Source organism: Varroa jacobsoni, unplaced genomic scaffold (assembly GCF_002532875.2).
Source record: "Varroa jacobsoni isolate VJ856 unplaced genomic scaffold, vjacob_1.0 scaffold_36, whole genome shotgun sequence".
Taxonomy (NCBI): domain Eukaryota; kingdom Metazoa; phylum Arthropoda; class Arachnida; order Mesostigmata; family Varroidae; genus Varroa; species Varroa jacobsoni.
In genome coordinates, this window is record NW_019212938.1 from 671 (window position 1) to 71,841 (window position 71,171).

Genomic DNA, 71,171 nt, shown 5'->3' on the forward strand with positions numbered 1-71,171 from the left:
ACGTCTCAAAATGCGACGCAGATCTGAATTGCTGGTTCCAAGCTCATAAATCGCGAAACAGAAGTCTTAGGGTAGCATTACGCTGAGTTTTTTAAAGTGTGACTGCTAACTGCGGAACTCACACTGACATATACATCTTTAATGGTGCAAATGAAATTTCAAAAACTTTCGGTCAAATACCGGCAACGATTCGCACGTTTTTATGTCAAAAAAAGTGTACTTATGGGAAGTAACTAAAAAATCGTATCGCTAGTATCATCACCGTCAGCAAACAACGGTCTGCATCGTTTGCGTCAGCGCTTCATAGATGCGGCTACCATTTGAATAATATCCTGCGAATATTGTTGCTTCTGAAGTTTACTTGATCAGATTGTTTTTCTTCAAATCAGATCAGAACATCGCTGTTCGGTATTGCTTCTGCGCATAAGCGCTTCTAATAACAGTATACCAACATAAGTCTAAGTAGCTTTATATCTAAAAACCTTTTCCGGTAATTTGGTCAGAGACAAGTCGATGTCCAAACAGTGCGCTGTGCAAACACAGCGTGGCAATTTTGCGCCAAGTTCGAGGTCTAGACACCAACGATTTCCTTGTGACTTTTGCTAACCGAACGTCAACTGACGCTTTCCGCTTGATACGTCGTTAAGAGCTAATCGACATATCAATCTGTCTGTAAACCCGACGACCGATCTTCCAGTTCTATTCAGAATACGATTCTGACAAGGCCAAACGCTGACTGGGCTCCTAAAGATTATTTTACTCGAAAACTCTTACCAGCATCGGGTGCGATATTAAAACGTTCAAGAAGAACAGAAAGAGTGATTGAGCCAGTACTGAGGGTGTCATACCGCAAATCAAGGTCTTATTAAAAATGACGCGACATTCCGCTGATCTGTCATATGTCTCATTCTCGAGCCTTAGACTAAGCTTGGGTCAGATCAGGCGCTATGGCCGACGCGCTTCTGGGAAATGACATGAAGCATAAAACATAAGGCGTACGCTATCATCATCAGTTCAGCAGTCTAGCTAACCAGCATAGTCGTAATGTGGAGGGTTAGCTAATTGTTACAAAAGTTCTTTAATCTGACAGTTTTCACATTAGTTTTGGCTCTTTATAATACTTACAATGTTGCTTCGAATGACCGTAGGGAAACATTTAGGCCAAATGCCAACTATTACATTGCAATGTATTATTCTAACGTAATCGTTAATATCGTCTACCATGTCGGTCGAACAATCACTAACGTCAATCCTGCCAGTTTCATAAAAAGTCTAGAACCGCAGTAGATGTATGAACCGGGATCTATTTCTTGAGCCAACGCCGCGGTGAGAGCCAGCCTAGAAGTCATGGTCGGCAAGATGAAATCGCGCGTTTGCATCCATCGGTTTTTCTCGGAAGGCGGTTACTCTTCTTCGTGTATTTAGGGCCTTCAGGTTCGGACGAGAAATCAAGTAAGAGTCGAACCTGAAAAGCACAGGAAACGTGTTTTTCAGTGTTATATCCTTGTTTCTATTAGGCGTAGAACGTCGAGGATTCTAATCGATAGTAAAACGACATAGCAGTATAGATAGCTACATCTTAAGCGAGGTCCATTAGAGCTGAGACATAGTAATAACAATATATTAACTTCTAGTTCGTTTTCAAAGTAATTACCAAATGCTATGAAAACTCTGAACGAAAGAAAGGACCATTGATACGGCAAAATGACCCGAAGTGGCAAGCTTTATCTACAAAGAAATGTGGTAAGCTAATGCGCGTAACAAAAGGCTAACGATGTAAAAACCTAAGATGGCTACATTTGACGCTTAAAATCAGGGCTGTAACTCTTGATACCTATAGAGATTTTCTTTTGAGTGAATCTCTTCCAGTCTTTATCGTAACGTCTAGCTAATAGCGAGTGTGCAACATTTTCGTCTAAAATAGCAAATATGAAATAGCATCACCTCGAATCCGCTACTGTCTTCGTCGTAACATAGCTAGTGTCGTAGATAGCGGGGGTGCAGTCCCGTAACTTTGGTGTAGTTAACAAAACAGTTTGTATAGTTAATACTCTAACTTTCGAAATTTATTGAATGCCCGAATGCAAAAGGCCGGAGTGCTGCATCCTGATGGTGATCATCTCGCTTTGACTGTCAGCTCTCAGTAAACCAAGTTTGTCGAGAATTCAGACAACACTATTATTTTGTGAAGCATTAGACACTGTGGTATCGGCAAAGTGACTTGGAAGCCACAACATGTGTTTACACGTTATCTGTACAATTTCATCAGACCCCTGGGTAACTGGAGCTAATCTGAACATCGATTGTACTGCAGTTGAACTTGGCGGTTTTTTGGTGGTGTAGTTTGTCTCATTTAATCGGTGTCTGAACCGGCGTCATGAGGAATAGTGTATTATCTTGTACGAAGTGGCATTGGCTATTATTTCAACAGATTCAGATTTTCAGAACCAAAAGGTCGTTGTGTAAGGTCAGTGATAAGCTGGTCGGCCGTATCGACACAACTTTAGGTTGAGAGCTACTCACAGTCGTGGATACCGCCCTCTATGAAAGTGAGGGGCTTCTTGGTAATCGAGTTTGAGATTTCGATGCTAACGATTTTCCTGGCTTCGTAGCTTTTTTCCTGTGCAGTTGAAACGCAATGAATTGGTAATAACGATCTGATCGTATTCCTGAAAATTTCGGAAATTGAGAGGTCGGAAGCCTTTGTCTAGCTACTGCTCTCATGAGCGCTAACCCTTCATAAATGCTCGCGAACAACGGAAAGCATGATCGTATTGTTTCGAAGCGCCTGGGTCCACAGTTCGATACATAATTCTACTTCCTCGAACGTCCCGGTGAAGTCGATATTCAGAGATTTTAAGTGTTTCTTCAAGAAGCGCAGCCATGACGGTTCAAACACCAAGTAGTGCTGCAAGAAAAACATCTTGGAGCAAGACCGCATCATCAAGCGATCAATGAATTGCTCAAGCGTTTATCTTGTTCATAAGGCTCGTCGCTGTACACTTACAGAGGGAAAAGTAGTCACAACAACAATGGCGGCTTCTCAGCCATTCGCCGACGGTCTTCAAGCCTACAATTGTCTAAATCTATTCCTGATGCAAATTGGCTCACGCGGGAGTATCGGAAATGGCTTACGCAACGATGGCGGCTCAGACTGTGGACTGAAATTGCGTCTCCATTCGAACTGATTACTGAACCATTCGATTAGTTCAGGCAAAGAAGCGGTATATATAAATCGGAATAATAAATACAAATAATAATTAATTAATAATTTAAAATTAATAATTTATAAATAATAAAGCGGAATATATAAATACGGGACTCGAAGCACACGCTCTCTAGTCGCCTCCAGCCTCTCAAGACGCACCTGGCAACTGCCTCACAAAAAGTAATAATATATTTCCGTATTTTATAACATGTCGTTCTTATTTGGAATCGTTTCGCATTTGTTCTATTTTGTTGCCCAATCGCTCAATACGGCACTGTAGCTTAATTTTGCTTGTGAAACTAGTATGCCCTGACAATAGCGGTATTTTTAATTAGCAGTTGGTCTTGCTTTACTTTGCATTTACCTTTAAAGCACCTTCACAATGAAACACAATAGTGACGCTGAAGGAAAGCTTACGCGTTCAATGCGACTAGTTTCTTTGAAAATGTTTTTCCATCAAAAGTATCTCCAAAAGTCTAGGTCATGTTAAACAGTGTAATCTTTATAGAAATAATATTTTAATAATAATTTGCGGCATATTATCCTAGTAAACCTTCTGAATGCTCACAAGAATTGCCCTAATACTGCAGCATTTGTTATAAGCCAGGTTCAATGGCCAGTAGCACCTGACATCGTTATATACCGTGTTACCTTTATTTGCAAAACGAACTGCACAAACGAGACGTTTGTGATAACCTTCATAGGAAAACAAACGATTCAGTTCTCAAAAAATATGCAAGTTGGAGCATCTGTCCAGAATTAGTCTGAATTTAGAAGGATCACATGGCAGGAATGACACTTTTCGGAGCTAAGATGAATTTACGGATTCAGCGTGGTCCGGACCCAGTGTGAGGCGAAGGTTGCAATTCCAGCACGAACGTCCAGTTGATTTCAAGCTCCCAAGAGTGGCCAGTCGGTCGCTGGGCTTGTAGTCACGTCAATAGACTCCTTTGTAAATTCAGTTGATTTTTGCTCATTTATGACAAACAAAGGCGTTATCTTACTCCTGGGATTCGTACAGAATGTCTGTCTGAAGCTGCGATATCATTCAGTATTAATATACAAAAATCGTATAATTTACTAAATTATTCCTTCAGCTGAACAAAGATTGTAATTTCTGTATTTCGAAGCGCTGTAGATAAATCTTTTATCTAATGTTTTACTCCCCTCATGCTGTTATCTACGCCTCATGCGCATATATATATATATATATATACATCAACTGCAACTTTGGTTCTTTTCAGTAGAACATCATGATCTTTGCAGTGGTCCGATTTGTGCCCGTATGAGAGCATCTACTAAAGGCCGAACGATTGTATTTAGGTTGTATTTTTCCCACATAGTCACGATGGCGGAGTTTTTGGGCTTAGAAGAGGGTTTTAGGTGGCTATAGGTGTCCGAATGTGAATCATTCACAGTGTTAGCCGGCTTTGAAATTTCGGTTAAGTCGATTTTCTCTCCGAAGTCGCGGGTAAATCGATAGCATTAAAATTAGAAGAATAGGATTTTTACTATTCGTTTAATATTAATTTCAAAAACCTTTGAGTGGGAGTTAAATGGTTCATAACCTCGCAAAAGAGCCGCCACTAAATCAGTAACATTAAAGAGACAGAATAAAAAAAATCAGTCATTACTCAAGTATCTGGTTTCATTTCGAAGTAAATTCTGTAAACAAGCCATAATACAATTGTTACCACTATGTATGTATGTATGTATGTTTGTTGGTGGATAAGGTAAAAAATATTAATATAAAAAATATATAGAAATTTCACTGTTGTGGTCGTGGAGGCTGGTGTGGAGCATCGGACTCGTAACATTAAAATCCCGGATTCAATCCCAGTGATTTGTCAAATAATTGACGCTTATAACTCCAGCTTACCATATAGTCACCTTTGACTCGCCTGAAGATCGTTGTCTACGCTTCACTCTTATTATTATCGCATTGATCATATGGATTTGAAAGGAATCACGGCCGTTATTGCCCATTGTGACGGAATCAATTGCACTGAGTGTTTCAAGCCTCCACAAAATGAAAAAGATATTAATCTATATTGACAGACACCTGTTGAAAAAAAAAACACGGCACACGATGAAATAACGTTACTCTACTTTAAAACATATTTAGGTTTTTTTTTTCATATTTATCTCCCTCTAAAATATTAAAAGAAATTCAATTGGGTGTGTAAATGCAGAGTCGTATTAAGCTAACCAAATCTTGTAAACCGAGAATTCCATAAGGGTATTTATAGATTATATACTAAATGTCAAATTTAAAACATATATGCTAATTCCAATTTTATGAGTTCGACTTTTCAAAACAAACTAGGTTGGATTTTCTATCCAATTTTCTAAATCATTAATATTGTCTTGACTAACATACAAGAATCTATTACATTATCAACGCCCTGTGAAGACCGCGGTCATATAAATCACATTCATTTGAGACTGTTGTGCTTCTTGAAGTTTCCCCATAAGATCGGTACTCGCTCTCAGCTCTTCTTGAGGGCTGCATCCCAGCACGTCTGAATACCTACCTGTCTAAAAGATCTCTGTGTGATTCCTGATTCATGAATACTATAGAACCATGTCGATGTTGACACCCACTACTATAAATATGCGTAAATACCACACTCAAAAGATAGTCAGTTTTTTGTACTAAATTTGAAATCCTGATACCGACAATCAATCCAGCGTCCCTTGTAACTATTGCCAATGGTGAGACGACTAATTCTTTCCTGGGGACGCGGTTGACACAGTAGCCTATCGAGGCGTTGATCTGGTCGTAAGTAACGTTAATCTGGAACGTTTGTCATCGACCAGTGTCTGCCTATTCTCATTCTCGGTTATATATATATATATATATAACCGAAAATGAGAATATATAACCGAACTATTGCGGGCAATATTATGTCATAGATCGAGCTTGCCACCATTGCTCAACGTCTGTGCCGCAGTCAGTATCTCTGACAATGAGACTGTGAGCGACATCACTTGTTAGTTCGTGAAGTTCACTCTAATCACGTCTTCTCTTTGTAACGATGAAGACGAAAGATGCGACCGCGGTCAATGAGGGTCCCGTCGACTTGTATTACAATTCATTTAAATTGTAAAGGCGTCTAGATTTTATACTGCCCTCCGAATTGAGCGCTTGGATTGGATTAGGCGCCATGACCGAGGAACAGGTAGGGAAAAGCAGAAGGCATTATAAGGAGGATGCTCCGTCATCATTAGTACAGTAGTATAGTTAGGTAACATAGTCATAAAGGAAGATAATCATTAATGCTGAACTACTACCGAAGCATCGCCGGCAGTCGATAGGTGAAAGCTATCCACGATGCGCCTAAACAAATCTCTTCTCGACAGTTTTACCTATGTTTTGCGATAAGTTCCTTGAAAGGTGGCTGCAGCGTAAAACGAGCAATTTGAATATATCTAATATTAGCTCCTCGTGTACGACGCTTTATTTATTATATACTTCGCAAGTGTTGCGGACCAAATGTATTATGATTTAAATCATACATAAAGCACAATCTTCTAAGGGTAAAAGAATCCAACCTGCCTAGAATACTGTGCCTGATAACGTTCATATCCATATACTGAAGAGCCGATAAAACGCTACAGAAGTTAGGAAAACACAAAGAGTTTGAGACCTAAAGCTTGAAGGACATGCAAACCATTGACTAACAGCTTATAGCAGCCATCAAATAAAGTGTTGGTAAGAAGCGGCTTTTTCTGCGTGCTACCCACTAAAGTACCGGTAAACTTGTTTGTAGAAATCTTCTTCGAGATCTAGATAACACTGACCCCCTCCCCCCTAGTTCAGCGAAAGATGGGTGCCACTTTTCACCAACATTGCACTTGGAAGAGAAAATAACGTTTTGAGAGCAAAACATTTTCGACCCTTCAAATAGCCCTTCAAACATGATTTCAATAGGCTAATTTGGAGATAAAAATCATTTCCTTAAACATAAAAACAGATCTGGGTGTCCTGAATTAAATTTCTCAAGATAAGACAACTAAATTATAACCTTTACTATGCGATTTGAAATTGCGCCTTTTTATTTACAATTTTCAATACACACAAGTGAATGGTAAACCCAGACGCATCAGTCTGTATCATGAGCTGTCTTGAATAACGTGGTTCGTTGCCAGCTGAAAATGTCCTTGCTCTTTCAGTGACATCTAGGAAAGCCATATGGCCTTAAGACCAGCAAAGGTCTCCTCTCCCACAGGGATAATCTTTTCCTTCGGCAAGAGAAATCCACGCCCACCAGCGTTTAACGCCGGCTGTATTTCGAGTACGTAGGATTTCTTGATTCCAAGGCTAATGTAAGCCCAGTCAGTCGAAGAACCAGTCACACGATAAAAGGTCGTCGCTATAGGTCCGTATTTGTATACAGTACCTGTTTTTTTTCTGCAAAAAATTTATTATCATAAATTAATTTATTTATTTATTGGTGAATAGTATCACGATTACTTGCCCATACATGATTAACTATTATCTAGTCCGGCCAAACGGATCGTAGTGGTCATGAGTGGAAATATTTATCTTAAACAAGTTCATGCACAGCTGACTTTTGGCTACGATAAGCTCGACACGAGTAATTTTGATAGGTCGAGCAAAAGGAGGAATAAAAAAAATTAAGCGTTTTTCCTACAGCTCTGATTTTATTGGACCATGTCCACATCCAGATTTGAACTTAGACCAGACTATTTTAGAACCGAGCACCTGCAAACAGCGCTTACGTTAAAACTTGTTTATGAAAACTGCTTACAGGTAAGAAATGTTTTGTCATCCTTACCATATTACCGCAACGTAAGTCTTATTCTCAGTAAGGGTCTGTCTTACCTGATCGCGTTAACACCAATTTTAGCCTTTTCGAGAAGTTCTTGATGATCTTTGCAATGTTCGTACATTACAGAGTACGGGAACATCCACGCAAGGCCGAAGGCGTGTATTGAAATATAGTAGTCAACACGGTCCTTGATCCCGGCTAAGTAATTGCGAATAGCCATAGTCTCCGGCTCAGAGAACGGTTTCGAACCGCAATAGATATCCGAACAGGGATCACTCTCTGTACCTAAGCCGCAATGAGGACCAGCTTCAAAATTACGGTTGAGATCGACCCCAAAACAGTGAGCAGTCTGACAGCTTCGGTTTTTTCTCCAAAGGCGATTACATGTCCTGGTATACTCATAACCGTCAGGATTGGCCGAGGGAACAATGTGGAACTCGAACCTCAAACATGAACGGATCGTACTTGTTTTTTTTTTTTTAACTGTTACGCTCTTTATTCCACTAAACCTAAAGCACTGTGTGCCTAGTTAAGGCCCACATCGGGGTTGCATGAACGATACTTGACCTACATAACTGTGCAAAAAGGTAAAAATGCATTTTAAATGAGATTAATTAACCTTCAGACAATTAAGTGATACAATTGCGCTGCTAATATTAAATCGCTTTCGAAGTAGTCACCGAATACGTGGCCGTGAAGGTTTCAGACCAAAGAAAACAGTATGAAAGTTACAGAATCGCTCAGCTGGAACAAAGTGGTGCCTTTCTGGCATTTGTGCTTGGTACAGATAATCGACTAGCCTGAATATTATAGCATGCATTATAATAGATAGAAAAATAACCAAATTGGGTGAACTAGAGCTCTTTTCACTGTCAATTCAAGCTAAGGACACTTAGTGGCGGCATCTGCTTATATATATATATATATATATATATAAGATATACGGATTAAGACAAAAACAAGCGTTTAAACAGGCGTCATTATAAGTGCTATATAATCTTGCACGAATTATTACATAAGTGGTCTTATGGGCGGTTTCATTGAGAATACACTTCCCTTACCTATCCAAAAGGTCCTTGTGTGTTTCCTGATTAGTGGCAAGCTGGTGGATCATGTAGAGGCAAGTCGATATGGAAGCCCACTCACGGGCGTGAATACCGCACTCGATAAAAATGATGGGTTTTTTCGTGACGGAGTTTGAGAATTTGATGCCGATGATCTCTCTGCTCTCGTAGCTTTTTCCAATGACGAAGCGACTGATATCGGCAAAAGCGTGCGGTACGCTGGCATAGTAGTCTACCGAAGCTACAATCTGGTCGTACGTCTCGAAATTTCGCAGATCGAACGGTCGGCGCGACATCAGACGATAAACCTGTCCGCTGCGTTCATCGTCGATAAGCTTTTGAAGATCCTCCTCGAGAACTTCGGTCATAATGTTGGACTTCACAAGAGTGGATTCGACCTTGGAAAAATACTCGGGGGCAACAGAAAACATAATCGTGTTATTTTGTGGCACATTCGTCCACAGGTCAAGTTGGCCATTCGCACCAAACGCTTTAGCAACGGCGAATGTCTCCGGCGAAGAGAGATACGCTAACACAAGTCGATGCTTTGAATATGCTTTAACTGTTCCTTCAATAGGGACAGCCAAAGCGACTGAAACGCCAACTAACGTTACAGGGAGAAACATCTTGGAGCACATTGGAGTACACCATTTAATCGTAAACAGCTCGGACGTTCGTATTCCAGCCAGAATTCCTCAGCGTAAATTCGATGACGCAGGGCAGAAAGTAGTGTGACTCTCTACACTATGCGAGAGAAGGCTATCGGTTAGCATTGGCGACAGAGCAGCGGCGATAAACTAGTTTCATCAGTAATAGCCAAAAGGTGCCTGGGGCGATATATATATATATATATATATATATATATATATATATATATATCATAAATTTCACACGTCGAAAAACGGAAGCGATAATATTAAACTATAGGTTTCGTTCAAGGCAGCCCAATGTACTACGTCTCAAATCGAAGAACAAAACGGCATAACGTTGGGTCGATATAATAGATTTTGAAGTCCTTTGTGAAGTGATTTTTGTATATTGCAAGATGAATCGATCTATTATAGTTACGTAAATTAAGAACAGTCAGGTAGATAACGTTCAACGTCACTATACGGACATTAGTTACAATAAGAGTGCAAATTTACTACGCTCCACTCAAAGTACGTCAACCGGTACATGCGAAACGAGAGACCACAATGACGCCAAGGGAAATTTACTTATGAAAATAGGAACAGTGAACAAAATGATTGTGACACCTTTTACGTAACGAATCAATTTGCTTCTTCAATAATTCTATGGCGAATTTCTGCTAGGCAAAGACATTTGGCCTAAAGATGCTTAACATGGTATCAGATGAACTTGTAAAGCTTTTCCCTTCAGCAATAGTAGTCACTTAAGCGATGGATCAAAACTTACTATACGTTGTATTGCACCGCGATGAAGCATTTCAAATTCAAACTATTACGGCTCACCACGATAAGTAATATAATTTTTCGTTTTTTTTTTTTAGCGAATCTCGTTAAGCGCTTTTAATTTAGGGGTGGCGTTAGTTGTTCTAGGAGTTTGTAAGGGTTTTCTTGAATGTGTTATTTTGCCAAAGGTATTAGTGAAATACGTATAAGTAGGATTTAAAAATAATGTCATAAAGCTGGAAACAGTAGAGGGGCATTGTTGTTGTAGTTGTTATAATCTACTCAGCTAAATATAGACATCGAATGAAGCCGTGGGATTCTGTCGGGTCGTTTTCAAGCCATGTTATTACTTGGATATTACACACAATCTACTTTTAAATATCTTTCTTCTTTGAGAATATATTGTACTCGTTTTCACATTATGTACGTTTATAGTTTCTCCTTTTACGACGCTTCACTGTCAAACCGTTTCTAAATCTGTCAAAACTTCTGACCTTCAAACTTCGTTTCAGCTGACAACTCCTATATGACTTTTGCTGGATGACAATATACATGATACGCGGCGCGTTTCAACCCCGCGCCTCTGACTAGTTGGCTTGATGACTGGTCCTTGTGCTGGAGAAGGATCTGTAATCAGTTATGCTAAGGAACCTTAGTATAACTGATTACATATCAACTCTGAATCAGTGTTTCAAGTTCTACGTACGGCACTGCCTCAGACAGTCGGACGTCGAAGTGTTGTGTGTCCAGAGTTGCTCTTGAATCTGGCCCGCCTCAAGCGTTCATAAGTTTAGTAAGTAAACACGGCAATAATTCGAAATCCGCTCAGCTACTTAAAGGGCAAATCATCGCGTAGATATGCCTATACAAGGTCCATATATGTGCTTTGCGTATATTTCCGCGGCAACATGTCTCATCGCTTATAAACCGCACTCATTATGGGGTTACTGTAATGCTATCTCTAGATGATTTTTTATTTGCATGAACACGAAATGCAAATGTCACTTTTGCTTCACAGTGATTTTTATGTTCTATGCAAAAGGTTTTCATGGAAGAACACTGATCACACATGATTTTAGTACATATTTATCTCTGCATGTTATAGTACGCACGTCATAGCTCTAGGGGACCGTAATGAGAATATATATGGTAAGTTAGTTCTATTAGACATTGTCTTCATTAGATATTTTTATCTACTTTGCCTGCTTTCGAGCGTAGCATTTTAAACATCATAATAAGAAACAATGCTCAAGATATTTAGTTAAAAACTATTACATTTATGGCTCTCACACACTTAAAATGACATCGACAGTGTCTCTACGAGTTGCATTTATAATCGGAGCAATAAACTTAGTACACACTTTGACTTTAAGTATTTGTTTAAATGCGGCTCTCTCGGCATAAAGCAGCATGCTCTGTTACTTTGCATAGGCATGAATCATTAAACAATTAATTATGACAGGGCGCCTATATATTAAATGAATGGCCTGCTCATAAAGAAAGTAGGACAACACAGAGAATCACTTGTAGTAATGCATATACAACGTATAGAGAACGATCAGCAGCAAATTTCCAAACCAGTCAGATTGGAAACTGTCGTATCCACGAAGATGATCGATAGCAATTAATGGGCAAACCAATGTATTTCCTCCTACGCAAATTTGTGCCATATACATGAATCCCTTATGCTTAATAAATAAGCATTACTTTTATGATGATAATTTTGGTTTTGGTGAGAAAACAGAGCAATGTTTACCTCCCAAAATAGCTAAGACTATTATAATCTAGCGCATAGTACTCTCCGTCCAGGCGTCTAGGGATCGGTAGGGCTAGTTAAACAGTTGATTAAAAGTCTAAGGATGCTTCAGTGATCATTATCGGAACCCTCTTTGTTATCTATACCTAAGTTGTATACGCATCTAGTTAATCCCGTGCACCGTTGCAGCGCACAATATTTCCACCATTTGTTTTTGATGACTTTTCCTTGAGTTTTCATTCAGAAGGAGTCCTATAGCCAACCGAATTATACGGACAATGACCAGCGTAGATACAAACGTTTACATGAAGTGGCGCTTTTTTGTTATTTGCTATTTGATAATAATTGCTGTTAATAACAATAACAGCGACCTGAACGACTATTGCAAGTGCTTATTCTAATTAGTGCGTGAAAACAATATGCTACCTTACAACTACTACGTGAATTGATATTGTACAACTCCTTTGCTGCTTCAGTATGCATTAATGCGCTTGTTGCTAAATCGTATTTAGTAAAAAATACGCATGCAAGTATGTCTAAAGTTAACTACGGCGATTACTTGAACTCATGGTGATATTTTGATCCATATCATCGTATCATCTACGTTGTTTGTAGGTCTCGTAATAAAGTACTTACTGTAATCCTGTTACACGACGTTGATAAGAAAAAATTTTGATAAACCGCAATCAAGTTCGATTCTGAAGAATTTATACTATGAGCCATCGAGTCGGGTTCATAACCTTATCCATTTAAATAAGAAAGAGGAATTGATTCAGTGGCCTTCCTTGGTAATATCTGGCATAGCTTCCCCAATTCAGTGGAACACGTATTTCGGTTCTGTGTCGACAAAAGTACACGCTGTCTTATGCAAAAGCGACGTCCAAAGCGTTAACCAATAGAGGGATTAAGGTAACGTGCTTCCTCGCTAATATGCGCATACATGATTTTTATACAGGCGTGATTAAATGACACAGCAGCGTAAATCTGTAGGATTTTTAACTACATACTATCCTGTAATACCACATTGTTGTTTGAATTACATGGAATGACATGTGACACGATTACATAGTTAGCCATTAGAAAATAGAAAAAACAATGATGCCATTGACGAAATTCGACGTCACAATTTGATTATGGTGTGCAATGAACGAAATCTTTGCTCTAGTCAATATTTAAACCAATTTTTTCGCGCCAAAACAAAATTTAAACATAGATGTTCGCGCACCAGAGGTAGACGTCATCATTCCGAACCAAGATGGCGGCCTCCTTGCTGTCAGCAACGTTCGATTCAACGTTGATTGAACGTTGCTCATAGTAGGGAGCTACGAACGAGCAGTCGTGGTGGAGAGATTTGCCAAAACAAAAACAGGGGAAATCTAACATCGACCGATATGGCTTTTATTCTTTATTGGCGCTTTCTGTAGACAATCTCTGTTCATTGAGAAAGCGTCCTAGCCGAATGATAGCGCTTATTCTTGAAATTTCAATCCTTGTAAAACGGCCCGTTCCTTCAATCACGGGACCGCACTTGTGAAATCGTCGTATCTGCTATGCTGTGCAATATGTTGTTTGGTCGTGATGTTGGTGCTGTTTAGCTTAGGCCAATGATTCTTTTTCATTCTGCCTTGCACTTATCAGTTGTGCGTACGGTTGTGATAGCTCGAGTCATCTAACGAGACCAATAGGCGGTCAATAACCGAATTTGTAGGCAGCATACAGATAGCTGGGCAAGTTGGTGACTTAGAGGGGCAATTTTGGCAGATCTGTGAAAACGCCAGCTGGTCCTGTGACGGGTAGAATTCTGTCTGTGACAGAACTGTAGCATCGACACTTGTGCAACGAAGTGCAGCTCCCGCCTGTAACGCTCATTGCCGAGAGGCTCGCTTAACAAAGTAACCGTCAAACAGCGTGTGTTGTCCGCGTCGTCGTTCCCTGCGAGTGCCTTCAAGGCGGGAGTACTACTGTTTGTGTCACTGTGCGTGGTGCGTTCGAAGCGGGGAAATGAGTCGCCAGGTGTTAAAGTGATCAAATAAGGTGCCATTCGGCCCATGCGTTAGGTAACTGTGAACAGTGCGGCTAGGTACGCACGCCTGTACAGCCGAGTCCTACCTGACACGCGAAGGGATCGCCGGCAGCCTGGCGTGGTCGGATCCCGCACTAATCAGCTTAGCTGATACTCGAAAGAACAACAACGATGTCATCGAGGTCCCTTTTGCCCGAGTTTAACCCCTTGGTGACAGGATCGAGTAGCACTTCCCGCGATTGGCTTCAGGCTATTAGAACTAGGACCAACTTCCGGATTGGCAACTCGACAGTGCGATGCCAGACCAATTTCACGCTTACGATCATTGTGCTCGGCACGATTACTCTGCTCATATTCTACACGTTATTACCGAAGGGAATGTCACTCTTCGACGACCATACACATTATCAGAGTCTCCTTGAAGAACCCGCGAACTACAATGCAACATATCCACTTACAAGGCCAATCGTGAGTACTAAACATGTTTAATTCGATTTTTTCTAATCAGTATCATTAAATTTAAGAACATAATTGGCAAATAAAAGCTTCACAATAGCATTTCACAATGAGTTCTATAAAAACAACATTACCTATAATCAAGCCGTAGCTCAGACGGCCAAGCTTCTAGTCGAAAGCGGTTTGGAGTTGACACTGCCACGCATGCCACCAACGACACATACTTCTAAATAATTTGGTAAATAACGGAAACAGTCTTTCAAAAAATATTGTAAAATAGCGCTTCTCTTCATTCTGCTTAGTCGTTCCAGCATTTTCGTATTGGCTTTATCTGTAGCGATTATTATGAAAGTCAATGTGCTTTACCAAAAATACTATCTATAACGTTTCTACATATTTTTATTCGCACAAATCATAGCTCTTTTTAACAACAATAGCTTTGTGATCTAAATCTAGACTTAGGTTTAACACAAGACCAGATTATGAAAACTCAAGTAATATAAATGGCTTATGATATGCAGCGCCTATATGAACGGTACAGCCGTAACGGAAACATTGCATAGCTTACTGCTAGCACTGCATAGCGCGTGGCCAGTAAAACATAAACTTGAATTTTCGTTACAAACATTCTGCTTCTAGTCCGAATACATCTACATTTATATTCACTGTGCCATTGTATTGTTTCGAAGAACAGAATTTGAGTAGTGGGATCGTTGAATTAATGTCTATTTAATTAGACTCTGGGCGTAAAGTTACAGCAAGCAAGAAAAGAACTTCGTGAAGTTGGTAAATTGACACAGATCCGTGAACAACTGCGATCGAAATGACAGCTTGCTTGTTTAACAGCCAATGCTATTATTTGTTAGCTTGCCTACCTGCCTTTGCCTGTGCTAGTACGGGTGAATCTGTACAGTAGATTGTAAAATTACTTATTTAGCATATAGATTTGTTGAAACAAATTCGACTATTGAAAAATATGGGTAAAATAAATGTAAAATTCTCCAGAAATAATTTACGTGTTCGATCCATTTGAAAATAGTTCGAGCGACACGTAGAATAACTAGACTTGCGTTCAAAAAAAAAGTGGACCGAAGTTGCATACTTTAGGAATCGGCTAGAACTAGAGAAAGCTATATTGTGTTGGTTTTCGATGCGTCCCATTTCAGTCACTCGATAGAGCCGATAACAAACTGAAGTACCGAATTGCCGTAGTAGCTGACATGGACAAGGAATCGAAACTAGTCGATAATGCGTGGATCTCTAAACTCAAAACAGGATGGTTAGTATACGATCGGAAATATAAACTCGTCGAAATTGAATGGGATTCATCGGAACTTACGCTCAAGGTAAAAATCGTCTGCTTATTCGTCTGCTTCATCAACTTAAACGATATCAATAGTATATTTAATTTGCTATTGCTATATAATCATGTGGTATCGAGCGAATACACTGCATTGTACAGGAAATATATATGTATATGTATATATATGAGAAAGAGAAAAATCGAAATTAATTGTAGCAAACTGGCAAAGAATTTTCGTATATTACTTGTTTACAGGGGAGTTTGTCACAGGGCGGTCGGGGTATGGAACTATCTGAACTGGTCATTTTTGATGGGAAATTACTATCGTTTGATGATCGGACGGGTGTTATTTACCGGATAGAAGACGAGAGGGTAAGTCAACAGGAATGCGTGACCATATCTGATTTTTGCCCGTATAACTTAAGCAACTGGTTGAACTTTGTAGAAGTTCGAGTTTGCCGACAATACAATTTGCCAATATCTGCATTAACTGTCGTATTTTTTCTTGTTTTATTTTTATCTTTAATTGTATAATAAGGTAATTCCATGGGTGCTACTAAACGACGGAGACGGCCATGCAACTAAAGGCTTCAAGTCTGAGTGGGCTACCGTTAAAGATGGCTTGTTATACGTTGGCGGGCTTGGTGAGTATCGGCTGTTAGTAGATTTTCTATTCTTTTCAAGCTTTTTTCAGTGTTTTTTTAACATTAACAGGTCATATAGATTTTTGAAGACGCTAAATTAAATTAACTTAAAGTCAAATCATAGCATTACGGTCTTCAGAAAGGTTACTAAATGCAGTAAAACTCATTGGAACGATTTCAACCGATGACCCGAAAAAGGTTTGTTTCGAAACGAAATCGCTATTAGCTTCAAAATTGTTTTGAGAGAGCGAGGTTAAATAAAGGGCCATACGACACATTTGTAGTTAAAGAATAACCATAAGACGTGAAAATTATATGAAGTAATTTGTTGATTTCTGACGATGCTAACAAAGTTTGCAATGTCGTTCCATGCTACATTCTATGCTGCTTGCAACTTTATTCTTGCACGTACTGTAAGGCTACATTTGGATATTTTCGATGTAAATGCAATACGTATAGAATAATACGATTAAGATGTTATGCATTATAAAAACAGACTTTTTAGTATGGGGCGTAAGATGAAACTGTTTTGATGTTGTGCCACGTCCCTTTTGGACCGTAATGACATATAGCTTTTCAAGTCCAATAGTCATATTCTTTTTTGATTACAGGTAAGGAATGGACGAATTCGAACGGCGCAATTATATCATATGATCCGCAATGGATCAAGGTAGTAACACCTGGTGGTAGGGTCGTACATAGGGAATGGCGGGACAATTATCTTAGCCTTTGCGCGGCAGCGAATATTGAGCCTCCGGGATACATGATTCATGAAGGTGAGCTCTTATCTTACATTATTCGTTTTATCAAACCAACTTACTTATTCTATTTCTGTTTGATTTCGCGTATATATTACCGTTCGATTAGTATTGGTGTTTCGAAATGGTACTCGTACTTTCAAAGTGTAGTCCGAGGTCAGTAGAATTGAGAGAATTTTATGCATCGAATAAATTATATCGAAAATTAGCAAGCCAGTATAAGTCTGCTGTGTCTGTTCGGTACACGCTAGGCCCAACTACGTATCGCATTATTAACTTGGAGATTCCCTTCATATGGTTCTTTACCGAATTGGACTCTAGCGGTTAACTGGTCTCCCGTGCATCAGCAATGGTTCTTCTTACCGCGACGGGCTTCCCACGAGGCTTATGATGATCTGAAGGATGAAATACGCGGAACAAATTTGCTGCTTCGCGCGTCACAGGATTTCCAGCGAATCACCTTGCAAAAAGTCGGACCCAAAATCGAATCACATGGATTCTCGTCTTTCAAGTTTATACCCGGTAAGAAATCGCTTTAAGCATACTAGCTTTAATTTAGATAAAATTGTAGGCTGAGTACCAATTAACCAAGGTCACTTCATACATATATAGTTTTTCATAACGTATTTATTTGAATTGGCAAGATCGTATGTTTCAAACGACATTAGTAGGTAGGATTGCTCGCCACTTTGAGCAACGGTTTGCTTCATCCTTTCACCGCGGACCTACATAATGGGCATGAGTGAAGGAAAACAACATTAATGTGTGTCACTTGCAGAAACACAAGACACTGTGGCTGTCGCTATCAAATCTGAGGAGGTGAAAGGCAAGGCTGCTACGTACATCACCGTATTCAACGTTGCCGACGGACAAATTATTTTTCCCGAAACTAAAATTGGAAATGTTAAGTACGAGGGTATCGAGTTCATTTAGGCCGTTTAGGAATAGCTCAATTAGACGTGTATATTAATGACCGAAATCCTCCTCTATACGAATCCACGCCACAAGAGATGTGGCTTTCATTTTGTCCTTGATACCTAGTTGTAGTACGACCTAGTCATTTCATGTACATGTCTTCTAACTTACATCTGGCCTCGTAAATCAAGAAAAAGAAATTGATTGGATATTCCGTAACGTTCGGCTTACGGTATCTGATCTTCGCATCTGAAAAACTTTTACGCATGTTTGTATAAATATATATGAATTCTACGGTAGCCTAATAGATTATGTCCCACGTATATAACTAACAGTAGTATAAAATCCCTTGTTGCTGCCGTGTATTGTACAGATTTTCTGATATAAGCAAATAATTATACCAATGATAAGCGACATTTTAATGAATTTAATTTCTCAGAAAGGTTAGGTTACGTTAGATTAGGCTGACGTAAAACTGTACTAAAAATAAGTGGTGACTTGTGTATGATTTGTTTCGCGTCAAAAAAGGCGATTTTATAAAATACTTGTAGCTGATAATACATGCCACTAAACGCTCACAATTGTCTCTTTTCTTTGAGACCCTACATTTTGCTGGGACTCTTATTAGCCAGATGATTCCTTTCAGTTTCGCATTTGCTCGTTGATGTTTGCACAAAATCGAGACAATTAAAGCATGGGGCAAATTGCGAAGGTCGGACAAGTTGTAGTTAACACCTGACAGCCAAATCGTAAAATAACCTGATATTTTGTGTATTTTTGCAGTACCATGTGCTCCAAGCACCGGTCATTTTTTTTTGTCTGGTATTCTAGGATTATTGCTGGTTATTTTTTTTCACAATATTTTAATGTGCCTGTAGCTGGGCATCCTTATAATTATTACTCGTATCGTTCTTCTGACTGTTCTTCGCAGAAGTGCACTCGAGGCCTTTTGTATAGGAACAAGTCCACAAAAATGATCGCATAGAGATCGTAGTAAATATAAAGCAAAAACTTAATAGGGTCAAAATATGTGGGTTCATAAGTTTAGGTGTGACTGTTGTTACTGTCTTGGCAATCCATCTTTTAAAGTTATGATTTCGTGGACGACACGGCCTGTCGTAGACTTAAAAATTGCGATAAGTTAACAAGTTGTTAATCGATTTTTTATGTTAAGAGTTGGTGTTGTCCTCGCATAGCTACATACTGATGTGGCTCTAATCGTTAACTTAACTTCAAAGGTTACTTAACCTCACTTGACAGAATACACTGATAATGTGATAATGATGTTAATGTCAACTGAAAATGCCATGCGCTACAAATGCAAAATCCGTGTTAAGTGTTAAGTAATATTAAAATTATGTTACGTATGTGACAAAGGAACCTTGTGTATGGTTTAAAGTACAATATCTGCCCGCCACACTTTGAATTGTGAACAGCTGTGGAGCTCCCGCAGTAGTTAGAATCGTAGCTCGTGTTCAACGTATACAAAGATAGCTTTTTAAATTGTTACCTATCAAAAATGATGTTTGTACATTCTGTTAATAAAAGACGAAAACAAAGTATATATATATATATACATATATATATATATATATTAGGAGGAAATTTAAATAAAAGAAGATACTCCTGGTACATACTGGGATACACAACAAAACGAATACATCACCTGTTTCTTATAGAATACGTTAAAAATCTACCACCAACCTACGCCATCAGCTTTTACTTTATAATTAAGACCATCTTACCTATTTACTGGTATTATAAATTTCAAAAACAACTTTCCGTAAATAAAACTTCACAACATACCTTGAGTTCAGTTCGTGATGCCTAAGACGTGCTTTTTTAAAAACGCATACAAAAACACGTTGTCTTATTAGAAGGGCGGAGGTTGATTACTTATGAGGGATGGCTGATCAACACGCTAAATAAAAGCGCTTTCTACCTCAATAACCGTGAGAATGCGCTCTATACATATGTAATCAAAATATGATAAGCTGAGATCTACATTTTTTTTCTCAGTATTTCAGACAATTATAGGATTTCACTTGGGAATTAGTGTACCCAGTTTCTACATGAGTAACTTCTTTAGAACCGTGATTCGAGATATTAGACGGTTTTTTATTAATCTAATCTATCGACCTTCTTTGGCATCTAGCCAAATCAGATCAGTTAATCCAATTGCTTCGATATGATTCGCTGTATCTTTTTTTGTAATACAGGCTACCCCAAAAGATACATACACAATTTAGTGGGTCATAATCTTCTAATTGTTTATTTTTCAGATTGTCACTAGTTGGAAATAAGAAGTAGACTAAAATTAACTTTTCAACAAAAACTTCAAACAGATTCCCCTACGCGACTAACAAAGATAAGTTTGAAACTGATGGAACGGTTGAAAATGTTTATAGACAACTATGGAAAATCCAAAAAGGTCAGAGTTTCACCAGCCAAGAATGATCACTGAAGAGTTACAGCGGAACATTCCACAAATAAGGAAAACAAGCGAGTCATGAGCCTGGTATCGAAAAATTGGGTCCGTAACATTTAGAACATCGTAAATGGAAAAACTGATAGCATGTGTAGCAGTTGCAACATGGTACACATGCTATCAGTGAAATTGATCCAAACCAAAGAAAACAAATTTTGCGGATAGTACTCAGTAAAATATGTAGAGAATGCACAGTCTTCAAAAACTATTGTTTCAAACGGTGAATCTACATTCAAATTAAATAGCAATTACTCAATATGATTGCAGTCGCTGAGAAACAGTAAATACACATGTTATATGAAAATATTATATAATTTACCCGGAGTTAGTGTGGTGGGGCATTTCAAACAAAAGATGAATTAGACCGCTCGTTTTTGATAGTGTATGGACTGATGCTAAATACTTGAATTTGCTATAATAGTCTGTTTTACCTCGCATTCTGGAAGATATTGGTTGGACAGCAAAATTTCGTTCAATAAAGCGGAGAACCTACTTATTATCTAAAAGCGTTTCTTGTTTGGAAGATTCCAAACAGATGGGCCGGACAAAGATGTCTTATGAGACACTCTGCCCGTCCCCCGGGCCTGATATTTGTCCTCGAGTTTTTCTTACGTAGCTTGAAAGAAACTGACGACACTGAAGCTTTAGGAGCTGCTATTGGCCAATCGTTTGTTGAAGTTTGTGAATCGATAGCCGATCGTTACCAATAGTATATTGATCAGAACGGTGACTATTTTAAACATGTATCTGCAATAGAAGTAAGAGTTATAGATTTTACGTGGTCTCTTTTGCAATAACTATTTTATATATATAGTGAAGTGTGTATACATTCTTTCAAACACTATATTTGAGCATTGATTTCAAAAACAAATGTTGTGAATAGATGATAAACAATATTTGTTTTAAAACGCTGTGACTTGATCCTGGTTGCAATTCATTCGGATTATTATTTACGTATCATCTCGGACGGGGGTGCTATAAGCATTTGCCCGACAAAGTTGGTGACCAGCAAATATACGGCAGAACCTTGTATTTGTTTCACATACAGAATATTTGGCCAAGCCATAAAGGAGAATGACTCGTTTTAAAGGGAATCTTATGCGGGCTTATCCACAGATTACCGTAGTAAATGCCTGAAAAGCAATAATATAATAAAATATCGAAACCTACTACTTATCATTTTTTTTTATTAATTATTAAAACCAGACATTAATTTATTTCATAGTATGCTTCTAATGGTCGCGAAATCGATTTACGTTGGATTAAAGATGGTACGTTCTTGCTATTTGTTTAAATCTGTGTCCAGAGTAAACTATTTATGTTTATAACATCAACCCATTGAACCGCTACGTTTGAAAAAACTGAAGACTATCTACTCCTTATCCTTAATATATTCGGAATGATCTTACTGTATACTCTGCCTTTAGTCTAAGCCCCAACCAAAAATATGAGCTAAGTTTTGAATCCAGCTTTTTTTTAGTCTTTTTGATTCTTTAGTACAATCCGACCCGAAAATACGGAGTAAAATCTACTAAAGTATTATAGAAATGCACGAAATCAGCTTGATTCGTACATGCCTGAGACAAAGTAAAATCGCAAGGCAGGTTTACCGTACACTTCATGTTTTCGGTCTTATTCCAGGTATATGGTTGGAAAAATGGAATGCCAGTAGAATGTTACTCTGCTTCCCAATAGAAAATTCGATTGTTGGTTGATGGTTGGTCGATCAACGGGATAGTTCTTGCAAACATACTTCTTGGATTTTGGCAACAGGTTGTCACGTAAAAACATGTAGTTTAACGCAAGGCATTGCATACAATTGATTGTATTGCATTACGTCGGTCTTTCAGCTTCTACCACATTTCCAACACTATATTTATTCCTGTAGTGAACTAAGGTCGAAAAAAGTTCACAGATTGCCCATTTTACGGTTTCGTTGTTTTGCGACAATCGTCATCGATCCTTCCTTCACGTTCTCGTCTGTCAGTTTAGTCTGTCAAGCTGGGAAACATGTTGGAAAAAGCTGAACTACAATGTCAAAATAGTTTCTCATCATTCAATGAGAAACTATTTTAAAATCATTTTTCTCTCTGGAAATGGATTGTGTTGGAACAATTTTAAGATATTGTCAAGCCTTTTTTGTTCTGCCATATAATGGTGATGCATCAGGTCAAAACGCGATGAAACAGCAGTGATTAGTAGCACATCGAACACACGCAACCGAACTTTATTTTTTCTTTTTTTTTGCCTTATTTTGCCTATTATATCAAAACCAAGTGTTAAATTATCTATGAAAACCTTATATTGGCCATATCTAAGGCCTGTGTTAATTTTTCGGTGTTTTCACATTTTAGGACTTTTTGATTGCCCAGCGGTACGGATTGCCCGATGTTTACGTGATTTATATATCGCATAGGCGAATGTGACCTCAACAAGGCATGACATTTTAATATTTCACTTGAATCTTTTCGCTAGGGTTAGATAGGAATCATAATGGAGTCATGATTTGTATAGACAGTGTAATTTAGAATGCTAATAACCACTTCTATAAAAAATTTCTTCGCTTTAAGCTATTTAGACTCTAGTAACGCCTGACGCATCCAGTACAACTATCTACCTTTCCATCGAACTATTCCTGTTAATGCTGTTGTCACTTTCCTAACTGTAGTTATATGCAATGATAATATAGTAATTTAATTAAAATTTCGGTCAACCATAAAATATGCGTACAGTTACACGCATAGCAGTTAGTGAGATTGTACGACCGGATCTGATCATGATTTATTTTTGTCGTAATAGAGTATCTATAATTCTAAGTTAAAAAGCTATAGTTTAGGTTTCAATGAGAATGAAACCTTTTTAAAGCGCGCTCGAAAGGGTGTACTTTTTCCAATAAACAGACACTGATAGCTTAATATAGGTGCAAAAAACTACAGAAGAAAGCAGAGAGACCTTATTCCCATAAACTGACAAATTCCTACTGATAAAAGCGAGCTTATATTGAACAGTGAGTACTCTGGACTTTATTGCTTTAACCTTTAATACAGGTATATGAGAATATCAATTGTCACGTGCCGTAAAAATTCTAGACAGGTACACACCTCGCGGGAAAGAAAAACGATGTGTTCTCTACACACTCATGTGTTTTATGTCTAGTCAATTTCTGTAAAGGTAAAAGTACGACTTTAGCATTACCTGATCTTGGCGATAGACAATCTCCTGTATAACATGGCAATATTAGAAATTAAAGGCCAGCATAATAATTGCTCACTTTTAACGAAATAACCAACCTTGATTGCAAATATACGCAGTTCGGTATGTGCATCCGAGTACTATCGAATCTTAAACATAGCTCTTAAATCAGACTATGATGGTAGTGATCACGGTCTTCAAGATTCCTTCTTATGTCTACCTGTGCACACTATTTCAGAAATCTGTGGCACATATTCTACAATGCCCGTTTCTGCTCTCACAAAATAATGTGTTGCCCTGCTAAAGTGGCACAATATGTTTTAATAGAATTGTTAAGAGGCCAATGCTAGCCCATACACGTGACGTTTCGTTTTAAATTAAATTCATTACGATCTCTCAAGTAATGCATTTTCGAAGTTTAAGTGTTTGCTTTCTGCAGCCAGGCGTTAATTTGACAGTTGTAAGTTGAAAAGTTTTGTTCAAGGAACTACAAGTTAGAAAACTAATACTCATAGGAAAATTCTATCGAGGTTGAATGAAGGTTCATAAAACACTATACAGCTAATCTAGCTGAAGTACTACATTAAGCACATAAAGGAGAAGTTTTTTTTATAGTAAATTCATTGTGTTCGAAACAATGCCTTATTGAAATTTATTATCAATATTTACTGAATTTCCTTATCAGCCTTGTTGTGTTAAATGGGTTCGGTTAAATATTAAATATGATAACGTATATTACCTGAAAGAATCAATGAGAGCTGTCTTGATATCTTATACACGCCGCTGGCTGCCTAACGCTGATGTGGAACTGAGTATCACACAAAGATAACAGCCTCACAATTCGTACGTAGTTTTTAAGCAGCAGCCTTGTAACGCTAACGGCGTAAAATAATTAACTACTTTAATTATAACTAATTGAAATTATTATGTGCATAGGTACATTTAGTAATTTCGAATCGTCAGAACAATACATATGTGTTGTTCACATTACTTTCTTTTGACGACGTGTCATTGTAATATGTTTGCTTCGAGTAACGCGATGCTTAACTTAACGCTGTATAAATACGCTATACTATCAGAGTTTATACGCGTGCTATATTCTGCCAGACTTTTCTTTGCAGAAAAAGAAATAGGTTCATCTTTTCGGTAATACACATAATCAATGTAACGTTAAAAGATGACTTTTTAAGATTTGCTTCTACGGTCCACATCAGCACATCAAGCGCGTAGCTTGACGAGCTTAAAACTTTCATTTTTAAAGGACTTTGTAGCGCCCTCTATTCATAGGCTGGTACGATGAATGCTGCAATTTGACGAGCTCCTCTTTGATAAGACGCACTATCTCTGACTTCGCCTTTTGGACGGACATTTCGTCGTGGGATTCGATCGCGATAAACAGTTTGCGTTCGCCCTCCGGTGGTTCTCGGCCGGGTGGGAAATACGTACCACGAACGGTCAATCCTGCCTCTGAGTATTCGGCGATCTGTGCGATAGCCTCTTTAGACGTTACCTGAAGGTGACAGAGTGGTGTTTTAGTCTTATTTAGCATTGTAGCAGAGTGCTGCAATGTCCGACTCGTCTCGTTTCTGTTTACCTCTCAGTGCACCATTAATATGATTTCATATGTATGCATCTTAGACTCATGAAATCGAATTCTCGAATCAAAATTCGAGAGGCACTACATATAGCTAAAACGCTAGCCGTGCTCGTTAGTAACACTACAACACAGTAATCGTCAACTAACCTTCCATCTTGCTTGCTGTGGAAAGTCGTTGATTTCGAGTTCCTCCTCATACTTCCTGAATGTTGTTTGTTCACTGGTAATCAAAGGATCTGATTCTCCACTAGGCGTATAGTTAAGCTTGATGTGCAGACGTTCCGCTCTGAAAAACGTTTAAAACGCCAGCTATTATCTTCGGTAGTAGTAGTAGCTAGCTTTTCGCTATCTTAGGTCCACGTTTTTCCACTTATTTAGCAGATATCGAATATTATTGCTACCGTTCCTATGGCTAGGTAAAACGCATTTGCCCATTCGAAATCTATTTCGCCATGAAAATAAGGAAAAAAAATTAAATTTCACTGTACTCACCTCTGTTCAGCGATACTGCGAGCTATCTGAGCAGCAATACTGCTGTTAGGAGCGGCGCCTCCTGGACGAGGTCCATTAGGATCATCCGATCGGTTCTCTTGGGAAAATTGTTTATTAATGCGTCTAGCCAAAAACTTCGCCTTTTCCAACGGATCTGTTGGAAGGACGGCAGGAATTATGGGTTGCGATGGGACCAGCGGAACACTTGCCTCCGCTGCTGATGGATGCGTTTGGCCATGCAGAGGGGGTGGCGGTCCTCCTGCGGGACCCTTTGTCTCAGTAACACGTTTTTTCGGGGCCATCATCGTCTCGATATCTTGATCAATCGAATCTTCCGCGTCATCATCATCCGAATCGTTCATACCTAGCATGGCTTTCTGGTACTTTTTCTTTTCGCTAGTAAAGTTTGCCTCGCTCTCATCAAATTTGAAGCCTTTGCCTGAGAAACCAGATGACCCTTTGACTTTCTTGCCCTCAGCTTCCATTTTCTCTTTATAAGTATTGAACAGCTTCTGAAGCTCGTCTGGTACCGGTGCTTCCGACAACTCAAGCGCCTTCAAAATGTCTACGGTGTACCGCTCCTGGTCAGGTGCAATAAATGTGTAAGCAAAGCCCTTGTTGCCTGCCCTGCCTGTTCGGCCGCAGCGATGCACGTAATCTTCGTAATGATTAGGACAGTCATAGTTGACTACGAGAACAAGCTGCTTCACATCCAGGCCTCGGGCCGCAACGGATGTCGCGACCAGAACGTTAAATTTGCCATTTTTGAAGTCGACGATCGTCGAATCTCGATCAAACTGATCGATTCCTCCATGGAGCACCGAACAATTGTATGATGCAGTCATGAGATCCTTGAGTAAAGCGTCAGCATGCTCTTGCTTGTCGACAAAGATAATTGCGCTACCCTGAGATGTGTATTTGCCGAGTATTTCAAGAAGCTTGAGGAATTTGTCTTCCTCATTCAAAATAAGAACGTGCTGCTCGACTTCCTTGCAGACAACTGATCTCCCGCCAACAAGTATTTCGATTGGCTTTAATAGTATTCGCCTAGCTAAAGCTTCCATTTGTCGGGGGAAGGTCGCTGAGAACATAACCGTTTGCCGATCTGGCCGAATGCTGTCAATAATACGCATAACCTACCAAGTGGAAAATTCAATAAAATCACGAGTAAGTTTAATTCGTGATCGACATGTTACTAAAAACAATAGCACAGCTCTTCTATCTACCATATCTTAAAAATCTCTAAATTATTAGCAAATAAATATGCTAGCTTCAATGTCACACACATTACTGCACCTATAACGGATATATGTTGTGGCAAAGAAAATTGTTTCTGTCCATACATAAGTTATTACTGGACATAAAAAAACGTGAAATTTTCGAAGGATTATTGACTCTAGAAATATTCCTTACTTGAGGCTCGAAACCCATATCAAACATACGATCAGCTTCATCAAGCACCACGTACGTGCACCTGCGCATATTCGTGACGCGACCGCTGTTGGCGGCCAACATGTCGATCATGCGACCCGGTGTGCAGACTATAATCTCAGCACCACGTTTCAATTCTGCTATCTGCTCCGAGATGCCTAAGAAAATAAATTAGACAGTATTTTTTTTGTACCACGTTAGTGAATTTTTATTAGTTTTCATTTACAATTATCTCTTTTCACCCGACTAGCCGTATATTTTTATATTTATTCAACTGTATCAAATAGTAAACATCTCCTTTTTATCGCTTACCTGTTCCACCGTAGACGCATACAACGCGAAGATTTAAAGCCTTAGTAAACTTTTTGCAATCCTTTGTGATTTGCATAGCCAGCTCTCTCGTGGGAGTCATAATCACTGCTATCGGGCCATCGTTAGCTTCGAGCGGCGGCTGATCCAGGATGTGCCGAAACATTGGCAAGAGGAACGCTAGCGTCTTTCCTGAACCTGACAACCGCAAAGAGTGCAAAATTAATTTATATTAAGCTTTGGAGGTTTATGTGCAACTAAAGAGTTAGGTATTTCTTGCCACACAGGAACTTGCACACAGGTGCCAGTATCAACGGGTACGGTACTTTCACATTAGCTCTATGACCTATCGCAGATACCAGGAGCGCAACGGAACAGCTTCTGGGTAGTTTGAAAAAATGTCTCTGATATTAGATTTTTTTTTCTCAAACTGATTTTTCTTTAAACTTTCTAAAGACTTTTATGAATGCGTTTAACTCAACACGATGTCTTTTTTTATGGGGTAAGCTTAAAGCAATATGATATTAACAATAAGCAAGTAGTAGGCTAGGTTTCAAGCGTATAAAGAGGCAATTCAAAGTAGTTTATTTCACTTACCTGTTTTTGCAATAGCAATAAGATCTCGTCCGGACATAATGGCGGGTAACGTTTGGGCCTGAATAGGTGTTGGCTTATCAAAATTAGCCCTCTTCAAAACATCTAAAACTTTCTTGCTGATTCCAGCTTGGGGCCAGGCCTTGATGGGCTTTGGGACGTTCTTACCTTTAACCTAAAAAACACTAAATTACGCTTAAGCTCACCGAAATTGTATTACTAGTATATCGGATAAGCCTCAGACAATGATCGTATAATGTATGATATGTATATTTATATTAATCTGATTTTTGGGCTCTACACACCGTAATACCATCCATCTCTGTTCGGAAAGCCTCCACTTCAGCTTGGGTCATTTGCGCAAGCTCAGGGACTTCGATATAGAAATCTTTCCGAAATGGCTGATACGTTATATCATCTAAACTGATAGTTGTTTGTTTCTTGATCTGGAAAAATAAGTTACGAATGAATAAATACTTTTAGTATTCTATCGACAAAAAAAACCAACCCACAAAATGAATCAATAATGAGTTGACCTCGTAATGCCATAAGGAGTGAATTCAGGCTGCTCATTTCAAACATATACCTGGACATAAAAAGTACACAAAAAAATTCTCTCAAGTAAATGACATGTGTTATACTAAGGTAATTATTACCTTTCCGAGCGTGGCGGAGGAATACGAATCCATTGCTTGCTGTAGATCCTCTTGTTCGCCCTCGTCGGAATATTCCAGACCATCTTCATTCTGTTCCATTATATCACCCTTTCCGGAATTACCGCTAGCACTTTTAGGTCGCCCTTTTTGCTTGCCAGTCAGTACTACAGCTTGGCCTCCCTTGATGCCGTGAACCAGGTTATTCGTTGCCGTCTGTGGTTTCGGAGCAGCTTTAGTGATAGCACGAACCTGACTCAAACAATGAACAAAGCAACACAAAAAGAATTCGTTTTTTTATCAAAGAAACGTATTACGTATGTCGGCTTATACTACCACGAATTTTATCGTCGACTTCAATATGCCTAATCTTTACTGATTAGGTAGCTTAAATGCACTTAGCATATAGCCAGCGACACGGAGAGGACTGTTTTACGTCCCAGGCTACATCTTAGTATAATATCGCAGAACTTTATACATGTATTCTTAAAATTTACGAACAAAAATCTAGGATCGATAGTCATAAATATTGGTATGTATGAAAAAAATGAATCCAAAAGGACTTATTATGGCAGGGTAATTTATACTACATGCAAAAAAGACAATATAATATTAATAATAATAAAACGCATACTTCTTTGACCACCTCCTCCATATAGGCGTCTAACGGGTCGACTCCATCATCGTCATCGTCATCTTCTTCCATTTTCGTTTCTTTTTTCTTCTTCTTGGATCTGTCCTCATCATCTCCGTCATCATTATTATCCTCCTCATCGGTATCAATAAGCGCCAGTCCCGGAGGGGGTTTATATGGGGTCTTTGCCGGTGGTGCAGGTTCTGCCGAATCGGAGCCCTCTTTGGCATTATTGTCGTTTGTCTTGGCGTCCTCGCTTTGCCGTTCCAATATTTCGATGGTATCAGTGTCCTCTTTCAACTTGTGGACCTCCTTCAATTTCTTTTCAGCACGCTCACGTTCAATACGCTCACGGAATTTCTTCATTTCGGCGTCGAGCTTCTGCTGCTTCGAATCTGACAGCCAAATGAATAGAGGAAGGTCTATAATTCTAGGGTTCTAATTATCCACCTATGTAAATGCATTTAGTAGTTATGCCTGTGTACTGATGATATCAGCAGAAGCATTACAAACCTTTATCGAGCAAGCCGAAGTCTTCAAGCACGTGCGCGGGTTCTTTCGGTGGAGCCGGCGGTAAAGGTACCTGCTGAAGTATGGCGCTGTTCGTTGTCACCGACAGACCAGCAGCATTGGTAGACGAGGGCATGGTTACCGGGGCGAGGATAGCCAATGCCGTTGCTACGGGGTCGTGCATTTTTGTCGCTTGCAATATTCGATCGCCGCTTCGTGACCTCGAGCGAGAACGACTCTTACTTCTCGTGCGACTCCGACGAGATTGCTCTTTTGATCGCTTCCGATCGCGCGAACGAGAGCGGGACCGACGTCTGTCACGACTTCGCTCACGGCGCCTGAAATAGATGGATGAAAAACACAATGTGCGTTTAAGCATGAAAAAAATTACAAAGAAAGACTTACAAAATCTCCTATTGCATCATATTGTTTAGAAGGTAATGGGAGTTTTTGTTTATCGCTTTGCTTTTCCAATTTCTCGTTTATTGGTGGCTCAATGGTACATAACGTTAGGAAACTATTCTGTTTGAGTCTGTCAGGCCCACAAGACTTCATATATTTTAGTTTAGACTACATATATTTGTACGTCAAGGGAAACAGAAGTAAATTTACCACACCGACTTTTCGCGAATTCAAGCCATAGCGGAAACAACCCCGAAAATGTGTCCCGTTTACGGATAGAACTAAATATCTGAGGAAAAAGGGTTGATCCTGCCTCCTTTTAGATAAAGGTTCAAGGCATTCCTCGATAAACTAAAAAAATCCAACAAGGTCCGTTTTTGAGGTTAAAAGTACTAGGTTTTAGCATGCATTTTCAGTAGTACCCTTAGGTATAGGGTTCTGATCGTACACGCCACAGTTTTTCCACGGTTTCTGCGGGAGCTTCTTGATTTCAGTACGAAGAAAATTATAAATGACTTACCAGATTTGCCCACCTGTGAAAACCAGATTCAAGGCACGATTTTGTCATCCGAAGAAAGCACTGAATACGGCCTTGTAGAGCTTTGTAACAATTTAAAAATTTAACCACAGTAAACGAAAAATTAGAAACGCGGAGCCGCAAATAAAAATAACCATTATTTTTCGAAGAAGCTAAATAATAGTAATCATTTGGTGAACCCTAAAATCGATTGAAAAGTAATTGGTTCATATCATTGTGCCCCCTGCCTCACTTCTCGATCTTAGTGAATAACAGTGTCAATTAAAGCGAGCCAACTTTTTATAGTTTCTACTTTAGACAAGCTCTTCTTGTTACTCAGTTGCGAGCCTATTTTCTCCCACAAAGCGAGTGAAGTGGTTGTATATAGATCCTATCTGCGTAATCGCCAAAATTCGTTTACTGGTTTTGAGTATTTTTGTGGATTCGCTTCGTTCAATGAACAAAACTGTGCGACAAAAAAACACTTTCGGTTGAAAATTATTCCTTTTACAAGTACCAATATTGCTTCATTGATTATCATCATGATGTTTTTGTTCGGTTCCTTTTCTTTCCAAGTCTTTACTAAAAACACAGACTTGAAGGTTGCATATGTGAAAAAAATTGCTTATAAACTGTTGATAAACGCGAACATAATAATACGTTGTAAAGCGAGAGCTGTTAATTGTGCTGTATCGTGAGCTCCTTTACGATAATGAACAGCACGTTTGTAAGTATATCTATTTTGAGGGTTCTTTCTCTTATCTATACGTGATCTTTACGTAACCCAGCTTCGGCTTCATTTATTTCATCGATGGCCATCGAAGCCCAACTGTTTTTTGTGCACGTGAGTTTAGTGATGACTCCTTTGTCGTCTGCTATCGTACATTATACGTTTGTTGACCAGCCTGATTTTCGGACTACAAGATGCACTAACTTACTTTGATATTTTTCTTCTACCGAATATATCATCAAGATGTATATATATATATATATAAGCTTGAATTATAACGTAATCTCATAGTCAAAAATTAAAAAAATAAACTAAAGCACATTTAATGCCATTCACACTACATAGGCGTGTAGTATCAAAAGCGCTTTATCCATTTTTGCGACCGCGCTTAGTTACAGTTATCTTCACATTAGCTAAATGGCAGTAGGTCTAGGTTCTTAATTGCTAACTACAGCTAAACGACTGACTCATTTTCATGTTCCTACCTGTCCCGACTCCTGGACCTCGAACGTTTGCGTTCCCTTGAACGATCCCTTCGCCTGTCGCGAATGTCCTTATCTTTATCTTTGCTACGCGACCGAGACTTTCTTTTCCGATCCCTTGAACGCGACCGTCGGCGGTCGCGTGGGGACCGGGAGCGACGCCTCTCGCGCGAACGCGATCGAGAGCGTCCCATCTTTTTCTGAAAACACATTTTGAAAACGGTACACATGTGCGGTGATGCAACAGGTGCGTTAATTAACTTTATGACGCATCCACAGGTAAGTATACTCATAAAAAATGTTGGTGGTTTTCATTTTTAATAAAACGTTGCAAACGCTATAAAGCCGTGCGAAGATCAAAAATAGCTTCTTAGAATAATTTCTCTTACAACTGAATAAATCTGATAAAGTTAAAGCAGCGACGAATGTCGAACAAAACCTTGCATGGTTTCTCTAACCTTGATCAAAATCTGCTTTTCTCTTTGGTGGTGGGTATCATCAGGTGATTCACACTTTGTAATTACTGACAGAATTAGCCCAACAGGTAATTTTAGCAAAAGAAGCTACATTAGTAACAAAGACTTGTTATGGAAGAGATATTTTTTACACAGATAGTCGAGTTCCATTTCGCCACAACTACCTTAGCTTCTAAAGATGTTACGGACTTACTATTGGACACCGTTTGCTTTTCACTATACAGAACTTCGTGCAACTAACGTATTTTTTATCAACTTATTCATCTCTTTTCTATCTTGTAGTTATCTAAACGTGAATGCTGAGCGAACAAAGCACCACGGGTGTACATCACCTTCGTCTGTAAAACCGCGTGGCAATGCTGGAAGCGCGCTTTATGATTAATGGATGGATTCTGCCATATAAAAATACCGACCATAATCACAAACGCCAAGGTTGACAAGTCACGCTTACATTGAATTAATAGAGTCGATCACAACTAGATTTTTGTTTACTGTGCTAGGCACTGGGTTCCTCTAAATGTAATTCAACTTCAAAGAGCATTTTAAGCCATATAGTTGGATAGTGTCTGAGCATACATTTTTTACTCTTTACTTAATAATCTCTCTGTTCACATTTTTAATTCATAAACACATCACCTGACTTGACCTGACCGGTCAGTGTCAAACTGTCCCATTGTACTATATTCCGTCTTGACTATCAAGCGCAGAAAGTGACAGCGGGAACTGCTACCAGAGGTTTTTTTTACAAGTCCAATCCAACCTACCTGATCCCCTGATCTTGTTCGCGGGCTTGTCAACGACAGGAGTCAAAAAAAACTAGTTAGTATTGTTCTGAAGATTGCTCTGCTTAGAGGAAGATTTAGAGGAACCACAACACAACTTCAGTTGTAGTCTTCATTTTCGGTCTGTGTGGTCTATGTGTACGGCTGTGAGGTCGTCGGCTGTCTGATGGGCTATGTATTCTGTGTTGGCTTCTCAAACGTTCGATCCATTTGTCGATATAAACATTCACTGCTGTCGCAATTTCGCCATTCGTCGACCGGATGGCCTTTAACTACACTGTGCCGGTAGAAAGCGCAGCAGGCCCTGAAAAGCGAGCCGCTTTTCCCTCTGGAAATCAAGAACCATGACGCGATACGAGCGACGCTAACCGAAACGCGGTTTGTGTCGACTACTGCGATTACCCCTGTACACTACTGCGGAAGCTATGAGGTGCGCGCACTTGGGCTTCGTCCTTACACAATTTCCAGATGTGTCGTCTCTCTGACCCTGTCTCATTCGCTTCGTACTGAACAAAAACTTTCTTGTGGGGCAAATTTCCGTAAAAATTGTGCCATTGTGCATATATCGTATATAATGTTCTTCGGTTTGCTATAACTGTACTGGTGTTTGTGACACACGTTTGGAAGGAGGCTCTTCTTCGCGCTGGTCGAAACAGTAACTAAACACAGTATTTTTATGCTATCACGGGTAGGCTAGAGCTGAGAGATACGTAACAGCGGTGCTATTGCTTTTCTTAAAGGCGGCCGTTGCTGTTTCCGTTGTCGTTGACTTGGTCCTGACGTCAACCGATCAGCCGACGCCACCGTCCGCGCGCGATCGAAACTCGTTCAGCACTTGATTCTATGAGTGTTGATGCTGCTGCTGCTACTAGTACGACGGCTGTTGCTCCGTCCCGTGTCGTTCCGTCGTTTAGAAATTCTCTGAGGCTGCAGATGAAAGAGATCCGCTGCTGTGACTGTAGGCCGCCGTAGCAGCAGCACGAGCACACACTGCTAACAGCAGTCTATAGTATCACAGTCTATACAGCGATCTATACAGAGTTGTATTGGTAGCAGTGGATGGGTTGAGCCAGCTGGCAGCCCTCTGCGGCAGAAGCAGTGCGGCCAGTGAGGAACGACGAGCGGCAACGGAACGAACGAAGACGACTGCTGCTGCTGCTGCACGGACGGAAGGGCTGCTGGCGATCGCGAAGACGCAGACAGGCGACGACCAACCGAGCGAGACCTACTGCTGCCTGCTTGAATCATTGTTGTTGTTGTTGCTGCTGCTGGTGTTGTTGTTATTGTTGTTGTCGTCGGCGGTGCTGCTGCTACTGCTGGTGTTATTTTGTGCTGTGCGGTTTGGATCGTATTGCTGTTGCCGCTGGCAGCAGCAGCAGCAGCGCTGCCTGCTGTGCTAAGGAGCAGAAGAAGAGTAGCGGCAAAAGTAAAGCAAGTGAATCAGCAGCAGCAGTGTCGTGGTGTCTGCCGCCGTCGTTGTGCTGCTGCTGCTGCTGCTGCTGTCTGTCTGTGTTGTTTGTGTTGTGTGTTCGGCGGCGACGAATACGAGGGACGGACGGGGCAGCGGTAGTACAGAGTGTGGTGGGTGTGTGTGTGTGTGTCGTGCGTTATGTGAAATGTGCTACTCGTACTGCTGCTGCTGATGGTAATGCTGGAGCGGCAGGGCAGGCCGCGATAGTAGCAACATCTGCAGCAGCCACGGAAGAAGAAGCAGCGGTTCGAATAGGTCGTTCACTCGTTGCCTACTCGGTAGGCTAGTTGGCGCAGGCTGGCGGTGGGGTAGTGGTCGCGGTGACAACAATGAAAATGTTGAACCTTCCGGTGAGATCCTGGGACACGTGAGCCGCGTACAGCCCGATCGACGGCGGCAGCAGCAGCGACGACGACGACGACTGACGGCCAGTGCGTGCGGACCCATAGCCAGTGCGTACTCGATCAGGACCGACGATGGATAGCGGCTGAGTGCAGCCGGTAAGTTGACCAAATTCAGACTGAGACCGAGGTCGAATGAAAGCAAATAAATCGAAGCAAAACAAACGACACCAACGAGAGATGAGCTGATGTTGATGATTGAGATGATGACGATTGTTCAGTCAGAAAGATGGACATTTTATGGACATCGTATGTCCGTATCGATGATTGAAGACTTATGTATCTGTCAGATGTGTACAATTACTGTGCTCTGGTGTTTTGCCACTATGGGAACACAAAATGGACGTTCCCATTCGTAGAGTGGTGCTTACGTTCAACGGAAGACACAATGTGAAAACGGGAGAAAAAATCAAAATATCATGGTCATAGGCCCGACACACCCGAGTGAGAAGGGCCTCTGAAATGTACAGGGAACAGTTTAAAAATCCTACAAAGATTCACCGAGTGAAGATTTACTATACGGGGCTAACGGTAGTACTAGAAAAGATGACCAACTGCATGAACTCCAATTTAGAATTAAATATATCTACGACCCACGATGGTCGAACGTCACAACAGTAATAGATTACAGCGTATACCCACGTAAAACAACAATAATTCAATCCGAAATTTCGATATTGTTAGACGTTTATCGCTCTACTTTTAGTTAAAGGTAGAGCGATAAACGTCTAACGATATTTCGTTCGGATTGCCTTTCAATATCAACACGATTTAAACGTATCAAGGATTGACGAGATAGGAAGCTCGTGCTAAATCTGAATCAAGCTCAGTCAAGGTAAAAACACTATGTAACTTGTAGATTGATGTTTCGTTTATCGTTGATGACGATACTCTCAATCCGTCAGCTGGTTGTAACTTGTTCTACTGATTTGCTAGGTCGAATGGTAGATCTTGCAGGTTGTATAATTGGAATTCCCTAAAGGTCAGGAACTGTTCGGTGGTAAAGGGGCCCATTTTCAGATCTATCAGACCGGGAACCTACCGTGAAGGAAAAATGATTTCGTTCCATTGTTTCTTGCCAGTCTTGGCAAGTTTTGGCAATTTGGCGTTATATTTAGACTATAGAAGAAAGCCTGTTGGCGAATGGCAGCCAGTGTCTTCATCTTGGAGCTGGTTGACGATAACTACACGCAAAAATTTAGACGGTTGCTTCTAGTGAACGAATAAGCAGGGCATTTAATTGCGATGGTGCGTTAATGAAGTTGTTTTCTCTCTCTTTTTTTTTCTTCTTTAATGCAGCTAGAGTAAGACTGCTTTGCCATTACAATGAGGTGAGTGAGTTGTCAGCGTATAAATCAAAACATGTCGGATTCTGTTCTCCAGCTGACAAAGATCTCGTAGTTTGCTAAGTTTTTCGTGGAAACTTGTTATTTTATATTACACTTCTTGCATATGACATGTTTAGCATTGGGCCCCACTAGCAAGATCCCATTAAGGCATTAAGCTGTCTCAGTCAAACAAGAAAATACGAATGAGTGTTCTTACAAGTACGGACAGAGACGGAGCTGCTAGTATGCTGATTGAAGATCTAGTGTTTTTAAAGAGTAAGCTATAAAAGTCTCGGCTTCTGGTGTCTACAAAAGCCTTCATGTCCACCATACAAATAATAATTGGATGTCCTTTCAGGGCGCCAGCCTCACGAAAAGGCCAAGTTCCTGCTAAAACTTAGTGCCCACTTAACTAGGTACTGATACCATTTCCCCCGGCCACAGCAGCGCCGACGGAATTATTGGTCTCTTACTCTGCGAGTGATTTTTCCTCCAAGCGAATTTCTTATGAAATACAACTCGTACCAGCGTAGCGTCAACGCGGTATTCAAGGCTTACCCCTGTAGTCATAGAGGGATTTGTTTAAATATCATGTGAACAGTTATTCTTGCGACAAAGAAAGCTAAAGGACAATGCATTAAATATGTAACTCGTATCTAGCAGAGAATACGGATTGAACTACTAACGGAAAAAAGTCTGCGGCATTGAATCTCTAACTCATTGACTATTAGCTTATGGATCTGTGTGCGCATGCGTGCGTGTTTCTGGGAGCGAGGTCTATGCACAATGCGAAATTGTACATGCCCAAAGATACCTGTCAGTTGTGCACACATCTGCTGATAATGAATGACCGCTATATAAAGGTTGTTGCCTGAATGGTTCCTATCAAAAGGGTCCAGAATCATCGTTAGTTCCCCGAGTGGAAATCGGATGCAGTTACCGCACAAGACCAATAACAGCCATATGCACCTGCGCCCATTTGGTCGTTAGCGTGAACTATGTTTGTCTATTAAATTGTATGTATGCAGTTGTCTACATGTCTATTTATTACAATTATTTATAGTGAAAAACGATTCGTATCGTAGCAGACAGTCATTTATGAATAACATGATCATAAAAGAGTTGATGCTAGGTCCTAATTGGAGCAGCTATTTAAACCGGTTTAAACCCAGGTATAATACATACCAACAATTTCCTAATGCAGTAGGTGACGCTGGTTCAGGAACCAATCTTAAATGGAAATTTCTGCTCCGAGCACATGTATAAATTAGGCAAATTGTGCACACGAAGCCCTTGTTCTTTATGCTATATATCATGCAGTACCTAGAAAAGGGGAGTTTACGGTCTTTGTCACTTTGTGGGAACTCTTTCCTGACGCGTTCAAAAAGTAAACATTTCTGGCTTCAAGTCCGTTACCGGACACGCCTGAAAAAATAGTTTTTGCGAAAGGTTGCTGGAAAGACTCGTAGTGAGCATGCGTACTAAGCAACTCTTTATTGTCGTTGTTGATAACGTTGTTCAAAAAACAATGGCTATGCTGATATTTTTCTACAAAAGTATTGAACATAATTTAAGAAATACGAGCCAGGATTTTCATGTATTAGTATGCTTGATAATTGTGTTAGCTCGAACAAGCAAGAGCTAGTTGCACATGTATTAGGACATAAAAACACTAGGTGACTGTAGGTAGGATTTCAACAGAATTATGTATTAGAGTATATGTTACTTGGCGCACGTTGTGGGCTGACTAGAAAAGACTTAAGATAAAGATTGGTAAACCAATATTTTTTTACCTTAACGTTTTAGCAACTAGTTTAGCTTTCGACTAGTTCACTAAGAATTATCTGATACTAACGGAGATGTTGGGCTTTCTGCGGTGTAAGTCTCGTTATCCTAGAGAATGGCTCCGTCATTTACTAGTTAGGCCATTTTCATTGAATTTCGTTTCATAAGCAAATTGACTGAATAACTATTTTCGCCAAATTATAAGCTTATTAGATTTGATGGGAGAACAATAAGTAGAAGGATTGAAGTGCACTGATTTACGGTGCTTAGTGATTGAAGTTATTTTTTCAAAAACGAGGACGCTGGTAGAACCCTTGGGTAAATTTGCCTTTAATAAAACAACAGTTTGTACCGGTTCAATCAGTTAAAAAATTAGCAACCACAACCAAAAAAGCTGACGTGATCACTGAAGTTCTTTTTGCGTGGCCGCAGTGCGCTCCCAATGAGCTTTTTGCGTGAATTTTCTATAAGGCATATGCATATTTTGTTTTATATACAATGTTTCGTCGCGATGATTATTACAATCGTCGTTACTGCACTCACTTTTGGGCAACTACTTCGCAGTTCTCTCGTTGGAGACATATAGTTGCAAGTTAAACTTGCTTGAATCCTTAGTTCCGCTAAATAGTTGGAGTCGCTGGGCCTGCTACAGATTGTGAACCTCACTGAATATCTCAAATGGTCAGCGCGATTTCAATTTGATATCCTCTTAAATACGTTTTCTTCGATAGTTTTTTTCCTTTTTTTATTATACAATATACAGACATACATTTACAGAATAGAAAAAGTGAAATAATTGTGCGCAAAACTACCCTTGAGACCATTAACCTTAGAAAAAGTTGTCAGAGGACTCGCAGAGTAAGCATTATGCCACGTAAAACGATGAGAAAGTTAACTTGCAGTATCTGCATGATAAAAACCCTGTCATAGCGTTCGAAATATAAGTTATGTCGAGCTTTCATACTTTAGTGAAAAGTTTCTTGCAGCTTCGTAAATTTCTTGAAGTATGCAATCCGTCTGTAGGCCGGTTTTCTATTTTTGTTCACGAAACCGAAACGAAAGTCACCGTAAACAACAAGGAATTAACTTGCAGAATAGGATACTCTAGCAGATGGGATCGTCTTCTCTATTGACGAAATCGCTCAGCTAGGCGGAATCGACGGTTATCTAACGACGTCAATGTAATCTAAGTTGCTATGTTTGCTATAGAGCAAATTTGATTAAAAATGGAACGTCGAATGATTCTGTGATCCCGTTACTACATATCTATTCCAAACGGATAGGTGGGAAGCGCCTATATGCATATAACTTAATCGATTTTAAGTTATAATAGTATGCAGTTATTATTTAGGTAAGCGAATTTAATATGGTGATTTAAACCAGAAAAGGCCAACTTTGAGATTCTTAAATAAATTGTCACGTTAGTTACTTGCGCCGAAATTGGCAAGGGGTGTCCGCCAAATTATACTTATATACTGTTATACATAGTCGATCTTTGCAGGCGTCATTCATAGATTTATGCAGACGTGATCATGACGCCTGTTAATCGAGTGATTGACTCTTGTCGATAGCTACAGGGATTTGAGCTTACAACAAGTAAGCTTCGTCCGGAAAACGAACGGCTGACTTTATCCGAAATAGCAAACAATCAACGATGAATCACAACGTCCTCAGTTGATCGTATAATCGCCTGAATTGAAGTTGCAAGGCAAAAAAAGAATGACGACTTAAATGCATTTACTAATTTCAAGTAAAACGTGTAGAATACTCTTCTAACTACTCCAGCACGAGTGTAGTTTCAGCCTTCTGTGTGAATGCTTCAATAGTTGATCTTACAAATAACGCCCATGAACAGAAAACATTTAGTCTGCTTTGCCTAATATATATGTATATTAGCACTATTTAGCTTCCATCGCAGATCGGAGATTACTGACTGATTGTGAGTACATAGGAACTAGTTGAACATATTTTTCATTTAATGCTATTGTATATTTGGAGTGCTAATGGTAAGTATCGCAATAAATGACACGTATATCTGACTCTCGGTAAACGTCCAAAACTGAATGTGTGCGGATGTATCTAATTCTATACTATATATACATTACGTGTCTTAATTTGTATCATCGGCAGTAGATCGTGCGGATACTTTGGGACAGTGTTTGACTTAATTTCGTAAAGGTTTGGGGGGGACATCGGGCAAGATCCGACAGGATAAAAGAGCACTGTAGCGCTGGAACTTAGTGCAGTTACATGGGTTTGCAAAAAAGAATTGTGATCAATATAGTTAATAATTTACTACTTCAATTTTAAGTACGATACTACCTGAATTAGTTGTTCAAATTTGCAATCTGTTATTTTTCGGTATAGTCATAAGTATGCGAGTGTAACTCTGAAAGTAGGCGATCTTAATATGTATTGAGATCAAGCGGGTATATTCGATTTGTATGAACCGATTTACGACAGCCGCTTTTTTAGCTGTAGCAGTCTTGGTCGATCTTTTTTTTTAATGTGCTTATTTTAAAAATACAGGATTTCGCTTTCTTTCACTGCGCTCGTTTGCAACCACAGACGAATGCGTAAGACATTACACCACAACATGGCTTTTTCTATCCAAAGTTCTAAAGAACATTTTGATGCTAATACGTTTTTGTGTGCTTAAAAATTGTACTCACATACGACTACTAACGTCTGTCGTGACATTTACCAAACAATAACATATAGCATTGTGTGTTAAAAATTTGACATGCAGCGCTTAATAAACTCCCCATTGAAAATGTGCACTAGTTTGTATCAAACAATAAAAATAACTATTTCTGACATTTTTTTGGTTTTGCTGCTGTACCTGTCGAATCTGTTTCTCTATTCTAGGCCATGTCGTCATCTTCCGGAATATGCGCGGAGGATCGGGACCGCCCATGCCCGTTCTGTGGATTAGCAGGCGCGCTGTGCGATCTGCACAGTTCACATGGGAGCACCAGTCGTTGGAAAGAACGTTCGTCACAACGGAGTCATCTGTCGATGCAGCTGTCCGAACTCTATCAGACCGAGTTGAAGCGACTGCAAAGCCGGTCGCGTCTTCTTTCCCCGGGAACTCATTTACTTGAGAAGCTCGTACAGCGAGACCGTCTTCAGCTGTTAGAATTGCACCTCTTCCCAGATGGCTACACGCTCTGTCTTCCCGGCCGAGCGGTCGGCGCGGAACGTAGTCCGTACGAGGATGATCTTCTACAGCAAGTTGAACAGGGCCTTCTACCTCCAGTGCTAGCGCAGCTACTCGATTCACTAGGGCATTCGCAGCTGTTCCATAGCGGTAGTTTGCCGCTAAGTGTACATAATCACCTACAGACACCGACGAACATTCAGTATACGCTATTGCAGCCAAGTAATCTGCTCGTGGCTAGCGATGTCCAGCAGATGGCTGGTGGATGGTCGCCTGAGGAACAGCTGCAATTGGAGGCACAAGTCGTGATGGCGACGGCAGAGCCGATCTGTCTAGAGCCGGATATATCGGTAGCGCTCGTCGACAACTATTTTCAATACAAGCAGAAACTCATGACCGGCTTAATTCAGCCGAAACGCAAGAGACACCCTACGAAACATCCGCCTTTATTCGACTTTGTTACCAGGTTGGAAGAGCGGCGTAAGAAAAAGGCTAAACCGCCGCCGAGCCGAGTTAAGCACGAAGCACCGGATGCGCTAGTCCCGGCGCAAATTGACGTACCTAAATTTGCCAAGATTATTCCTCGGCCGGAAATCCCTTCCGATCTGTCAATGCGCTTGGTTCAAGAGTACATCATGGAAACGACACCGACGCAGGCGAGTCCCAGTGATCGGGTGACGAAAGTATCGATCCTGCAAGCGCCTGTCGATGAACAGTACTATGGGGTGCTGGCAACACAGTCTGGTGAAACTCGGTCGCAATGCACATTTCGGCTGGGATCGTTGTGCAACGTTCACCTCTACCTTAATCAGTTCCGTGATATCTTCACCGAGGAGGGCCGAAAAGCCGTCAAAATTACGCATCTGGTGCCGGGAAAAGCCCCAGTTGTTCGGCACACGGGAGGCTTCCTACAGGTGAACGCCCAACAACAACAACAACAGTTTGCTGGTTCAGTTGGCGGAACAACAGCTGCTGTAGCGGCTGCTGCTGCCGCAACCCAACAACAAGCGGCGACAGGTCGCTGCGTGACACCCGCACAACAGCCCCCAACACCGGCGGTTGCTCCCATTCCTTCTCCCGGACCGCCGACGCCGTCACGTACGTCGACGCCCATCCTCGTGCAGAAGCTCAGCGTACCTCCCAGTGCTCAGGGAAGCTCTGCGTCTGCAGCCTCATTTCTATCTCCCTCTCCCACACCGTCAGCGTCGGCACCCGCACTTACGGGGCAACTGGGCAACACTGTTCAACTAAACACAAGCAAACCACAGGCCGTTGTGCAACTGGTAAAGAAGAATATACAAGGAACCGCACATAGCGGTAAGCCACAAGTGATACTCCAGGCTGGCGGGCAGCCTGTCGTAGTCAATGCGTCATCAATGAATATGACCTCGGCAGGCGGCGTACAGGGCCTTCAGAGCATACAGGTTCACCAGTTGGGCGAGATGAAGCCGCTCCAGGTTGGTGGCAAAGTTCTCCAGCAGATGACGGGGTCGCAGGGCTCGCAAATTGCATTACAGCTCACTCAGCCCGTCGCCGTGTCGATGGCTGGCAAGACCACTCAGATGTTTCAGGGCGGTACGGCCAAACAAATGCAATTGGTTACAGCTGGTGTGAAAGGTAGTGGCGGCCAGATGATCTCACACCATGCCACCGTTACGGGGGCAGGTCACGGCGTCGCACCGCAGGTTACCAAGGTGCAGCTAACAGCGTCTGGCACCACGATGAGTCCCCAGACAACGCAAAGCATTGCCGACCAAGTAGTCGCACAAATGAGGAATAAGGGAGCGACCGGCGGAGGAACAAAAACAACGCAGGTCGTATTGCAAGCGGGTCAGGTGGCGAACGCAGGCCAGATCCAGAACATTGTCGAACAGATAAATCAGCAATTTTCTCAAGCACAAAAAGTTGGTGGACAAGCAGGCCAAACGACGCCGATCGCTGTTGGGACGTTGGCAGCTGCATCCGGTGTGGCAGGCGCAGCAGCTCCAGGTCACGGATCACCGGCTAGTGGAGCCGGTGTTGTCGTCGGTCAGACGGTATTGCAAATGGGCACGATGAGCGGGCATGTAAGCGTGAAGAACGCCCACCCACAGGTGGTTCTCCAACCCCAACAGGTTCAACAGGTTGTGGGTCTTAGCACCGGCCGTTTGGTCGGTGTCACCCCATTGTTGGGGCAGCACACAGCTGGGCTGGCTAAACCGCCGCAATCGATTGTCCTTCAGACTGCCGGCGTCCCACAAGTAGTCACCACAGGCCAGACCACCCATCAAACTGTGCCTGCAGGAGGACTTGTTCGTGACAACCGTTCCGCAATGCAAATCTTGAGTGCGGCAGTTGGCACCGCGCATCATGCCACGTCGCTACAGCTAGCCGCCATCCAACGACATCTGCAGAGTCAGCGAGCTGCAAGAAGCGCAAGTCCTACCCCGTAAAAAAGCCAGGCTCAGTTCACTGATCAAAAAGACGCCGGCGGCGAGGTAGAGAGAAATGTCGGGTTGTCAAAACGAAGAAAGAGTATATAAAGATGTTGTGGCAAAGCAGGTTGGAAGATCGGAGTAGTAGTGTTGTAATCTACTGACTGGGTCGGATGTTTTGTTAACATGTGACTACTACTGGCAACAAAAATAATAGTAAGAAAGAAGAAGGCATCGATGAGGTCCATAAATATTAGAGAAACGAAGACAGCGACAATGACGCGAACTAAACGCGCCGGCGACAGATGATTATGATGACGATAAAATATCATTAATTAATGACATTGATAATTCATGGCGATATTATCCGTAAACCTATCTGTCTGTCGTTATGTCGATCAAGCATCCACCATGCGTGCGTATCCCTTGTATCTGTAACACAAAGCAAAAGAAAGTGAGTGTATATTTGTAGCGAATTTTGCACCGGGTGCTCTATGAGTGCAGATTGTGCTCGCGAAGATGCTTGTTGACCTGCGTCGGATGCGTCGCTGATCGACAGCAAATGCTCCCGTCGGAAATGTGCGAGCATGTACCCGCGAGTGCCCCCAATTACTATAAATTTATAGTTAGTAGTTAAATTTTTGATGGCCTCATTGAGAGTGGCCAGTAGAAGAAGACCACTGCGGTATTTGTCGTGGTCGGCACTAGTTTTGTCCTTGTCGTGTATATATGATAATGGGTGAGCGCATGTAAGTAGTCCTGACTCGTTGAGTTGGATGAGGACGGTATTGATAACTATGACGATAATTATTATGAACAGAGAGATGCTGATCATGGTGTGTCCGTACTATAAAGCTCAGACACTGCCCTGCTGTCTTGGCGAAACACGTAGGGAAAATGGCGGCCGATGCCTCACGACTGATCTCTCGGGCTGGACCAGACAGGGAAGGAAGGCGAGCAGTCGCTGGCGGAAGCTGCTGGTTAATAAAAGACACCTTAAACACGTAATGACTATGAGGGAACGAAAAAGACGGGAAGTGAGAGGAAGAGCGCACGGTGGGGCTTAGGACTGACTGTGCCGTTAAATGACAATTGCATTGATGAGCGGCTCGGGATAAACTCACTGTGGCTAGCGTATTTAACTGCGAACCTCTACGAAAAAACGTATCTAAGAGTTTTGGCAAGGGAGCTTGACCTAATGTATCCATTAAATTCATTAATGTTCTCTGTTCAGCAAAAGAAATGAGCAAACACTTTTAAATGATAGGCGATTAATTTGTCGACTGGTTCATACCACATTAAATTGGTATTACTGGCTTGAATGTATGATGAGTGTACCTTTTAGGCAAACATTATAGAGTAGTAGTAATGCAGTATGCCATGACAATAAGAAAGTAACGTTCAATTGAGTTGCCTAAATCATAATTCATTCGAATTTTTACAAATACATATCTGTAGTAGAGGTTATGAACGAGGGTAAAACATTAGGTACGCTCATGCCTCTACAATAGCGACTTTGTAGACTGATTCAATTTTGATTGATTTTGCAGGTTTAATCATTGCAAGCGCAACTATGGCCACTCTTTGCTTTTTAACGATTATTTAGTTTCTTGAAAATAGTCAAAGACTTCTTAAATGAGAAACGCTAATCACAGTACCGAACATGTTATTACATCGCGCTTGGATATCAATGAGTAAATCAAATTTCTGCCGTGGTGACCAAATCGTAATGAAGAAGAAATAAACAATCTGATGAAAATCTGATAATGGGACTCGATAGATACCGGAAGCCGGTACTAATGCTACCACAGTTTTCAGCAGAATTCAAATGGCAGGACGGAAAACCAGAATGACAAACAACACGAGCAGATCAGGGCTTCACTGGGCATAATATTAATCTTAATTAGCGATAATAATAATTATTATTCTCGTTATTTAACGGATTGTCAATTGTGTAAAGGAACGAAACGTGACGACTAGGCAAAATCATCTTGTATATTTGTATTGATAATTAATGAATAATTAGTTAAGCTAGGCAATAATAATAATTAAGAATAAATAATGAAAAATTTAACGTTATTACTGATGAGCCTACGATGATCATAATGATGAAATGATTATAATTAATGAAGTGATGGCTAAGCGAAGACCAAGGAGTCAGATGGGTATAATTACTTTTAAAATAGATAAACATATATATCAAGCAAGAGCAAAATAACTAAATTACGTATTACGGTTCAAAGTCATCACACTAGATAAACGACAATGTATTATTCAATAGTCAATCGCGCTGTCCGTTGGGCCATTCGTCACCACGGTACGCACAGCTATGCTACAAAGAGATCGTTACCGTAAATACTTGCTAAAATGGCGGGACAAGAAAACAGACAATGGCGACAAGAACGACAATTCAAAATGACAAATGTTTCAGTGGCTGCAGTGCTGACTTAGCGACGCGTGGTGGTCGTGGTTCGAATTGTTGACACTTCGTTTCATGCTGGAAGCGTTCAGTTAGCCGTTTGAAATAATGCTTAACGGCTTCAGCAGCGGACGTAAAGCACGTAAAAATGTTTTTTAGTCTGATCGAGACGTAGCATGGAGACCAACGATTTTTGGGATACTGTTTGAAAATTTCTAGGTAGGACGGGCGAGTGTCTAGTGAGGTGCGTATCGAGAAATTCAGGACAGTCGGAAGCACAGGCCGCTTACCACAGCTCTTAAGCGAGGCTTGGCCAACGTTTGCTAATGCTGTAAGTGATATAGAAATCTATATATCTACACATAGCAATTAGATTTATTGAATAGATAGATGATAAAGGAGAAGAAACAAAGATGGACCTTAAGAGAGACATAGCGCGGAACAATGAAATGTCGACTTCGCACAAACGAACACTGACTAAAGCCCGTTGCTTTAAAGGCTTTAGTAGAACCTTTCGATATATCCACACTTCGATATTCATATTTCTTTATTGTCGGTAAGGCACAAACGTCAACTTGATTGTGAATCACTAATGAGTCAGCGAACAGAAGCACCATACTCTTTCAGACTGTTTTTTATTTTCCCTTTCTCAATGCACCTCCCACAAGTACGGCCACGTGCCCTGTCACGCAGAACTTTCTGTATCCGTGCGTGTTTTTCAGGCTGAAAACCATTATAGCAGATGATTGATTGGGAATGATACGTGATATATACGCGTCGCTTATAATAGTAATTGTTGTCTTTGCTTATCTAGTATGCATACTTCTGAAACACAACTTAAAACGAATCACCATCTGTCACTCCGTATTTCACACGTAACCCTACTCTACATAATTTTTTTGCACGTGTGCTTGTTTGTATAGCTGAGTTAATAAGTGCGAATGGGCGTTATTGTAATAGTGATTGAAAAGCAACGATAAGTTCGGGACTGCCCGAACTTTGTTTTGTTTGTGTGCAGGCGAAACACGCCGCTGCCGCCGTCCGCTCTGCCGGCGCATCATCCCCTGGCTACAAATGGCCGAATTTTCGACAAGTGGATGCGTATACGTGCGTAGTTATTCGAGTGGAAGAAGCATTTCTAAACGTTCGTTTTAGGCCCGATCATCTGTCATGTCTGTATAAGTTAAGGACGATTTAGGTAATGCGTAGAGTTGATGTGAAGATGGATCGTATTTGGGCGTATCCGTTTGACCGTGTGCGTTGGGTCTGTTAAGGACAGTACTGGAGGGACACTGAAACCACAACCTCGCTCAATATCTGATTATTACTGAATAGCAAACTAAGGACAAATGGAGTTTCTAAAAAATTGATAGAAAGGGGGTGGGATTATAGAGCACTGCGTATGATAGACAAAAATAGTGAACCCTAGAGGTAAGGTCAACAAGAATAATGGTTTGAGTAAAAACCAACAGACGGACACTTCGTGAATGGCGCCAAATTACAAACAGAGTAACAGAAGGGGTCGACTTCAAGATGTTACCGAAAACCGATCTAATGTATAAGAATGTATAGAATTATTAAAAATAATGTTTTTATTAATATAACAATCAAAAATTGTAAGTGGATCTTGATTACAATTGGGAAATATACTGAATTAAAATGAGATGTACAATATTGTCGATGGCGGTGAGGAATAGTAGTGCAACAACGATAGAACATCAAATCTGAGATCTTCAAGCTAGGGGCATTCAACTAGCATTAATCCGTCATCAATATACTGCAATTGAAATTAAGCCTGAGCAAATAGTAAATACTATTATATGTCTCAAAAGCACAGGAACGCTTCTCAAATCTCATTGAAGTCATTATTGCGTCTTGCTGATAGTTAAGGACAAAAAATCAGTGTACGAGCAATAACATAGAAAAGTGAGATGAGTAGTCGGCTTTCACGTACATCACATACATTACGAACAGTTTCATCATAAGATGATAAGAAATTACTAAGTAAAATACAAAGTACCTTCAAACGGCGCATGTGTCGTACTCACCTCAGATTTTGCCCATAGCTCCGCATTGTCCGTCTGCTTTGATTCTGTTGAACTTTTAACAACTATTTTACTGTTTTTTGACATTGTTTCATTCTTTTATTAGATAAAGAGTGAAATCATTTTCAATAATTTTGAGGGAATTGTGTGCTAGGATGCATATGAGATGATTAATGCATGATAAACAGGACAAAGATGAATAATATCGATATGGTAAAGTGAATGTATGGGGACTACTGAAGCTGGGGGAACAATAAACGTATATCTAGAAACGATAAGAAACAACAACAAACTGTTTGTAAACTAATGTAGTTTTGTAAACAAAAATAAATGCATTCGAAGTGGACAAAAGTACTGCGCCAATGCTGCTTGATGTCTTCAATTCAATTCTCTTTGTGATCCAAGAAAATTATAGTAATCATAGGTATTATGAATTACTTTCTTTACCTTTTCGGGACCTTTAATATTCTCTCTGAGCTTTGCAGTAATCACAATGAAGACTAAATTCAATAAGTTGGAACTAAATCGTAGACATTGTGTAAAGAAGTATATTCTGATAAATTATACTGGTGACCCCTAGGATCCAAGTTAAAAACACAGGGCGCGCTTCTTAATTGATTTTTCAGACAGAGAAATTTTTTTATGGCCTACTTCGACGGAACTATTTGTGGAAAAGATTGCTAGCCTCAATGGCATTATTGATGTAAGCCATAACTGTTTCGAGGAGGACAAGGACTACATATATATAGTTATGTATATATATATGTAGGTTTTATTTGCTGTTCTATGCCGGTTTTCCAGTTTCAGTTATACTGCAATGAGCATTTCCGAAACGCAAGTCCGTCCCAACAAATGTTTTGAGCCTTTACTTTCGCACGTCGTTAAGCATCCAAACCGACCCACTTCGATATGTTCCTACACTAAAGGATATTTACCTATTCATTAGATAATATAAACCTCTTCATACGTTTGGTGCGTGCAAATGCATTTTTCCGTGTTCAAAGCTGTTTCCAAAAATTAGCATCGTTCATGACGCCCTGGATTCATAAAAGGTAACTGCGGATTTATTTCCTTTATATTCAATCGCATGCAAGCCTGTGCACTTGAACATCATTCTACTCAATCGCTTTCTTGCAGTCACCACGCTCTGGGGGCTCCTGGTGACTACGAAGATTCAATTATACGAGTTTTAATTTAACGAGACTATTTGTTAAGAACATACTTACACGATAAGTAATGCGAGAATTCCGTTATTCTCCTAAGTTGTTTATAGTAGAGAGCAAGAAAACAATCACTTTGCATTCAAACCGTAGCCAAAGATTATATACATCTCATTGTCTGGGGGTATTGTCCGCGATCCCTGGAAAGAATGGAAATTTTTGGCCAGGTCGTTGAAAACTGAGGAATAGCTGGTAATCGTGAAGTAGTCCTGTGTTACTTGGGTTGTTTTTGTTAGAAATGTTTGTGCTGAAATATATGACACGTAGATATCCCAAAAATTCAGAGAAATCATTCCATTGTGCGAAATGCAATTGTGCATTTCGGGTCATGCGCTAAAAATTTTGTCAACTGCTGTAGCAGATGCCAAAGTATGTAGACCCATAATAAGAAGGTGTCGGGTTCAGTCCTCAAATGGGACCGAATGATGTGTTTAAAAATATTTCCTTAATTTCGGGTTGCTACGCAGCCATATTTAATAGTCATGAATTTCATTACACTCTCTACTATCGTAAACGTCGTTGCGGCTGTATTGGCGGGTCTTGACTTGTACGTCAGCGATCATACCGAAGTTCTTGACAGATCAAACGAAGTCAGGTGTAAAAATCGATTTCTCTCATAATGATGTCAAATCAATTATAATCATTATAATCAGAAAGTACTTGTCAGGTGCGCGTAATATTAAATTCATAACTGTGAGTTATAATTGCTAGCATTGTTACAAGACATTAAATTAAAATTATTCAAGAAATAAATAAATCACGAGGATGTTAGCTGTTTTATTAGAACACGTTTTTGCCAGACACATCTTAAAACTCAGGCCAAAGTCCTCAGTCCTCAATCATCTATATTTAAATACGAAAAGACATGGTAAGTAACAGCTCATTGATTATCGGTTAAGTTTTTGTTTTACAAGTATTTTTTTAGAGTACATCAATATAGAAACAATCATTTTGTCTAATCCGACCCATCCTTGTGTCTCTTAAAGAACAATAACATGCCGAGTCCTTTTATAGTTCTGGTATTTCCACGACCACAGCCATACGTTAGTTATCTCAAAAAGTTGACGTACCACAGTTATAACCACATCTATTTATTTAGCTGGCAAGCGTTCATGTTTTCATGAACTATGCATATAATGTAAACAGCAGACTTGGCTGTTGCATCTGAGTTAAGGTATCATCAGCACAAGCACTCTGATCCGTTACTATATATATATATACGCCGCGTTTTACGGCCGAATGGGTACAGCATACACAGTTCATAACGGCTGCTGACCGAAATTCGAAATAGTCTTTATTACTGACCATGTACTAATATACCTAAATTGAATTTAGGGACTAAGCTATTATTAGTAGATAAGTGTTAAACCGCTCGCAATGGTTTAATAATTCCTTCCGAATCATTATTTTTTAGCTTGTTTTTCAGTTGTGAAAAGTGCAACAGATGTGCAGTAAATCCACATCTGCGGGAAACATCCAAGGCGGACTGATGACGAAAGGCAAATACTTCGAAAACTAATGGTAAAATATATGATACGTCATAGAATAATTGGCCTGAAAGTGTCCATATTGTGCCGTCGAGATCAAGGAAAGTATGGAAATGGCTTGATTTCGCCATTATAATTATCTTAAATAGACAAAGTACAAGGGATGTTCGTTGTGAAACAATTTGTTATGTAACAAACGTATCGTAACACGATGTATCTAGATAAATAGATCTCTTAATACAAATACTACGGAGAGGAACAAACTGCAATGGCAAAGTGCGTTTGCAGTGAATTCCACACAGATCACAATATGACGTTTTACCAAATTTAGACATTTTTAGTTTCTTTGGTTTAAATTCAGATGTCTGAACGTGACCCATAGTACATAAGATAATATTGTATGTAGAACGGTAAAGTTTTATAGACTGCAATAATATAGTGGGATTCCGGCAGTGTAAATACTAGCCGATTTTACACTTCCGGCTTTTATTCCAGGTTCGGCTTAGCCGTTTCAGCAAATCTGACACAAACCTAATACGGATTAGAAGCTCGATATCATATTTTTATCACGCCAGTGATGACTTAGAATGTATAGGTCAGTTCAGAGCTACGATGACAGTCCGATCTGAACAAAAACCATCAAAACATATTTTTTATTATATTCAAAAAACCACACTTGATATCTCTTAATCGATACTACTACTAAAAATTAAAGCCAATAATAGGGCTTATTTTAATTCATATTGTCATAAACCAAAATTGTTCGACTAAATCATATTTACTGGAAGATATTGTTCACGAACTAGCATTCATTGTGTACCAAAACTAAGCATACGAAAGTGCTACGCGGTATTTAGGAAATCTCATGTTCCTTTATATTCACGAGAGGTTCATTTTATATGTCTCCTTGATTGAATATTTTATCCATACCTTCTTATATTGACAATGACTCAATATCTTATGATCTATGCACGATGTGGATTGTTCTTTTGTAGAACGCGTTCGACACACTCGAATTTTACCCACGATCGGAGAGCATTTATGGCGTTAACGTACTATTCACTAACGTATGCATAGGCGAACGTAGGTGCACACTACGGAAAGCTTCTCATTTTAATCATCATCGTGAACTAGATTGATCCAGATAATTAATTGATTTTTGCTTGTTCATTCAATCAAAGTAAAACGAACTGGGACAGCTGCGCCGCGAAAAGTAGATGTCGCGCGGGATCGATTGTTAAGTGGGGCCAACGTGACGCCTTTAGGCCGTATGCAAATATAATAACGGCGTCAAATCATCATGTCTACAGAGGAAGACACAAAGTAGTTGAGAAGCTATCACGGACTGATCTAGCCCATCTAGCAGTTCGTTCCTTGAGTAGCTACGCGCTCTATTAAAGCAAGTATCTGTGATCTTTTTTCGTATCCGCAAGATGGCCAAGCTGTTGGAGAAAGCCAAGTCGACATGTTGGAAACGTTGTAAATCTACCGTGGTATAGATGTGGGAGGGGCATTAGTTCTAGCTACGGTGGAACCGGGGCGTTGTACTGACTCCATTAATGAACAAAGAGCCGTTGCTTGGAGTTTTTTAAATCATACGAAAATTTACTTGAGCGTCGAAGTCGCTGTGCTATCGGGTGGGAGTGCAGGAATGGGCGCGGCCTTGCACCTATGTTTGATTGATTTCGTTTTGCTGAGAACTTCCCCCATTTTATTGACTCCACAAGGAGCGCATTGCTAAATATGCCGATATACAACGTTTGCGAAAAACTGATGCACTACAACATAAAGTATCTTGGATCACTCTTTTATATAAACATGTCGACTCGCTCTGGTACATTCGTCTGACAAATCTGATCTTTAGTATGTGAAAAAAACGTAGAAGTGATGCTTTTGTATGAATAGGTCCTGTTGATTTCCTTTCTATGCTAAAAATAGCTGCAGATTTAGAAGTTCTAATTTTGTATATGGAGCATTTGCCGAGCTTCTGTAAAAGGTGGTCAAAAGCGGATTGGAAGTTTAGCGACGTTTTAATGGGTGAAGTAAGCAAGACTGTCGACCGTGATGAAGTTGCTTTACGGAACTTCGGTACTGAACGAACTATCACAGCCGTACTCGATTTCGAGCTCCTACACACTATTTCTTTATTTGTGCTGATCTACAAGCGCCGAGTTTGGTTCACCGCTTGAATAGAAAATCAATTATCAGTAATCTCTAGTAGTAAACGCGTCTAAATATGTAACTAAGATTGAACAGCGGCGCTAATTTGGATAAATTTTATAGTCAAACATACAGCATTGCCCTTTACAGACGTGTTACTATTGACAAGTACAAACAAATAATGCTTAGATAGCAGCAGACAGTTGTGGCAGCAATAGATAAGCCATAATAATAATGAGATAATAATACGCGCTTAATCACTTAAACAGCAGGGAAAATAGGCAAAACGTAGAAAATAAGTGTTAACTTTATTTGTGAAAACTTTTAAGCAAACTTAGTTTCGCGAACAATATATTTATTTGTCAAATATGTAACGACACTTCCGATTAAATTCCGAGAAAATTCACTTCAAAAACCTTTTTAAAAAATGCCAAATCTCTTTATCCGAGACACTAAAATTCAAGTAGCGTTCGTAACGGTCTCTAGAAATGTATCTCTATACGTACAGGAAGCTGTTGAGCATATTATCAAGCTGGAAATGACTATTTGACAAAGATTAATAAGAGGCTGATTGTACGGTATTTATTTGTCTCAGCAATGACGGACTGAGCAAGAGTATCTTGTCACTGTCCTTTTTTTTCAAATCTGTGTGCGCCGTGATCTCGTCGCGCCGCGATCTCGTCGCGCCGTGATCTCGTCGCGCCGTTTCACGCTACTGAGCTTCTAACATGTGTGGAAGAGGTGTCCGCAGGACCATACTGCTGATGCTTGCTGGATTTATGGGGGAAGGGGGTAATACGTTTCACGTTTGTGCTTGTTCATGTAGCATACTTGTTCTAGTATCTATCCGTATTAGGTTATGCATTATGCCGTGTTTCGTGTACAGCGTTAACCCACCACAGTATGCCAGGTTGTTTTATATTCAAGCGGCAACGACGTGATATCTAAATCTCTTATCGCGTCCGCCCTTCTCATCTCAACGCCCTCAATAAGCATCCGACTAGCTTCATACGGCTTTTTGCCCCTTTCGTTAGCCAAGTACCAAAAAAGACTTCCACGAACGAAAACGCGACGTACCGTTTCATTCCGCTTTGATCTTCTTATCGCGTAGTGTGTCTCAGAAGATAATCTACTGGTTTGGCAGACCTTCGCGATACCGTTACGGAAACCACGTAACAATAACATTAATAATAAACGAAAGATCGTTGCATGATATAGTACAACTACGATAAACACCTGTAATCAATCATGATCTGTTGCCATTCTTTAGGAGTTCCTGTAGGAAATTACCTTCTGTAGGTTACTTTTGGACTATAAGTATAGCTACTATGAATGAAAGCTATAGAGATGTGTTCATAGTTATCAGAGAATGTTGGTACGATAAAACAGAGGCAATAATTTTTCCATTTAAGATTAGGCTTTCTATAATGTAAGAATAACAAGCATTTCTAAATATTTAATTTGCTTTTTTATTATAGTTTATGTAGGCATATAGTAAAAGCTTTGTATCAGAGAGAACGTAGAGAACATCGTTAATTCTCAGATTAAATTCGAGCAGTTACGCTTTAGGTTTGCGTTCATTGTCCTCCATGCTATTGTGTCAATTGTATTCATGCAATTGCATTTAAGCACAAAAAAAAACAAGCCGAAAATCGGGTTTCTCAAATTGCCTTAAATCGATCAAGGAATAGTAGTCTAAAAATCGACGCAGAAGAAGGTCTGTACTAGTTCTTTTCGTAGAAACGCAATTTACGAACGGATCATGTACCGGTTTCCTGAAAAACTCGTCTGCGACTTACCGATCAAACAGCGGCGAGTCAGATACAGCTCTACTGTTAAATTTATATAGCCCTTCAATGCATAGTCGTATGTTATGATCGTATGATACGGACGTTTTATGAAAATCGAAAATTTGAGGCTCTAAAAAACGTATCATTAGCGGCCTATTTCGAGAGAAACCTTATTCGTTTTGACCACGTTGTCAATTCGATGTCTACCGCATCGCAGTTGGTGTTCGACGCTTCCTATTTTTGTCGCTTGGAATTGGACAGATCGTTAGCAGCCGTAAATAGGCAGTGGAAAAGACAAAAGTTTACGTACAGTGGCAATTGAGGAACGTTTCTGTTGCGCACATATTTTACTATGTGTCCAAGGTAATGGTCTGCGTCTAAAGTGTTCACGGTAACACAACCCGTTTTGTTACGTCTAGCTTTCGTCACCTATTACTTAGCCATAAACGAATACTATTCATTTTATAAAATTATATTTGTGCTACTCTGTCAAGCACAAGTTGATGACACCTACATCCGACAAAACATCCGAATTTCGACCAGCTCGCACAAAAACTTCACCGTTTAAAATAGTGCTATCGGTACATGGTTCAAACCAGGCTACCTCTACAGCCATACTGGTTATACTGTACCATTGCTTATTATAACGTAGCGCTTATACAACGTACGACTCTCTAGTAGCGTTAATTCATTGTCCATTTTTATTCACAGCTTCGTTTCTATCGATGACCTGCTCCGTCAGTTTTACATCACATATATTTAGTACTTTTTAAAGTAAAAAACCCTTATTTTAGCTAGAATCAAAGAAAAATATTTGAAAATTGTCCAAATTTTACTAGAAAAAATTTAACTCCATTTATGTTGTCACGGACTCTTCAGCTGCTGCCGCAGTTTTCACGTCCACCTGTCACCGCAAATACATGTACTTTGGTATACGTAACTTGCGTGCATCACACATGACCAATTAAGGCTATAGCTAAATATATATAATATATTGCAATACAGCCTATTGCTCTTAGCGTTGTATCTACTGTTGCTGGTAGATGAAAGGTTTCGTCTTGTGGATGGCTGAATTCGATTGTTCTATAGTTGATCGTGCATTCTTCCAAAGGACCTGCCGCCAGAACGGTAAATTAAGCGGATAAAGTTAATGCACAATAGAAGAAAATAAAGTTTACTTAGTCTACATATAGAAAAGTTTCAATAATAGTTTAGAACTAATTAAAACATATAGAATGTTAGCATATATTGTAGGGTAGCATGTGAAGCCACCAGGACCGGATGCAAATGAACGACCTAAAAGTTGATATCTATATTTGAGGGTATTCCTCTTTTTTATTTTGTACAATTTTTGCAGCAAGGACCAGGTCGAATTTCGAATTAACTAAATGTTACTTAGGTTAGCGTTCACTGTCTTCGAGCTGTCGATGGTAATGGCTAGAACGGTGAGAGGTCTTCGCAAGATCAGTGCTAGCTAAGACGCGAGGTCTTGTTTTAACGCATTTTATACGATGTAGAATCTGTTTCTAATGGTACAATTAGAGACGCAATCCTTTGCGTTATTGCGCCGGCGATATGTGCATGTTATTAATTTATTTATATTATTTTTAACGAAGTATTTTTCGTAAGTAACTTACGATGTTTCATATCGTTGTGAGTGAAGCTCCATATCGAAGTGGAGTTAAGATAACAAGTGAGTCCTATCCGTATCGACTTTGTTGTAGGGAAATTGGGCAGACGACGTCCATGATGCCGAATATTTAGGTTACCAAATAAGAAGTTAAGACCTCTATGCTTAAACTAACTATGGATTAAGTAAGATTAATGAATGATGTTCATATTGGAATTTACTGCTCTTTCATTAAAGCACTTTTCTAGTTCGTGCTTTGAACTAGAAATTGAATAAAATTTTTAAATGCACTTGAATCGAGTATCACTACCATTTTTTGTCATTTTTACACGAGTTGAGTGGTTCCTGGCTTCTAAAAAGCCACAAAGTATGCTAACAGTAGACGAATTATCGTGGGACTACACCCGAGCTTATTGAAGCATAGTACCTCGTGAAGTCCATCAAAAAAAATGCCCTGTACTTTTCACTAGCGAACTTAATGTTTCAGGAAGAATAACACTTCTGTCTACCTTATTATTTCTAAACTAAGTGCTTCATCAATTCGTCATTCCATGCCGTTTTTACCAGCTGTCATTCTAGCTTCTAATAAGAGAGAGGCATGATGTCTTCAGCGAGCTACATACAACGAGCCGGACCTTTGATGAGTTTTGTGCACCTTCTTCAGTTGTGAGACAGCATTCTATCCATTGAATTTGCTCAGTCAGAGCATCAACATATCGCATCATGACAAAAACAAAGAGTACATACATGCTATAACGACATTAGAGATGTATTTTGACGTTGCTAGAGACGCAAAACGAGACCTTTTTTGTCTTATTCTCATTTGACTCTGGTGCTGGCTGTGCAATATTCATCCAACAGAGACTGACGCCAAGCTGACCCACGTTGTTCCGTAGATTCGTATAGTCAGAGCGGTGCTACTTGACCTTTCAATACGTAAAGAAGGATCCATAAGGGTAATTTTTTTGTATTGCTATATTGACTTACTTGTCACCCCTCTTCAATTCATTCGTTGCAAAAAAAACCTTTTCCCTTAAGTATCGCCTGTCACGTATTAGCGCCACGCGAATTCGGACTGCTCTAGAGAGAACTTGTTGAATAATATGAAAGTATATATAACTATATTCCGAAGTACAAAATAACTAATAATGGTCATCTGATCGACAGAAAAGAATTATCTCATCGAAAAATTTACTTTGCCAACACGAATATGCACTCTAAAGCGTAATTAGATATGAATGGATTTGATATCTGGGTATCTTTTTTAATCTTTCATGTACAAGAAGCTACTAAATACAAGAAGGTACTAAAACTAATATGGAAATGCGAGCTATGTTCTTTTGTGTACAACACATTCGGATGTACTGCCATACTCCACTTCATAAACCGCCTCGACAATCATTCAATCTTGGTAAATCTCCACTCAACAACGTAACATCAAACATTACTCGTCAATATTGAAGTGAGGTCGCATACTAACTTGATCAGTCGGTTACAGCCGATGGCCTAATTTCGAAAATAATCCATCAAAGCTGTATTTCGAAACATTCAGATCTAGATGAAATTAGTTCCTGATCTAGAGATTGGGTTGAATCTAGAGATATTGCTACTACCGAGCATATTATCACATAGTTTTGGCTACGAATTACAGGGCAACTAAAGCAACCTTTAAAAATCATCCATTTCAGCTTTGATTCAGCAATATGTAGCTGTCTTATAACGGTTACTGCACGGGATTAAGTTGGACTAAAATGATATCAATATAGCGTCTAGACAATCAGGCTAGGTAGGTTACTGATGCTCGATTCTAATATGGCTGTGCCCACAAAACGAGCATAGCGTATCGATTAGGAGAATCGGTGTTATATTATATTATATGCTTCGCCTTTAATCGCCGCTTAATAGCTAAACAGAAAAGATTATGTTGCTTTAAAAAGATTATGTGCCTATGACGTCATCCGCGTTACATTTCTTTTTTTTGCCGTAAACGTTTCAAACTAGATTATACTACAAAATTCATCCGACATTTCTGTCTAACTGCATTTACGAAAATATCAAAGCTCAAGAAGAAGCATGCTCTTTTTAGGCCTGCTGCATGAACTGCCACCCGTTTCGAGAAAATTGTCTAATGTCTGTTATCTCTGTTAAATATTCCTTAATTATTTTTCTAGCTGCTTGCAGACCTCATCATGATTTAGATAAAACACTAATGATAAGGGAACATTTCCTCGTCAATAGGAAATTGATGCAGCCTCTTGAATTCATCGTCTTGGAAAAAAATTACGGCCTGAAACACAGCGATACAACCGATCATACCGTGAAGGAACGATCTGTCTAGGAAACTAAAAATGACTTATTTCTAGCTGAAAAAACGTACTATAACAAAAGATTACTCTTGAACGACAAATATATCGTCTTTGAAAAGAACACGTCAACGTCAGCCACCTTGCAGATCAGGCTTTAACCTTTTCGATGTTAATTTAGGTACCTTATTTGTTGCACATAAACATAAAAAGTTTGAGGGTCCAACTCTGCCAATGTGAACGTGCATTGAAGAAGCCAGACTATCATTTAGACGTTTATATGAGTCTGACAGCGTTTCATGAGATGATGAGGGCGGTTCGGTCATCACGCGATCATTGAGTAAATATGATAAGCAATATAAGTAAAATGCGGAACCTTATATAGCATCATAGCAAGACAAAGAACAAGCTCTTCCTGTTACTGATGTTACCTTGTCAGTTGACGAATACGCACCTACGGCTCTGGAATCGAAAAGCGTACGGCTGTAAGAGCTGCTCTAGCGGTTGGCTATTTGGGAATTGCTCCCGAAGAAGAGTCTCGTACGGTAAGAAGAAGCTCAAGGGACGAATTGAGAAGTTTGAAGAAACAGAAAACGCCATCGGGTCCAGGTCGTGAAGCGCACCCGCCGATAGTTGCGGGGATTGGCTTGCGCTTACTTCTATTTTAGCGTCGTTGTAAAAGAGACGTGAAAAGGTTTAAAAAGAAATGCTGTACAAATAGGCCGCGTCTTCCTGTTGCTACAGAAAGAACAGAAAATGTTTGCGCGGTTCGTTTACGCTAGGCAAACACTGCTGCATGGGCCGGAGGTCAAGCTCTAGTCCAGCGTAACATGTTTCCAGCGTCCGATGAACCAAGAGATCGGCTACTCTTACTAACCTCATCACACTGGTTAGAGCCGGTTCATGCGCTACCTAGTTCAAGCGGTCTCATGCCTGAGAAGCCTGACTTCTATTTCCTTAAAGGTACCGGGTAACGAAAACAGCATTACATTCGTTGTCGTCGTTCGGAGAGGAATGATAAATGCGCAGAGCTTGCTAGTAGGAGTCTGGATTCATGAAACATGGAAAGGCAAATCGAAATGTCAGTTTGCAATAATTTAGTTTTTTGCAAGCGGGAATGACGTAAATAGGCCGGATAAGCGTCGCCGATACGTAACGGTGCAAATGTAAGTATCACGCTGGAGCTCGTCATTAACTATTTTTGCAAAAAAAGACAGGCCTAATCAGCCGCAAGCTGCATCAGAAGTCATTGCTCCGCATTCACTCCTGGCTCCTCTAAGCCTAAAAGGCGACAATATTGTTAATTCATATAGCCATTCAGCTGACTGATTCGTCGTATATAGTAGTAATAGTATTTTTTTTTTCTCAAAAAACAAATGCTGTTTCAAATATTCTATTATTGGATGTGAGATCAGTGTGTTTCGAAACATTGAATAAAATAATAAAAGTCAATAAAAAAGACCACATCTTAACTATTTATCACTGCTGAGCACATGCTAAATATATATGCTTGAAAGATTTTAAGAGAATCTTTGAAAAATTATCAAAGCATATGAAAAGGCCTGTGATAGTTTATGAAATCTCGAAGGAACCTGAAGCGCCCTATGTTTAACCTCAGCACAAATTATGTAGCTAATTATCCGAAATAATTATTTAAATGGGTAAATATTTTAATGTACATTACTCTTACAACGGTGAGTCTTCTGCTACGAAGATATCCCGAGATAAATACGATCGCTACTTAGTCAGAAGTTTATTATCTATTTACACAAGGTAATACAAATATTAAATTATAATCTTTACTGTAATGATGAGATTTTTTAAAAATTAGTATCTACGAACACTACGAATGGGGTTTAAATTCAGGTACAGCTTTTAATGAACCTATTAGTGTTAAATATTTGTCGATAAGATGAGTAACTTAAAAATAAGATATCTACCTGGATGTAGTGTCCACGCTTTACCACATTTGAAGATAATAGTTTCTCTATTGAACGGTGAATTAAAATATCAATTAAAAACGTTTTTATCGAGAGAAAAAAAAGAATGTCATTCATTAACACTAATCTTTGAACTTATTGTTATATAATTATAACTTATAATTGGCAGATCAATCAATAATTAAATATAGATCTTGAAAATGATTGTTTGTTTGTAGTTGAAACACACTCAGTTTATTGAATAAACATACAAATGAAAAATATATACAATATGTTTGGTCATATTGATGTAAGGAATCGCTCCTGGCATCACATACTTTTGTTTTGCCTTCGTACACGCTTCCACAGAAACAGCAGAAGTCTACGTCACTTCATGATCTTGTTGTATTTACAATTATAACGTGGATTCGTACGTCAGAATATGTTATAAACAGATTATGTACAGAATCAGTTACTGCCGGCGCTCGCTTTTAGCTTACCTGGCTGTCAGTTTAGGGTTTACATAACCTTACAGTCGGGTTTTATATCTTCATTATCATTTTCCTGCAAGAATAGATAGTGCAATTTTCAGGTATAGTCAACCTTAAGAGATCCGGCTAAAATCTTACGCGGCGTTTGATGTAGCACACACAAACATCTACAAAACGCAGAAAGCGGCTTACTCTGATATATGCAGGCTAATGCCATTTATAGTAGCAACTACTATATAGAGCATGGGATTTGAGAATGCAATTTTATCGATCTTATTGAATCACAAAAGACATAAGACCTGAACCCACTGCAAAGACCGCACAATAAATAGATCATCATTATCGTCATTTATATTAAACAGCTATGCAACTATGGATTGCACACGTTGTGCACTGAAAGGTTGCCCGTTCGTGAGTTGGCTACTACATACGTTTGAGGGCCCAGCTGCGGACGTCCGTCTTCGAGGAGCTTTTTTTGGAGTTAACGCCCGTCGAACAAGCATCTGTCGAGCTCGTAGTGACGCAGACGGTGATTCACTAACCTTCGATTTCGAATAAGTCTCGTTCAACCGAGAGGGTGCGTCTATCGATATTCTGGGTCGTTTAGCCCCAAGTGGTGTATTGGCCAACGTCTCAGTGTCAAGATCTAAACTGTCGATGAGCTGCCGATAAGTTTCCAGCTCTTGTCGAATATCGTCGTAGCTTTGTTTCTGGACGATCAAGCGTTTATTTAGCCTATCACGTCGGCGTCGCTCGGCTGCGCATTCTTTATTCTTTATTGCCTTGACATCTTCGATTTCAGCCCGAAGCCTTTTTATTAGCTCCTGGCGCTCAGCAAGGATAGTCTCAACATCCTGTGCCCGTTTGAGTGCCTGCTGGTGACGGGTCTCGAGCCGAGCATGCTCTTCCGCACTGACATAGGTAAGAAGGGTGTCCTGCATCTTCTTGTTGTGCTCTTTTTTGAGACGTTCCATATCTGCTTGATGCTTGCTGCGATACTCCTCAAGCTTCTCAAAACCAAGCTTTTCAAGTCGGTTTCGTTCAGTAGCAACCTTTTTGTCAACGTCCTCAGCAGAAAACTGTAGTTTTTTGTCCACCTCAACAATCTTCGACTCTAGCATCGTTCTTTCGAAATTGGTGATTTTCACGCGCTCATGAAGGGTGGCAACGTCGACCTTCAGCCGAGTGACTTGGCTGCAAAGGTCAACCCGGTCTTTTTCATCTTTCTTACGCTGTTCACGAAGTTTATTATTTTCCTCACGGAGGGCTCTGATAGTGTTTCTTTCAGAAACGAGCGTTCTTTCAAGACTGGTTTCTCGTTGACGTTTTTGTTCAAGATCGGTTCGAAGAGCCCTGTTTTCAAGTTTGGACTCCTCTATGGTCTTCTGTAGCTGTGTAATAGTTTCATCAGCCTGTACGGCTTGTTTAACATGCCATTCAATTTCATTCCGTAACATGTTCACCTTAGAAATTGGATATTTTTAACAATAAAAACAAAACCAGTGTGCAATGTTAGCATAACTAACTACAAATAACGTAATAAACTGAAGTAATATAACGGTTTTCGATGATCTAGGTACTTATCTTTGTATAGAATTCACTACGCGAATAGTGTCTCACCTGCAATTGATGTCGTGTCTTTCATAATGCGGGATTTTTCCAATGTCCACATTGGTTGCCGTTGTTGCTATTGCATAAGAGCTGTCCAAATTAGTGACATAGTAGATTCACCGAATAGTAGTTAAAATAAAATAAACTCAAGAGGCAAAACGATACTAAAAATTCTGAGAAGCCTTTTTGAAAGCGGTTTCGAGTGTCCAAGGTGTTACCAACCTGGCTTTCGCGATACCGTAGTGATTAACCTGTTCGCTTGCTAAGGTTAGAAATGATGACGCTTTAGGTTCGGGACCGAACGTAGACACGCATCGTTTCGTGATAAGAGCCAACCGTGTAAGGCAATGCCAAACACCCTAAGTGCTGAACGTAAAGTAAAAAAAAAAACAAGACGTTACCTACCTGCTGGGTTGTCTCAGTTCGAAGTTGTGACATTTGCTCTTCAATATCTTTCCGAACCTTTTCCGACTCTTCCAGTTTTTTATCAATCGTTTTGACCTTGTGTACGTAAGCCACAAACCTGAAGGTCCGGACGAATTCATACATATTTTATCCGCAAAATAACCACGTACGCGGTCTACGCTCGCGACATCACCATGAGAATGGTTGCCATATTGAATAAAATTGAGGGCATCATGAAACCGTAAGACGAATGCTAGAAATTGACTAAAAAGATACGCAAGCCCTGAAACAGCTTCTTTTTTAACAGCTTCATTCAGGTATATGCTAACACTGGTCTAGTAAGTAACGCTTTCCGCTTTGCCTTTGACGAACCTTTATTACCACAAGTCCAATTGACTATTACCTCGAAGCGTATCAAAGGAACAACATCTTATAGGATTCCTATATCAGCACTTCGTAGCTTAATTTTAAACAGCCGATAATTCATTCAGCTTTTTTTTTAGAAATGAAGTATTACCAATTCATAGAACGATGAAATTCGTTAAAGGCGCCATAAAGAAAAATCGTTAGCTTCCTTCGTACCTGTTGTTCAACGAAGTAAATTGGTTTTTAAACTCGGCACGGTCCTTCACAATCTCGGAATTTTCAGTGCTTTCATCCATAGCAACACTGTCAGCGACGAATCCGAAATCCGTATTTTTTGGTACAATAGAGACGCCAGGCTGGTTACCAAGATTGACCGATACTTGAGTATCATTGTTACCAGACTGGCTGGCACCAGCCGCTTCCGGTGGCTTTGGCGTACTCGTCATTAGAACTTCAACCTCAGCGTTGACCTCCATCTTGACTGCTGGCTTCTGGCTGTCCATGCTATCAAGGTGATATACACAAGTGCACTGTGAAAATGCTCTTAGTGGCACTCACCGTTGCACTGTATGCATTAGATGACAATGGCTAGTTCAATGAGCACTACGGCACACAGATAGACGGAAGCATTGAGGTCTTGGAGTAGTTTTCAATTTTTGTTCTGCGTCCATCTTATACTTCGGCATGTTATTCCTGTGTTTTGGCAAATGCTTTCGATATATTCAACTGCCTTTTTCAGAAGACAGTTTGTAATGAGCCTAGATTTGTGGTTAATTAAATGATTACCTGAATGCTAGATAAATCGTAGGTTACCATTGTTCGAAATGATAAATAGAAAAATAATTTTTAACATCCGCTTTCGATACAATGTTATGAAGCCGACTATCCGTCACGCCGCACTAAGCCCAAATGCATCTAATGGCCTCACAGTATTTCGACATCACCAAAGCGGAATTGTTCGTAGATAAAAATTTTTCACAGGATTCGGAAGGAAATTCGACAGAATCCTATAACATCGTTGACGAGAGGAAAAACATAAAATAGAACACAAAGTAGGCTCATCTTTCTAACCTTTTTTCTACTCGTTTTCCGCGCAACTCTAGCCACACGATCGTCTTTTTTTGGTGACCGCCTCTTTCATATAATTAGGCGTTACCGTGCACGCGTTGCCTACAAGATGATGCGGTAAAAGCTAAATGTGACAATAAAAACGTCCAACGCACTGCACGTGCCCGAAACCGACGTCATTAAGGACCGTCCAACTGCTAACGTGACAAGCTGAGCAGGTTCAAAACAAACCCGTAATTATCGCTCATTGCAAAATGTATATATACCAATAAATAGCTTAGTATCTTATTTGCTTTATTATTTAGTTTGTTCTTGGAGAAGAGCCTCACACTTACTTAGTGGCAGCTATACTATGACTGGAATATAGGGTACGAATTAGACTAGGGAAGAAATGTTCAAAAAGTTTATACAAGCGAAGTAAGCAATTGTTAACGTAGTGAATCAAAAATAGCAAGCAGATCTGTGGCTTTTTTTTTTTCTAACTTTAGTGCAACGGCCCACATCTGTATCGGAAAATCCGTTTAGTCCGGGAAAACTTACCTCAATGACTCGACACGATGGAAAGGTTTTCCCTAGGTCTCTTAGCTGACCGAGCACCTGTTAACGTGTATGTCATCAGCGATTAGGGACACTTCGTCCCCAAACCGGTCTCACGACATCAACAGCAGCGGGTAATGTAGTGAGTTCTAACTGATTGCCGCTAATAAGTGTACTCAGGAAAAATTAGAAAGCTGACCGATTGATACTTGCAAAAGACGCTCTCGGTTACCCCATATCGCATCCGGATTACGTCCGATGCTTCGTTCGGCTCAATTCTTAGTGTTTTACAACCACCCATAAAGGTCAGTTGACTGCTCTTCAGGATATTTACCGATCGAGGCGTAGCATTCTACTTCGGGGAAATCAGAGCAAAAGTGAGTCATGGAACAGTCACGGATTCGACAAGGCCAACGTAGCTTTCATCGAAAATAATATCTGAGCCAGCGGCACAGCGGCTGTAAAGCGAGGTTTAAGCGGGCAGTAGTCACGAAATGACGGTGCTCAACTTTCGAGAGGACGATACCCTTTTTTCACCAGTTGGATAGTTTTAGGATCAGTCAAAAAAACAGATTATGTCGGATTTTTTGTGTACAGTTTTTTAAGGAAGTTCCCAGCAAGCTTACATCATTGCACAGTATAAACATGTCCATGAGGAACGTCTGTGCCGGCGTATGCAAAAAAAAAAAAAGCCAATTTCCATTAATACTTTGTTTTTAAGTAAAGCTAGTTCTATTTGGTTACTTTTTTCCATTACATAGTTTCTTTTAACGCTCCAGTTTGTGTGCCATGCTAAAAATTTTCCTTCGAACAGGACAGAACTGTTTAAGGTTCTAGTACAGGGCCAGTCTCACTGTTCTCTCTTACAAAAACGCGGATCTAAATCGGAAGATCCGATCAATGTGCATAACGTATTCCATTGCTGAAAGTGCTATTCTGTTTATAATTCATCGTCGAACGATATTTTATTAATATAAGTGCATCTGATCTCCCATATTTGCATGCACTTAAAGGGTGTTTTTTAATTAACTCCGATTCCTTATGTTACCGTTAACCTGCTAGACAGCGAAACGAACCCCTTGACTAGCGCCTCGACGGATAAATAACATAGTTACGATTCAAGAAAGCAATAAATAATAAACACAATAAAACATCAATAGGACACTGGTTTTACCAAACGATCTTATATTGCGCAGTGACTCTTCTTTTTGTTTTTTTAAATCAAATTCAGCTTAAGCTACATAGGGAATATATACCCTGGTATCTGCCAAACCCTTTTCAATCAGTCATCTGGGCACGAGCACCACATGTCCAAACATATTCCACTGTCCGGTTTAGGATTAGATTTACTTTACATAGCCGCACCTTACCTTAAATGCGAGTACATTTCTATTTTGTTTGTTTAAATGCTTCTATTTGTACCAGTTCGAATCTTCATTGGTTAATTCTTCAGGCCGCGGCCGTATTGACCCTTTTGCATTTCAAAAAATATTCATACGAATGCATTATCCCTTCTCCCATAGCTAGTTTTTTCAAATGATTCTATAAGGGGACCTCCGCAACATCAAGCAGATCTTAAACAAAATCGCTGAACGGCTATGCGTATTATGAGATGTATTTTAGCACTTGTAAGTGCCTTGAATTAGGTGCGGTAGATTTCCCTCTCATGGGCCATCAAACTGCGTTGAATTACCCAGTTTTGACCTGAGAAAACAGGTACAATCTGCTAGCCTCAAAGATGTGTGTACCCGGGACGCCGGAAGGCGCTACAAAAGCCGAATGTATTCTACATCTCAAGAACGTGCCTAGTGCGTAGTCATTTTTCGCTGGCTTCAGAATCACTTCTCGAGTACGATCTAGAAATAGTTTATCGAAAAGTAGACTCCAAACTATTTATCCTCTTATTGAAGAACCTCAGCTTCTTCTCGAAGGCTTTCTTTCTTTTCAGTTTCTATGAGGGTAAGCCAGTGACTTCACTACACGCGATACTATATTCCAACACTAGATCGTTACCATACGTTTCACAATAGCAATTTTTAGAAATGTGATAATTTTTTAATTTACTTTGTTTTTTTTTTACTATAGAGACGGAAATATAAGTAAGTGTGGGAAATATAAGTGTGTCCATTTAACTGCAACGTTATATTAATTTAATTAAATTATCGTCAAATCGTTCCGACTTGTGGATTTTGTGACCGAATAAATTTCCAGATATAGAATATGCACAGGTTTAGTCATTGTAATAAGAAGCGGCACCTATTAGAATGAAGCTTAATGTTATGCATTAGGCGTCGGTTATGTACATAAGTATGAAACATGCTTAACGGTAAAAATATGAACGATCTGTCAGGAAAGTCATATCCCTTCAGAGATTTTAAATTTCGATCTTATGGTAGAAGTTACAATGCTCAATAAACAATTTCACGTGAAGACCGACTTCGAAAATCTAGTTCAAATCCTACCCTTGCTTTTGATCAAGTTGGCTGATAAACTTACCAATGGCGAGCTAACGTTAAATTACTCGGGAGTTATCCCATTTCCATCGATCTGAGGGCCAGTAAACCTTACCTGCTTATTTAAATATGGCCACACCAGGCAAAATGATACCGTTGAAAGGTCAGCAGAAAACAATGATCCTACGACCAAATAGTAGAAACATTTAAATTCGTGCTACAGCTGCCATAGTCGTAATTTTACAAATGAAAACAAACGTTTCCTTCCGTCATCAAACCCCATCAAGTAGAAATAATAATAACAGTAATGGCGATATGTATAGCTCCTTTTTGCGCTGTCCCTGTTTGATGTCTTCCATCAGTTTGAACAAGAACTACGAAATATGATTGGCGCAACTTACGCAACATAAAAAAAATACAGGAGTTCATAGGCACCGTCTCGTTAGGAAACGTTACAAATCAATTGATTAGCCCAAATCATAGCATTCCATGTTACAGTCGACACTTTGTTTATAAACGACGAGTTCGGTTATATCATTCGGGAGCGAAAAGTAGAACGTATAGGTTCACTAAGACGAGAGCACTGAGTGATGGGCCAAATAGTAATGCTTGAATCATGCTAGTGTACCCTATGATAACTACGATAATTTCTTTTCAACGTTCATTGTTGTCATTCAATAGCGAAAAAAGTATAATTCAACATTGTACAAATACAGTCGAACTGTTCGCATGCTCTCTTGCGTCTCACGTCCATCAAAAACGAAACTGATCTTTCTAGCTTAACATTAGGTGAATTTATACCTACATGCGCTATTCGGGCCCAGAGACAATCGTTCATTGCCGGCATCCTACGCTTCGTACTTAACCAGCGATGCGCGTTGGTCTTCTAGCTCACTTCCTATCACTCAAAGGGGAGAACTTCGTCTGTTACCAATTTAATACATTCGATTTCGAGCTGGATGACGATGTCTGAGTGGAGTTCGTGGCGGCGCAGCTGTGGCAATATAGGACAAGAACGGCGATTCCCATAGGAGTAGTAGCGCGTGTCCACGACAGCAGTCGATCAGGAGGCAACCCTTCTGTCGATCAGCACTACGACTGAACGACAGCAAGAACGAACGCTCCGAGCAAATGGAACGCTGCTAACTCGTAGACGTTTATATGCTCGCCCGATCATTTAATTCAATACAAGCTCTGTTAAAGTACTTTCCATTACTGAACTATAATACATACGTAAAAAAAGCTTAGGGCAGTCATTGCAGACAGCAAGCAGAGTAGACTTCAATGACTCCAGCTTGGTCCTTCGGCTCGAAGGAGGTTTAGCGAGCTGGGCGAAGCAGGCCTGTTACCTACTACTGTCGGGGCAATTCTGCACGCTACGAAGTTGATCGCTCAAACACGAATTACTTTTCCAACGACTATGTGCTGTAGTTAGAGTCCTGTAGAGTGATTGCGGTGACCCTCTGTGGAAAGACTGCAGCTAACATAAGAAGAGACGTCGTCGCTCGAGAAGATTTGCCAAATACCACTTGAAAACGACTTACACTTGGTCGTAGTACTTAGGAAGCGTTTTAGGCCTGGAAGCCTCTCAAACGACTAAACGCCGAAGGCTGGAAGCATCGTGGCGTCAAGACCGGCGTCAAGTTTCGCGTGCGAACTTGCGCCACTACTCATGTCATCCACTTAATTGTCTATCAACCAAGTCGCTAGGTCTGAAAGGAGACTGCTATCACGGCGTTGTTTCTCGGACATTCGTAACCAGTTACATTGAGCAAATGCTAGAAAAACGAAAGACAGATAGGCCCACTGCTTGAGAGGGGTCAGTGGACGACCCGTTCGGCCAATTGAACACGAGGCCGATGCGCCATATTGCCTCTTCGAGACATTCATACTTTGGAAGATTCGTCACGATTGTATAGAGTCGCGCTACTGTAAGGTTGCAGTAATTGGAGAGAAGAGATAGACAAAGGTTACGAATATTGCTACACCGACGACTGGGTCAGTGCCGATCCAGTCACTACAACGGAACACGTGCGCGGCCAACTGGAAAGGAAAAGCATTTGTTAAAGTCCTTGAAGGGGAACGTTCTATAGCGTAGAACATACGTGAAGACTGTTTTAGCTATGCGTCATGTAGAATATGTATTACTCGAAACGACCGAGCGGAACGCACTTGTTAGTGGGCGTTTGAGTTAAATTTCTTCTATACCTTTCTAACCATATAGACCATTCGTCGGCTTACGCAACGCTATTGGAGTCTACCCGATGCCTGGAAGACCACCTAATAGGTTCTGTCGTAGACGTACATGTTTCAAGTGTAAATATATGTATGTCTTGAAAAACATTTTCTTGCTATTATTTTTTTCACTTCAAGCATGATGTTTTTCTATATAAATTTCTAGAAAAACAAAAAACCTAAGATAAACATTTGCTGTCGTTAACATTGAAATTTGTCTAATTTCTCATAGAACTGCGTAACTTCCCGAGCATACTATAGACCTAAATTGAAAGGTTTAAATATATATATATATAATAGAAAAACACGAACAAAATGGGGAAACGGTAAGAATATTTGATAAATATATTTTATTATCCATCATCATATTTACTGACGTATATACATGCAAATATATATATATATATATCGTTTAAAATATTTATTACTAGCAGTGGTGAATATTTTGTTTTTGGCGCCGTTCTTCAATACTTCCCTGTTAACATTCATTAATACGGATTTAGAGTTTTATCCGCTGTTAGGCTGGCAAACAGATAATTTTATGTATTGTGTACCTTTGTTGCTATCATGTTTTTCTGCATTTTATTTAGAATGAAATATAAAAAATGAAAAAATATAATATTTACTATTTTGCCTATTCATTACGATAGCTCATGGTTATTTCCATCATGATTGACATCATACTCACTACATACCTTTATTCGTCATATAAAAATATATCTAGTTCATTGCATTTCTTCTTATAACACTTTCCTTCGACTTTTTTTCCACTTATATTTGCTGTCTATTGCGACCGCTTTGTCATCACCCTCTCGTTAAGTTAACGCTCACTTTTTTTTTTACTGAGCT

At 40.0% G+C, this 71,171-nt stretch overlaps 6 protein-coding genes and 1 long non-coding RNA gene across 12 annotated transcripts in view; 3 read left to right on the top strand and 4 right to left on the bottom strand.

The window, feature by feature from the left end:
• Positions 1-7,229: 7,229 nt before the first annotated feature.
• On the bottom strand, positions 7,230-9,851 carry LOC111259794 (carboxypeptidase B). The gene is made up of 3 exons (XM_022832033.2): positions 9,066-9,851; positions 8,058-8,447; positions 7,230-7,622 (listed from the first exon to the last, which is right to left on the bottom strand). Exons 1-3 carry the CDS (start codon positions 9,704-9,706, stop codon positions 7,391-7,393), a joined length of 1,263 nt encoding a protein of 420 aa, XP_022687768.1. The 5' UTR covers positions 9,707-9,851; the 3' UTR covers positions 7,230-7,390.
• Positions 9,852-13,518: 3,667 nt separating this feature from the next.
• Positions 13,519-21,329, top strand: LOC111259705 (soluble calcium-activated nucleotidase 1). Its single transcript, XM_022831901.2, has 7 exons — positions 13,519-14,727; positions 15,882-16,061; positions 16,274-16,390; positions 16,557-16,662; positions 17,274-17,438; positions 17,742-17,942; positions 18,199-21,329. The coding sequence occupies exons 1-7, from the start codon at positions 14,431-14,433 to the stop codon at positions 18,351-18,353; spliced, it is 1,221 nt and encodes a 406-aa protein (XP_022687636.1). The 5' UTR covers positions 13,519-14,430; the 3' UTR covers positions 18,354-21,329.
• A 2,489-nt stretch (positions 21,330-23,818) lies between these two features.
• Prp5 (pre-mRNA processing factor 5) lies at positions 23,819-33,787 on the bottom strand. Of its 2 annotated transcripts, none has more exons than XM_022831868.2 (12): positions 33,607-33,787; positions 32,370-32,566; positions 30,239-30,573; positions 29,726-30,120; positions 29,095-29,343; positions 28,744-28,884; positions 28,442-28,613; positions 27,848-28,042; positions 27,518-27,693; positions 26,105-27,240; positions 25,760-25,898; positions 23,819-25,525 (listed from the first exon to the last, which is right to left on the bottom strand). In XM_022831868.2, the coding sequence occupies exons 2-12, from the start codon at positions 32,558-32,560 to the stop codon at positions 25,271-25,273; spliced, it is 3,384 nt and encodes a 1,127-aa protein (XP_022687603.1). In that variant the 5' UTR covers positions 32,561-32,566; positions 33,607-33,787; the 3' UTR covers positions 23,819-25,270. The 2 variants fall into 2 exon arrangements, with proteins under 2 accessions (XP_022687603.1, XP_086824114.1); XM_086967988.1 differs by lacking the exon at positions 33,607-33,787 and adding an exon at positions 33,036-33,175.
• Positions 33,788-34,665: 878 nt separating this feature from the next.
• LOC111259693 (uncharacterized) lies at positions 34,666-49,010 on the top strand. 2 transcript variants are annotated; one of them, XR_015310712.1, is made up of 3 exons: positions 34,666-35,595; positions 41,478-46,933; positions 47,621-49,010. XR_015310712.1 is itself a non-coding variant. In XM_022831888.2 (2 exons), exon 2 carries the CDS (start codon positions 41,481-41,483, stop codon positions 44,199-44,201), a length of 2,721 nt encoding a protein of 906 aa, XP_022687623.1. In that variant the 5' UTR covers positions 34,666-35,595; positions 41,478-41,480; the 3' UTR covers positions 44,202-49,010. The 2 variants fall into 2 exon arrangements, 1 of the variants encoding a protein (XP_022687623.1); XM_022831888.2 differs by having other exon boundaries at positions 41,478-49,010.
• A 12,368-nt stretch (positions 49,011-61,378) lies between these two features.
• On the bottom strand, positions 61,379-65,189 carry LOC111259775 (uncharacterized). Of its 3 annotated transcripts, none has more exons than XM_022832008.2 (5): positions 65,101-65,189; positions 64,246-64,533; positions 63,664-63,781; positions 62,079-63,110; positions 61,379-61,720 (listed from the first exon to the last, which is right to left on the bottom strand). In XM_022832008.2, exons 2-5 carry the CDS (start codon positions 64,530-64,532, stop codon positions 61,676-61,678), a joined length of 1,482 nt encoding a protein of 493 aa, XP_022687743.1. In that variant the 5' UTR covers position 64,533; positions 65,101-65,189; the 3' UTR covers positions 61,379-61,675. The 3 variants fall into 3 exon arrangements, with proteins under 3 accessions (XP_022687743.1, XP_022687725.1, XP_022687734.1); XM_022831990.2 differs by having other exon boundaries at positions 64,246-64,722; positions 65,101-65,172; XM_022831999.2 differs by having other exon boundaries at positions 64,246-64,632; positions 65,101-65,116.
• Positions 65,190-65,286: 97 nt separating this feature from the next.
• On the top strand, positions 65,287-67,855 carry LOC111259788 (uncharacterized). Of its 2 annotated transcripts, none has more exons than XR_002679854.2 (2): positions 65,287-65,353; positions 65,586-67,855. It is a non-coding gene; the product is annotated as an uncharacterized LOC111259788 (long non-coding RNA). The 2 variants fall into 2 exon arrangements; XR_002679852.2 differs by having other exon boundaries at positions 65,308-65,465.
• Positions 67,856-70,637: 2,782 nt separating this feature from the next.
• The window catches only part of LOC111259645 (Y+L amino acid transporter 2), a 4,330-nt gene continuing 3,796 nt past the window's right edge, over positions 70,638-71,171 (bottom strand). Inside the window, exon 1 of the mRNA XM_022831818.2 lies at positions 70,638-71,171. This exon is cut by the window's right edge and continues 3,796 nt beyond it. The gene's annotated coding sequence lies outside the window, so the exon portion shown is untranslated.

Coding starts and splice junctions, on each gene's coding strand:
- LOC111259693 (XM_022831888.2), top strand. CDS start 41,481: ATGTCGTCATCTTCCGGAATATGCGCGGAGGATCGGGACCGCCCATGC.
- Prp5 (XM_022831868.2), bottom strand. CDS start 32,560: ATGGGACGCTCTCGATCGCGTTCGCGCGAGAGGCGTCGCTCCCGGTCC. Junction 30,121..30,238: donor CTTCGGCTTGCTCGATAAAG/GTTTGTAATGCT, acceptor TTTGGCTGTCAG/ATTCGAAGCAGCAGAAGCTC. Junction 27,241..27,517: donor ATATGGGTTTCGAGCCTCAA/GTAAGGAATATT, acceptor TCCACTTGGTAG/GTTATGCGTATTATTGACAG.
- LOC111259794 (XM_022832033.2), bottom strand. CDS start 9,706: ATGTGCTCCAAGATGTTTCTCCCTGTAACGTTAGTTGGCGTTTCAGTC. Junction 8,448..9,065: donor CACAAGGACCTTTTGGATAG/GTAAGGGAAGTG, acceptor TTCATGTTTGAG/GTTCGAGTTCCACATTGTTC. Junction 7,623..8,057: donor ATTGGTGTTAACGCGATCAG/GTAAGACAGACC, acceptor AATTTTTTGCAG/AAAAAAAACAGGTACTGTAT.
- LOC111259775 (XM_022832008.2), bottom strand. CDS start 64,532: ATGGACAGCCAGAAGCCAGCAGTCAAGATGGAGGTCAACGCTGAGGTT. Junction 63,111..63,663: donor GAACTGAGACAACCCAGCAG/GTAGGTAACGTC, acceptor CCAATTTCTAAG/GTGAACATGTTACGGAATGA. Junction 61,721..62,078: donor CCGCAGCTGGGCCCTCAAAC/GTATGTAGTAGC, acceptor CTATTCTTGCAG/GAAAATGATAATGAAGATAT.
- LOC111259705 (XM_022831901.2), top strand. CDS start 14,431: ATGTCATCGAGGTCCCTTTTGCCCGAGTTTAACCCCTTGGTGACAGGA. Junction 16,062..16,273: donor CATCGGAACTTACGCTCAAG/GTAAAAATCGTC, acceptor ACTTGTTTACAG/GGGAGTTTGTCACAGGGCGG. Junction 17,439..17,741: donor GGGATACATGATTCATGAAG/GTGAGCTCTTAT, acceptor ATTGGACTCTAG/CGGTTAACTGGTCTCCCGTG.